The 71,706-nt window shown below is 46.8% G+C and overlaps 1 protein-coding gene and 1 long non-coding RNA gene across 4 annotated transcripts in view; both read right to left on the bottom strand.

Moving 5' to 3' along the window:
- MAF (MAF bZIP transcription factor) overlaps positions 1-15,061 on the bottom strand; it is a 344,308-nt gene extending 329,247 nt beyond the window's left edge. For 2 of the 3 annotated variants that reach the window (XM_074370376.1, XM_074370377.1), the window contains exons 1-2: positions 13,168-15,061; positions 989-1,050 (exon numbers count right to left, since the gene is read on the bottom strand). In XM_074370376.1, coding sequence (XP_074226477.1) covers positions 1,017-1,050; positions 13,168-14,288 — 1,155 coding nt within the window. In that variant the 5' untranslated portion in view covers positions 14,289-15,061 and the 3' untranslated portion in view covers positions 989-1,016. The remainder of the gene's footprint in view (positions 1-988; positions 1,051-13,167) is intronic. The other variant, XM_074370378.1, reaches the window with a different exon arrangement.
- Positions 15,062-19,662: 4,601 nt separating this feature from the next.
- On the bottom strand, positions 19,663-33,587 carry LOC123612242 (uncharacterized). Its single transcript, XR_006719441.2, has 7 exons — positions 33,386-33,587; positions 28,833-29,018; positions 28,575-28,741; positions 26,868-27,083; positions 25,670-25,786; positions 20,551-20,716; positions 19,663-19,799 (listed from the first exon to the last, which is right to left on the bottom strand). It is a non-coding gene; the product is annotated as an uncharacterized LOC123612242 (long non-coding RNA).
- Between the last annotated feature and the right edge of the window lie 38,119 nt (positions 33,588-71,706).

Raw genomic sequence — 71,706 nt, 5'->3', positions numbered from 1 at the left:
AGACTCCCCTAATCACAGCGTGTGAAAGTAAGTAATCAGATACCATTTTTGAACAGTGCGGGAAAATAAGGTTCTGTTTTCCAAGACCCTCAATTCAGTGGATTTTAAAGAGTCTCCTCTGCAAAAAGTAGCAATTTGCCCCCCTCCTTAGTTTGTCTAGAAACCAAAAGCTGTATTTCATGCAAATTTCTCAGCAAGCAAATTTAATACAAAAAAAAAAAAATCAAGCTTCATTCCATTAGCCAATATGAGGTAACACGAATACATAAAACGATGACACTAAATAATTGTTGGTGTAAGAGTGTTGGTCTAGCTCTCTAAACAAAAAGGAATCATAATTAAATTCACACTGAGATGCTTGCAATTGAAAACCCATTTAAATAGCTTAATTTCATTTTTTTTTGAAGTAGGTAAAAATCAGATTTCTGCCTCCTACCCACCTTCTGCCTATTTTTGAAATGGGGAGTGGCTTCGAAGTCACATTTGGACACAGAAGAGGGGACATAATGTGCTTTGAAATTGCATTAGATCCTCCAAATGTGAATACAGAGTGAATTATAAGATTCTGTGAATTTGGAATGTGTCTCTGACGTCCAAGTAAAGCTGGCCAAGGACTGTGGATGCTGGTTGTACAGATTCACCCAAACTGACATTCAAGAAGAAAGACTAGCTAGCTCTTTGTGTGGCAACAGACTCACGCTGGTTGAGGCTGAAGATCTGAGATCTACTCAAACAGGATTAGTACTCTATCCACCACACCTATGGAATGAAATCAGTACAGAATTGCATGCATGCTGGTCTCCCATACACTGCACCCTTCTCTGCAGCCCCTAGAATCACCATTTATGCACACGGGAAACCCACATACAAAAACTAACGCAGGAGATTTTCACACCTCAAGAATGAGCAGCATTCCTTGCTTGCTTGCTTTCTCCCTCATGGAAAATGCACTAAAACAAGCACATGCAGATCAGAAATCAAGATGTACCTCTTTGACTTCAGGCAACAGGATTTGTTCACATCACTGATGTAGAGGATTCCCTTGGGTACCTGATTTAGTAAATATATTAAAATAAACAAAGGCTTGTTAATAACCATGAAGGGGGTTTTCTAAGGACAGTATGCTAAAGGCAGCCTACCTAGCTATGAAAAGGGCAGAATGAGACCAAAAGAATAGGGATTCAGTTCTACTTGCTTTGGCATCCTGGCCTCCGCCCTGCCCGAGGAAGGGTTCACATGGAAGAGAACGGCATGGGAGGCTGGGTCACCTTTTTCCACTATTGCTGCAGCCCCCAGGAAGCTGAGATAGAGATACCCACTGGCCCAGCAGCCTGGATCAGCTTTGAAGCTGCCCTCAGTTCGGAAGACCAAGTGATCCCGGGGTCACGGGCAGGAGTACATGAATGGCCTCTGATGGGTGACTCAAGGGTTCACAAACTGCGCATCCCTCAGAGAACCAAACTGGTCCAGATTTCCCCAGCTCTTTCCTAGGGCACATTTCTCTTCCATCTTCCCCCCTCCTCCTCCACTGCCCTGGGCTCTTCTGCTGCCGCTGCTGACCTTAATTGCAAATGTTCTCTTAACAAATAGAACCATTTGGGTACCGCCCTTTTATTTATTAACTTCTTTTCTGTTTAAATTAGTAGCAGTGAATGCTTAGAACGGTAATATGAAAATGAGGTTGCTTTAAAAAAAAAAAAGTCTTTTTGCTTCACAGTGAATAACAAAGCACAGTAATTCAAAGTAGTTAGCTTTCTATGGTTCAAAAAACCCTTATTGCTATTAGCTGTACTAATGTAAGTGGCAAAATAATTATCATTTACTGTACCGAGTCCAATATTTTCCAGACAGCAGTTTAATAACAAAGCAAACCTGTCATCTCTCCCTATAGTTAGCCACACGATACAAGTTCAGACTGTCAAAATATATTTAAAATCTAATTTAAAAAATTCAACATGGTTACAGCAAATCTGTGTACAATAATTGTGATAAACTAGCAAGTCAATCTAATTTTTTTCCCAACATGAAGATTCAGTTATTTTTCTTTGATACGCGACACTTTTATTTAAATTACTTTACAGTTGGTGTGAACAAATATTCTATGCATACACCTGCTGAGATCCGCCGGCTGCTGTGACTGACATAGAATCTTTCTTAAATTTTCACTTAGCTTAACTCTCTAATTTTTTCCAATGCCCTTTATCTAAGTGGTCTGACTATGCATTAAAACACTCAGATAAACAAATCTGTACTCATATTGGTCAGAACTGCCCCAAATACACTATGTGCTTTCACCCACATTTCATGTTAGAAATGCTTTTAAAATCTTGTGGCACAAACTACTCTTCTTCATGCCACAATATACACTAATCTTTTGCCAAATACATTATTTCTCTGCCAAAAAAAGAAAGAAGGAACAAAAAACACACTGAAATTATAAAACCTGGAAGTGTTATCCGTGATACCAATTGTTCTCCATTTGAAGTTCAAATGGCTAACCTCCAAAAAAACAAGAAAACTTCCCGTATAAGCTTACATTTTTTAATCTTTAGAAACAACAGATTCTTTTAGAAATGCAAGTGAATAGAGTTTAAAAGCTTAAGAGATCATGGAGGAAATATTTTTGTAATTTCTTTGGGGTACTGCAAACATATGTTGAGCTTCTGTAAGGAATATTTACATGAGATCATATACTTGTGAGGCATTTTTCAATTTTAGAAAAATATTACAAAGCAATAATTGAACGGAGACTTTGCAAAAACGCCCCTTTGCCTTCCTGACCATCTCATTGATAGTCTCTGTTATTTTTGGAGAAAAAGAATCGGGCCTCATTAAATGCGATATTTGGCATCCTGCCTGAACTCTCATAAAGTAGATGTCCTTTTTAGATCACTGGTGTCATTTTCCTCAAGATGACCTCCATCCTCTGGCCACCTGGGGAACCCATCCTGTTATCAAGGCATTTACTTTCACAAGTGAGGGAGAGAGAGATTCCGTTTGCACACCTGAATAGAGTCCAAAAGTCACTGCTGTTTCTCTGTTCTCATCACCTTCACCCAGACTGGTCACTGGGGAAGAGTGGTGGGGGCCAGGGGGTCTCACGTAGGAGTGGGAGAGGAGATTTTTGAGCTGGACCATGATGGCGTAGTCCAAGCCAGGCGTCTGCCAGCACAGAGTCTCTAACACTGGGATCTATTTACCTAACGGTTAAATAGTATTTTTTTAAATAGCATAGGCATGTGCAGCGACATTCCAAGGAAGATTTTAAAAGGTCTCATCACCGGTACAGTGCAGGGAATTAACATGGACCGTACACCCGAGGACATGGTAGACGGTCAGGGTGCGTCTCCGCGCTGCCCGGAGTCACGCCAAGTCTGGCCACGTTTTTATGGGAAGATGATTCTGGTTAGGTTCCGCTCACGCCTACCAACATGGAGAGCAGGCTGAAGAACTCTGTCGCATGATCATTTTTACGTCATATTGTGGAAACTGCGGATTTACCTTTTAATAGCTTCCCCCTCTACAATGTGTTACTTTAAAGAGTTCCATAAATAAATAAATAAATAAGTAAACAAACTGATAGATAAATGGCAGATGAAACAATATGTTGGATTCATTACCTGAAAACAGAAAGACGTGAATATCACCTTTTAACAGATTTAATCTTAGGGTGGTTACCAAGCCCCCCCCCCCCATGCATTCAAGGATTTTTGTGGAATCTGGTGGTGTAAAAGTGCCTTAGATGCTGAGATCACAGTTTTACTTTCAACACATTTATCTGCAATTAATGAATCCTTCCCTAAGAGAAAAAGGGGAAAAGGAGAATTATTTAAGAAGGTGCAATGATTCTTGCCTAACTACTTCACCTACAAGGATCTAAAAAACTGAGGGTCCCTGTAAGAAAAAAGCCCCACACGGAAGGGCTCCTTTCTGAAATGAGTCATTTTAAAGTTTGCCCTCTTTAGACAGTTCTTGCCTGCCTGAGATTTGGCTACAGCTGTGTTAAATCTGCGAATGCAAGCAACCCCCTCGCGCTGGAGCTGTGGGCGAAATCCTAATAAAGTTTGCCTGAGCGGCTTTCCTTTACAATAAGCATCAAACTCTATCAAGGAAAAACCCCAACCTTATCGAGATTTCTGGAAAGATTTTAAAACATGCTCTCTGGAGTTCCTTCTTTTCCTCTTTTTTCCTCTTTCACCCAGTCTCCAATCAGAGTGCAGGGGGCGGGGGGGGGGAGTGTATAGATCAGGAAAATGGGCTGGACAATTAAGAGAGTAAAAAAATCGAATGACCTGGAGCTGACGATCTTAGTTCCAGAAGGTGCCTGGGGCAGCTTGAGGGTGAGGTGGGGATCCCAAGGTGAGGGGCGCAGCCTTTTAGGGCTGAGTCCCGCTCCCTCCCTCCAGGAGCCCACTTGGGGCGGGGCGCAGCCAAGCAGGTAGTTTTCAAGTTCCGAGAGCTCCACGACGGCCAGGGCAGTCCTCTTGGAAAACTTAAACCAAATTCCAGTACAAATCCGAGTTCCCTGCTGGGGCGCGCTGGGAGCGGCTGCCGGTAGCGGCTTGGGCATCTCGGAGGGGAGGGGAGCTGCCTGGCCGGCGTCCGGAGCTTGCGGGCCTCCCGGAGGCGCAGCCGTGGGCCCGGGGCACCCGGGACTTCCCGTGGCCCCGGGCAACCACCTGGACCCGCCCCCGAGGTCCCGGCCTCCTGTTCTGCACTTGCTGCGAGTAGCCAGGAGCGCACCTGGCAGGCGCAGAGATGCCCAAAGTGAATGGGCCCCGCAGAGAAAGTGTAGGCGGAAGGGGTGGGCCCGGGAAAACCAGGAGACGGGACAGCGGACGACCTCAGCATCCTCCCTGCCTTCATCTTCTCCGTTCCTGGCTTCAAGGCCCTTGGACCAGAAGCTCCAGCCAGCGCTGAACATTCCAGAGCCACTTTCCAGCACTTCTCCGCATTCCTGCCTTCGCACCGGAACTGGAGCAGGAGCGACTTAGTGGGTCCGAGGTCTCAGCTTATGTGACTGCCTTCTGGTCCAAGAGCAGTGACTTCTGAGTCTCTCTGATGGCCCTGGGTGATGAGGCATGGGGTGGGGGATAGAGGTGCCAAAAATTATGGCGAACATACTGGGATGGGCTGGGGCCAGGTGGGAAAGGGCTGAAGCCCTGGGGCTAAGTACATTGCTGTTGTTTTTAAGAATCATGAGGATCTCTGGGTCTGTCAACGGCTTGTCAATCAACCTGTAAACAGAGCCTTCCTGGTGGGAAGTCAGAGCCCTGGGAATGACCCAGAGTTGACAGGGTGTCATAAGCCAAGGTTGACCTCTGTTAGTAATACTCCCCCAGCCCCAGCATGCCTCCCACTACCTGCTCTGCTCTCCTCTCCTCCCTCCCAGGCCTAGTTTGGGATTGCCTATTGTTCCAGGATCCTCAGGCCTGTTGTCCTTCTGCGGAACCACCCCCCTCCCATCCTCGTGTCCCCAAAGGAGACCAGAAACCCACTTCTACAGGTTTCCAGAATGGATGAGGGCACATAGGACCAGGGCAAATTTTGGTTGCCAAAAGGAATGCTGCACTGCTGTCCAGATTTTCAGCCCAGGATTCCCTTCACAGCCATCCTTTTAGGGGATTCTCTCAGGATAGCGATTTTTCCTCCTCCTTCCCCAGTTCTATAAGGTTACAGGGCCTCTCCTATTCCCTAACCGAAAAGAACCAACCACAAGGAAAAGCCGTTCTTTGGAATCTTAGCTTGGAAACACTCAAGATTGGTGATCAGAATATTTAGAATAAATTCAGAATCCAAATCCCCAGTGTGCAGCTCACACCCAGGCCTGGCCTGGGCAGGGGCCAAGCGGGCGTGGGGGGTGAACACAGAACTATTTCCTCCCCTCCCCCCTCCCCTCCCAAACCTCCACAGACACCCCCACCCTCATCCTCCCTTCTTGAATTAATGCCCCTTTCTAATCGTAACTAAAGATCCAAGAATCTGTGGAGAGGGGAGGAATGTGATTTTGCAATCCAAAGTCCTAATTATAGGAAAAAATTTTTATTTAACAAAAAGAAAGGAAAAGAAAATGTATTTTGTTGAACAGGGAAGAGGTGCTTAGCAGATGATTATGATCTGGGTAGAAAAAAAATGCATTCCGATCATAGCCTCTCTGTGGAAAATGTATTTTGTGAATTTCTTGAAACTGTCCAACTCTGATGCACAGTCATATAAAGATCTGATTTCTGTGTGCTGTTGAGGTGTTCTTTCTCTGTCAGTCTTGTTATACGGGGGCAAACTTACGGAAAACACACAAAGGGCTTTCAAATTTAAACAATAAAAACTGCCACGATGCCGTAAAACCTCTTGCGGTGACCGTAGAAATATTGGCATATCATGGCCAAATGGTGCCAAATGGTCCCAAATGTCACCATTGTAAAATTACAGATCAATATATTTATAAATGCCCCAAAGTTAAGGCATGAACAATATCCCCGGCTCTCTTAATTTGGGTTCAATCTCTAAAATCGTTTTCAGAAACGAAACACATGTGAACAGATAGGAAAGAAGCAGACAGCTGAACCTGGTTGGCACCTGGCAAACGTGGACCCTGGGTGCCTCTCGCCTTTGACGTCTTCCTCACTGTTCTCTCTGGCTTCCCTCATTTCTCACCTCCCATGGATGGCACAGGGAACAGAGAGCCCGGGGTTTTCCTACGCCTTCACACCGAGCAATTTGATTTGCTTTGTTTGTTGTTTTGTCCCTCTCTAAAGGGTAAAGATGTTCTCACATTGTTGCAGGACCATACTTCTTTATGCTCTGACAATCATGAGACAGTCTGGGAGACTGAAATTCTCTCACCCTGTCCCCTACCCCCGCTAGAGGAAAAAAAAATGCTACACAGAGCTGGGTTTGTTCACCAGTCAGGGTGGAGCCAGGCTTGGAGAGAATTCCCCTTTTCTGGGGCTGTTTGATGTCTCAATTTTTGAAGACTGATCTCAAAAGTGAGAAAAGCTGTGTTATCAGAAGGTGGGTGACAGCTCCTGCTCTGTTTTTAAACAAGTGCAAAAACAAACAAACACATCCGGATTCGGAGGGCTGGGTGCTGGACCACCTCCCTGATGGCTCCTGTCTGCCTAGCCTTGGACTTGGGACATCTTTTAAATGTTCAGGCTGGGCCAAGAGTGAGAACGAACTTTAGGTTTCTCTTATCTTCCTCTCAACAACGAGGAAGGCACTGACTCTGAATTATTCACCCAATATGCTGAGGAATAATCAGAATTGGTGAAAAGTGGAGCCTCCCTAAGGTAGATAGATCTTCCCTAAAAAAAAAACTAAGACATCTTTTCAAAGAAAAGGGACAATTTTTTTTTTTAATCAAATGAAGTAAAATCGCAGTGGGGAGCCTTGCAGATCATCGGTCTAAGGCAGGAGAATCCAGCTTCCTAGCCTCTCTTAGCAAATGTTTATGTAAGAAGGAAGGCCCCAGAGCTTGGCTGTGTGTTTCACTGGCACAGAAACCAGCTGGCTGAAGGTTGTCACTCACATATCTTAGTCTCCCAACCTGTCTCAGTTAGTCTTTAACTACCGACAGGCAAAAAATACAGATACCTGTGTGGCAAGCAGGTTTTAAATATATTGATTGGCCTAGAATATGGGGGAGGACATTTTATAAAGCCCAGGGTGTGTGAATACGGAAGTTGGCCTAAACCAAAAACAAAGACAACAACAAAAACCTTCCAACTACCCAACTCAGGAAACTTTGAATGTGTCCGAGGCCACTTCAATCACGTTAGCCCCAGACATGCCGGAAATTTGGCTACTGAGACAGCGGTGGCCCGTGTTTGCAAGGGTGGCTACCATTTGCACAGTGTTTGCTGAGTTTCGCATTAAACCTGGTGGTCTGGCCAGGGAAGTTCCTACTTCAGAACCAAAGTAGCTCGAATTGATGTTACTAAATAAAAACTACTGGGGTAAAGGCACAAGGCAGAAAAGATCAGGGCGTTAGAATCATGCATTCGGTAATAAACAGAGCATTTCTCATTAAACGGCCTGTCTTGAAGGAGCCCAGGCGGTTGGGGCACTGAGGCAGATAGATACGACATCTAGACATCCTTTCCTCACTGCGATCAGGAAGTGCAATCTCTGCCTGGTTGATATCAATCTATTACTGTGTCAGATACATTGTAAGAAATTATTACATGGTTTTTGAAAAAAAGGAAATATGGGAGGTGATTTTGTGGATGCCTGAGAGCAGAGGAGAAGGAAAAAAAAAAGCACACGGAGGAGTAGGGGTACGTAACTAACACTGGTTTCATTTACGGCTTTGTCTGATAAATGACCACGTTTGACATCACTGATAAATACAATACTATCCAGGGCCCAAGAGAAAACCAGGGTGCTTGGCTCTGCTAAGGCTTCTGCCCATGGCATCTGCTTGGGGAGGGGGAGTCAAATATTTTTTTCCTCTTAGTAAAATTATCTGCCAGAGAAACAATGAAGCATGAAGAAGTAGTATTTAGAGGGTGCATGCCTACGTATGCTTTAAAAATGCTAGCTGTTACCTTCTGGGACACCTTCCTTCCTATAAATTTTTTAAATTTCAGTGGATTTTTAAAAGCAATATTACAGGTTGAAAAGAATCACATTTATTTTGGTTTGGCACACTAGTCTGCTTTACTATGGGTCTGCACCTAGGACCCTCAGACAGGAGGTACAGTTAATTTGTATGGAAGTTATATATTTAATAGCCTGCATCTCAAACACAATCATTTATTTTTTAAAAAGGAAACTCAACAGTAGTCCTGGGCAAGGTGTTTTACGTGACTGTAGATAATTATTATTAATAATAATAATAATAATAATAATAATTTAAATGTACAGTTCTTACATAAATTTCACATAAATTTCATTCTGTGAATGCACTGATTAAGCACACACTGCTGGGGCTTCCAAATGTGGTGAATCCCACTGATGGCTCCAACTTGTGAGTGGGCTCAGTTCCGTATTTGGAATGAAAGGAATTTTAACACTATTTAGACAAAGACTCAAATGCAGTGTAAAAAGAAAATTAGATTTCCTTACATGATTTTTTTTTTAATTTAGACACTTATTTGCAATAAGGGCACTTAGGCAGGATTTAGGATTTCTTTGTAAAAAAAAAATATATATATATATATATAATATATATATATATATATATTTATATTCACCACTCTCATTACCTGTCAAAGTTTTTAGTAATGGTTGTTCCTAAAAACACCTTTCATTAGGAGTTAACCTCTTAAAGCCAGCCACCAAAACCCTATTTTTGCTAACACCTCTCTACTTGGCTTTCTAATATTTGGGGACAAAACCTGCTTATTGTATTGAGCTGCCTTGTAAGATCCTATCAAAATGCTTCATTGTTGTAGCACAGTTTTTTTCTCCCAAGTGGCATTCCTCATGAGCTAACTGCAATAACTCCATTCTGAATGTCACTTTTATTTTGAGAATGTGTTTGCTTAAAATCTTTCATCGGATGCTGAGCATTTCTGCTTCTTCAGGGGTAGACTGCAAATCTCTTAGTTGGGATCAGACCAAAGGGAAAAAAAAAAAAGATCTCTCAAGCAGAGAACAGCAGCTAACTTCAGGCACATGGACATAGATTTACTATGAAAACTTTTGTTAAAGCAAAATGAAGTGTGGATTCAGGGGCCCTCTCCAAGCTGGCACAGAGACCAAGGTCAAAATGCAGTGGGTATCCACTGTCTTCGTGGTCTGTGAAAAACGGAAGGAAGGCTGATACCCTGGCCAGAACTCATCAGCGCCAAGCACAACCTGTTTTCCTCAAAATCAGGCCTTCGTTCAGAGTTGCAATATTATCTTTTTTTTTTTTTTGAATAGAAAATAAAACAAAAGTCATCGTGTTTGGCTGTATTTTCAAAACAGCGTTGGCTTTGTCTAACATTCTATTCACGTCCTAAGGGAAGCTGACTAAGAATGCAAACTGCGTGAATTTGTAACATTAGTTGCACGAATTTGTGTCATTTTAAAATAGGTCAATGCTGTTACTGAAGGTAGCTCAAGACTTTCCAAGTGATCTTTTAAGTCAGCCCCCACACACAGCCCGTGTTGGGGTAAATGCCAATAAATCAAAGCACAGCCGTTATTCCAACCAAGCATTATTTTTTGCATATATTTCAGGAGCTAAGGTGATCAGAAATCACCAACTTGTCTACGAGGACAAGCTCTCCGCTAAATATTCAGAGGGAAATAGCATTGAAGAACACAGTTTAAACCCAGATACATACTTGGACTCCTGTGAGAGGTGGATTTTTCTTTTTCCTACTTAAGACAAATGACCTTCAAAGTTAAAAAAAACAAACAAACAAACAACTTTGATTTGTCCAAAGCGTTGATGTGAAATCTTGTCAGGCCTTGCTAACAGGAAAATCATGGCGTGTAAGGGAGAAGGAAAAATAATCAATTCTAGCCAAAAGGCAAGAAGTGTTTATCTTTACCACCCAATGCATATGTGCCCAAGCCCCCTCCGCCAAAGCCTTAGGTGCCCGGCTCATTTCTCTCTAGATGGGCGAGCAGAGGGGTCAGAAACGCAGGGCGGTGCTGAGAAGGCCTTGCTCTTCCCTGGCTGGGATTTTTGTTTGTTTTCACTAGGGCAATGATGTCTCAACTTATTTGAAAACTGAAAACTTTGGGAGGGGTGCGGAGGATTTGGAGAGGTTGTAATTGACATTTCTCTTAAATATTCCTAATTATTAGAAGGGACTGGCCTCCTGCTTCACAAAACAGCCTCTGTTTCACTCTGAATGATGGCCTTCCTACTCCTCCATTAATCCTTCCTCTGGAGAAAAGGATGCCTTTTACACGTCTAATGCAGTGTTGGGCCCAGTTAAACTGTACACTAAGAAACTGAGTACAGAATCAAAAAAAAATGCAGTTTATTATTGTAGATTATTCTTCCTCTTGATATAACCAGAATTGAAAATGAAAGAAAAGCACATAGGAACATCACGCGTGGTTAGTTAGTAACTCAAGATATAAAACAATTTTGCACAGCAAAATATGTAAAAGAAAAGTAACTGACAAGATTTTTTTATATTTATTGTGGTAAGATTTACTTTTCATTTTGTTTTTAAAGACAGGATGTCAGTCCCTGAAAATAACATTTACTGATTATTGCCTTTAAAACTGTGGATTTTTTTTTAAGTTACAGAAAATCCAGTTCTGCACCACAATACAACTGTAAAAAAATCTGCATTATCTTAAAACTGTGCAGTAATGCCATTTTTATAACTGCATAAATTTTATTAGCGTTCTAAACAGTTTTGCAAATTTTTTTTGTATTATATGCTTGCAGGTTATATCTTAGTGCAATTCAGTCCCAAATACTTTAATTTTGAAAAAAAAAAACATACATTTTGAATGTAAAATACCCCTACAGATATAAACAGGGGTGTTTCCCCTCTTAATACTTTGGTTTTCAATACAGTCAGTGGTATAGCAAAGACTACACATACCCAACTTATATTTAAGTTGCAAGCACATGCTGTATAAGCTACTTTTTTTTAAACAGTCCCCTTGCAAACTCTACCCCCCCTTAACATCACAACAGTAAACAATTTAGTGCATCAATCTTTTAAAAAATCTACAGCTAAACAGACCTAACTCTTTCAAATTTATCTATAACATTCCTTTATCTGTAGCATACATTTTAACTGGGCTAACAGATTATAAAAACTAGAATTAAATTATATACTAGAAACCCATAGCATTCCACATTTGACAATGACCAAAAGCGCCAAAAAAAAAAAAATTAAAAAAATTAAAAAAAAATAAAACAAACCAAAAATAACGGGGCAGATTTTTTTTCAAAAATAAATTTTAGACTGCTTTCGGCAACAGCACAATTTTAGTCCCCCAAATGGGGTGTCATTCTTATTAAAAAGAAAACATTCAGAGTTCTTTAATGTTTGCCATGTTAAATTTTTAACCCATTCTGGCATCTTTGACAAGGAATGCCCTCAGTGCATTTACAATGGGAGGCTGAAGTTCTGAGTAACTCAAAGCAGTTTTGGAGCAGATGCAAACTTTCATGGGAAGAAGGCTCTAAGGTTGCACTTTTTTTGTTCTCAACTCAAGAAAGTCATGAGGCAATAAAACAAAAGTATGAAAGCCATGCCATAAGTCTTCGAATGTCCATTTCCAAGCCAAAAGGAAAAAAAAAAAGGAAAAATAATTATACCATACATGTCCAGCATGCAGGCTTTTTTTTTTATTAATATAATGTCTCTTTTCCATAAAGTCTTTGAAACAGTTATAGTTCATTGTTGCTAAGACAAAGTAGCAAGCATAATAATGCATGAGATGAGAATGAGTTTTTTAATGGCAGACTAAACTCTCAGATTTGGCATCATAAGGCCAAACTCGTAAGTCACACCCAGAAGGTTGATGCAGGCTTGATTGTGGCAGGTTCATGAGGTTTTTTTTTTTTCTCTATTTTAGCATAACAATGCTAAAAAACCCGATAGAACTCAGCGCGCTGCAAGTCTATAACATTTCACATTTTTTTTTCCTTTGCAAGCTCAATCTCATATGAAGAACTCAGGAGGAGGAAAAAAAACTTAGCTTTTTTTTTTTCTTTTATCTCAGAGAAGATGGGTGGAGAGGGAGTGAGGATGGAGGGTGGGGGAAAAAAAAGGCAACACAGCAAGCTCCAAAAAAGTCAAATTAAAAAAAATCCAAACAAAATAAAACACACACACAGAAAATGAATACCAGCTCATGAACTGAAGAAGAAAAAAATATGTGAATGATGCAGGCATCAAAGGTGAGCGTGAGGAACTCTGCTGAGATCTTTGAACATTGTGCAAGTGTGTGTGTGTGTGGGGGGGTGTGTGTGTTAAAAAAAGCGAGCGAGTTATGGAGAATTTCAGATTGGCAATCCATGAGCCAGACAACCAGCCCCTCCCCAACTTAAAAACAGCCGCCGCCACCACCACCAACTCGGAGCAGGGTGTGTGTGTGTGTGTGCGCGCGTGCGGGGGGCAACGGGGGGGCAAGCTCGGTATGGGAGGGGGCGAGGTGGTGGCGAGCAAGGCTCTGGAATTGGCAAGCCCACACCCGAGTCGGACCCCCACGGAGCACTTATCAAGGTGGCTAGCTGGGATCGCGTGTCAGACTCACATGAAAAACTCGGGAGAGGACGGGTTGTCGCTGCTCGAACCGTTTTCTCGGAAGCCGCTGCTCACCAACTTCTCGTATTTCTCCTTGTACGCGTCCCTCTCGCGCACCAGCCTGGAGATCTCCTGCTTGAGGTGGTCGACCTGCTGCAGCAGCTGGTTCTTCTCGGACTCTAGGACGTGCCTCTGCTGCACCCTCTTGAAGCGGCAGGACTGGGCATAGCCGCGGTTTTTCAGGGTCCGCCTCTTCTGCTTCAGCCGGATCACCTCCTCCTTGCTGACCCCGCGCAGCTGCCGGTTCAGCTCGCGCACCGACATGGTCACCAGCTGCTCATCGGAGAAGCGGTCGTCGAAGTGCAGGCCGCCGGCGGCGTGGTGCGGGTGCAGGGCGCCCCCCGCCCCCGCCGCGCCCCCGCCGCCTCCGCCTCCGCCGCCGCCGCCGCCGCCCCCGGCGCTGGCCGGGCCGCCGCCGCCCGCGCCGCCCGCGCCACCGGCCGAGGCGGACGCGCTGCCCGCGGCGCCAGGCGCGCCGGCCGTCGGGTGGTGGTGGTGGCCGGCGGCGTGGTGGTGGTGGTGGTGGTGGTAGTGCGGCCCCGCGCCGCTCTGCGCCGCGGCCGCGGCGATCACGGCGGACACCACGGCGGCGGCGGGGCCCATCTCCTCGCCGCTGCCGCCCAGGGAGGCGCCGCCGCCGGCCCCGGCCGCCGAGGCCAGCTGCTGCGCTCCGCGCGCGTAGCCATCGAAGCCGCCCTGGAGCTGGTGGCTGTTGCTGATGAGCGCCTCGACCGCGTCCTCGGGGCTGAAGCCCAGCGCCTCGGGGTTCAGCTGCTGCGGGTAGCCGGTCATCCAGTAGTAGTCTTCCAGGTGCGCCTTCTGCTCGCTGCCCGAGCCCGGGCTGGGCGCCGAGAAGCTGGGGGAAGGGGGCACCGAGCTGCACGGCGTGCTCATGGGGGTGGAGGACAGCGAGCCCCCGGCGATGAGACGGCCGCACTGGCTGATGATGCGGTCGGTCTCCACCGGTTCCTTTTTCACTTCAAACTTCATCAGATCGAAGTCATTAACATATTCCATGGCCAGGGGACTGGTGGGCAGGTCGGAGTTGCTCATTGCCAGTTCTGATGCCATTCTCCTGCCGCCGCCGCCGCCGCCGCCGCCGCTCCGCCAAATGGGCTGCAGGAGAGGGGCCAGCGGGCTGTGCTGGGTGGCCAGCGGGTGAGCCAGCTTGCCGGGCTGGGGCGCTTCTAGCTCGCGCGGCGGTGGCTGGCCCGAAACCTCCGAGCGCGCACACACACCCCCGCCCTGCCCGCGCCCCCCGCGCCCGCCCTCCCTCCCCCCTGCTCACGCCAATGTGCTCGCTCGCTCGCCCCGGCCCCTCCTCGCCTGCTCGCCTCCTAGCGCGCCGAGCCGGCGGCTTCAGGCTCGGGAAGGTCCTCCGCGGGCTGCGGTGGCGGCGGCGGAGAAGCCGGAGGAGCCCGACCCGGTGCGCGGCGTCCCCCGCTCGCCGCTCCGCTGAGCGCTTTGCATAAGGAGGGCTCGCCTCGTCGGCCCGGGCTGCAGGCGGGGCGCGCGCGGCGGCCGCTCGGGGCTGGAGGCGCGGCGGGCGGCTGTCCGGGCCTTGGCACGGGGGAGTTAACACTTCATGCTTCTCGCCTCCTCTTCTGCCTGGCTCTTTTTATTTTTTTCTTTCCTCTCTCTCTCCCTCGCGCTCTTCCTCCCTCCGTGCAAAGTGCAAGACAGAGGTGCAGCCCGGCTGGAGGAAAGGGAGGGGGGAGTTGAGTTCTTTCTTGCCTTTTTTTTTAAAGCAAAATAGCGAAGTCCTGGGGAAAGGCGAGGCGGAGAGCAAAAGGGGGGAGGTCGAGCCGACGAGCAGCCCGAGCTACAGCTCGAAGATGAAAAAAAGATTTTAAAGCCTCTGATCCAGCAAGAAGAGTTTAAAGCAATTGCTGAGTTTTATAGCACTTGTGACGTCAGGCCCAAATGGGAAATTGACTGGTACTCCGGACCAATGGGAGGAGGCAAGAGAGGCCGCGATTAGCATAATAGTATGGAAACAAGGAAACTTTTCGGAGCTGTCAATCAGGGCCCAATCAGCTGACTGTCAGCTGGGACGGGCTGGCTTAACCCTTCCAGCGCCGCAGCGTCCTCCGGAGGTTGCAAAGCCTGGCGCAAAGTTTGGCGCAAGACGGGAACTTGTTTTCCAGAGGGGGTGCAGGAAACTGTGTGGACCGGCAGGACGGTTTGCTTTACTTCGGAGCGCGAGAGAAACCTGCCTTATGGAGCCCCAGCTCGCCCCCGACTCACTCGGCGGGAATTGGCCTGCTCCCCTTCCCCTGCCTGACCCCCAACCCCTGGTCGTGAATTCGACGGGCAGTTTTTCCTCCTTGCTCCACCTTCAGCACCAAGCTTTCCGCCCCGGGGACCTTACTTCCCCGAGCCTGGCAGCGCCCCGGAGCTCAAACTTGGTCCAAACTCTTTGTCCCTCTCCCCAGTGCCCGCGCGCAGGGGTGCAGTGTCTCTTTTGCGCGCAGGACATCTCCCAGCCGCGCGCCTGCCGGGGCAGTTCGGAGTCGGCGGAGAGAGCCCGTTTTATCATCCTCTTTTAAAGGAGGTGAAATAAGTTGTTCAGGGGCCATTCCGCTCGGGGGTTGGCTGCCCGCTGGCATCGCGTGCCCTTGGGGGGAGCAAACGCCTACGCGAGTAAACTCCGGGAAAGCTCAGAGTCAGGTCAGCCCGGCTCACCCGCTGGCTTCCGACCCTGGCCCGAGTTTGGCCTTTCAGAGCCATCTCGCTTTCTCTGTCTCTCTGTCTCTTTCTCTGCCTCTCACACACACACTCACCCACCCTTTGCTGAAATCTGACTCCTGCTTATCAGGGTCCCGCGCGCCCTTTGCACTTTTACGTTTCACTTAATTATTTCAGACTTGATCGTGGCGAGGAACAAGGTGGGGGGGGGGTGGGGAACAACACCCCAGCCTTCACCAGCTCCCCTCGAAGGGTTAAATTTTAAACCGCAGCTTCTCGGATGGGCCCGGAAACTCAGAGTGGGGGTGGGGTGGGGGGCTGCTTCTCCCCCTCTGGGTTGCAGAGATTACTAACTATTCAGTTTTCTTGACCGATTCTTCTAAAGCTTATGCAAAAAAGAAAAAAGGAAAGAAAGAAAAAGAAAAGAAAAAAAGAAAACCGACAACTCTGTTTCTAAGATTTTAAAGCGATAGGCCAGTCGGAGAAGCCGAGATTTATTTGGGAAAAAGCAAGAGTGCGCGAAGCCGACCCAGCGTTTGGAAGACCAGCCCGCCTGATTGGATGTTGGACGGTTGATTCCTCGGATTAATGAAATGCATTTGGTGTTAATCATATTTATTTTATTTTATGGGAGGGGGAGACGCTAGGAGGGTGCATTAAAAAAAAAAAAAAACTCAGAAAAGCCTGCAAAACGATCGAAGAGTGAAAACTATTGTTGGACCGAGTTGGTTTTTACCTCAACAGCGCCACCTTTCGGCAAAGGTCAGTTGAAATTGATCCGTGTCCAGTTTTGTTGATGAAATGAAAAGAAGCTGCTTTCCCAAGGTGGGAGGAGGAAAGAGGCACAGAAAGTTAGTTTGACTGCAGTGGGAGAACCCGACCTGGTTAGGAAAGGGGCTGAAGACAGTGCTGGCAGGTGCGGGAATCATTTTTTCCCTGCTATGCCCCTTAACTGTGGATAAAGAGGCCAGGAGACACAGAAGCCTTCTGAGTGTAATTCTGGCTGAGAGACTTCTGCAAGAGGATCCCATGCAACAAATAGGGCCCCAAACCCTTTAAAAGTGCCAGGATGGATTTTCAACGGGCTTTACGGCAATATCAATAGAATTAAAGTTACTTGTAATTCAGTGACAAATGAGATGTCTCTATTAAGTAATATTAAGTGCAGTGCTATAAAGTTGTTTATCTGAAAAGTAATTCTCAGAAAACCTGACTTCTGACACTTAGTCATATATTAAGCCAGCTTCTTGAACATTGCACTTCAGAAGGCTCTCACCCACCGGACAGCATAGTTTACTATTTATAACGAGACCTTAGGTGTCACTCATTGGCTTCAGACACCAGATTAGACTTGTGTTAATTTCTCTCATTGCTGGCAACCCTGGGCTTCAGCAAACCCGGGTATCCCTAATGAGACTCCCCAGAAGGTTTGTAGGCACATCATTACCCGAAAAGGCCAGCAGTGTTGGTATTTTCCAGAAAAGCACTTTTTCTTTTCATCATTACTGCAGAGGAGCTGTGTTTATAAGGGTAGTTTTGGTTTTATGGGAGTATTTTGTTGGGATGGAATGAGGTATGTCTATTACCAGTTTGGGGAAGAAAGAGTGAAGAGTATGTCAATATTTATGCAACCTAACATAGAATTCCTTTGCTTTCCTCCACTCAAACGGTATTTTACCTAGTAATGAAGTTAAGGGATTACAGTTTATGCATCCAGAGGAAAATTTACTGCTTAAATTACATAAACATATTATGTCATTGAGCCTGGCCTATCGCAACACTTTTCTAAGTCTCTTTTAATCATTAGCCACAAATGCCCACAGTTTATATTTTTCATGTAAAATATGAATTTCAGTGCATCTAGGAAGAATTAATTTTTGTTTGTTTATGAGAATTGTTTTTTCTTTAATCCTTTTGCACCACATTTTTGGTAAAAGCTGTGAGATATGATCCCTGCCTGTCATGAAAGAATTTTTGGTCAGGAACACTGAAACTGCTACATTTATAAATAAACAACATGTATAAACAAAGTTCACTAAGGATGAAGACCACGAGATATAGCTTCACGGTCGTGTACCTAATTATTGCAATTATGTATCATTTCTAGAAATTAAATGCCCATGTTTGGGCAGCTAAATGTATTATTATCTGCACATTTTTTATGGTTTATTTTTGTACACTGCAGTCAAGCCAGGGTATTTTTCTTTCTCTTATTGCAGAGTCTTTTATAGTCTCCCATTTTCTCTTGGAAAAAAAAAAAGGGATCTGAATTATTTTTTTCTTGTGTGGCAGGGGTGCTCTCAAGCTTATAACTTAATTCTCATTTTTGTCCTTTCTACTTTATTATTTAGTGATTCACAGGGGTGTCTAAACATTTACAGTTCTCTGTTAGCGCATTTCTCTTATAACAATTGAGCTCTCTCATTTTAATTAGTACTATTCAGGTTTTTGAGCCTCTGCAATTACAGCAGGCCACATTTCTTTAGATTTCTTTGCTAACATTGTTTGTTTCACTTCTATCCAAGCCAATCTAATCCAAATACAATAAGAACTGTGTTTTCTTACTGCTTAATATCCTCTTGCTATATATACTCCAGTAATCTCTGTAGAACAATATAGAGTAATTTAGAAACCATGCGTTTGTCATTACTGACCAATTCAAACCAGTAGCATTAAAGTTTCTGAAAGCAGTGACTATTTAGAGAAGAATTTGGCGGGAGAGGGGAGGGCATGGGTCGGATCACGTAGAAGATTGTGAAACTGTAATATCAAAAACACAATTACAGTCTCATGTCAGTACATACATAACTTCATGCAAAAAACATTTTCTAAAAACTCTGTTTATGTCCAAATTACAATGATTAAAAGCTAAAAATCACACTGTTTTCCTGATTGTGAGTTTCAGCAACTCAAGTATATCATGTTGGAATCAGACATATATAATCTGGAAAGAACAAGATGCATCAAGTGGAGTGTCTGAACTCTTTGTTTATCCAGGAGCTGATTTTATGGTGCAGAACTAACCAGGGTCCACTGAATTTCACTATGAACCCAACCGAATCGATTTGAGAAAAGAGTTGTTCAGAGTAACTGAACGATGTTTCCAGCCATCGTGTCAGAGAAATCCTTTTAACAGTCTTTAGTTAGCAGGGCAAGTAAATCACAAATCACTGTTAGCAGATTCATGGAAGAAAATTAATAGAATCAGACGAGATAATCTGATAAGGGTAAAATTGCTGAGGAAACAGTCTTGCCTCATATTGGAGAATGAGACAACAGTCTGATTACTAGGAGTCGTGAATAGGTGAATTATGTGCTAAATAATCATCAGAGTAAATCAGCATTTATTAATTCTTTTCTCTTTAAGCAATTCACAGTTGTAAGTTAAAGCCGCTCTCTCTTTGAAGACACATCTTTTATAATTTTTATTAGAGGTAATTTATTATTTGCATTACCTGTATTTACTTCATAATTGAACATTTTGCATTCAAATTTATGTAATGCATTATGCTTGAGAATATATTTCTGCCTGATTAGCATAAATAGTCACTTACCTCATGAATTACTAACAAAGTTTATCTTAAAATATAGGTTTTTTTATTAAGTGGAACACAAACATATGTACAATAAATTCTGATTTTCCGGTGCAGTTGGAAAACGACTCACATTTGGTTTCAGGGAAGCCAGGCTATAAGGAGAGGGGAGTAATCAGGCGGAGAAAGTGAAATACGGACAAATGAGTTTGGGAGGTTCCTTTCTCGGGGAAGGTATCCTTTTGATGGGGGGTGGGTATGCCTGGGGGTGGAGGAGAGGGAAAGGGGCAGAAGAAAGCTCTGGGCTCTTCACTCACAATTTAGATTGCTTACTGGGTGATCTTGATGTGGAAAGTGGATTCTGAAAACAAACAAACAAACAAAAAAAACCCTGTAAGCTATCATCTGTGCTTCTGTGAAGGACCATGATAGCAAGTGCATCTCATTGCCAGAGTGTGGGGTCTTGATGATTTCATGTTTGTTTCGTTTGTGTGTGTGTGTCTGTGTGTGTGTGTGTGTGTGCACGCACGCACATCAGGCTCCCAAAGAGTTCTACCTTCGAACACAATGCACATCATTTAATAAAATACTTGTTTGTTTTGCACAAGAGACGTGAAAAACCCAGATGTTTTCTCAAGTGAGAATTCCTGGGACGGCCTCCCAAAGTTTACTCCAGCTCTCCTCCCTCTCCTCACCCGACAAAGACATCCAGTATGGCCTGGCAGACAGGAGGTGTTTAATAAATCGCTTTGTGCATACACGAACATTTGAATGGAAGGCCTTCTCTGGGGTTTAGGCAATAGATAGGAATCTAAAATGATGAGGTCTCTTTCCCTACTCTGGCCATTCCAGATCAACAGATTTCCATGCTAGTCTTTTTTTTTTTTTCCCCTTCTTTCCTTTTTTCAGGACATAGCCCTCTTCCTAGATTCTTCTTTTCCTTCAATTAGGAACCGCTGGCAATTCACTATTTCATTGTTGTCTTTTTTGATCGTATTCACAGCTACACGGAGAAGGGAATGTGTCTTGAAACCACTCAACCCTTCAAAGATTTACTGTGAGGAAATCAGAACCGATAAAAAAAAAGTAAAAGCAGAAATAAAAAAACGGACCTGATATTGGGACAGTGTTTGCTCATACTGGGTCTTCCCTGCAGGATGGCTCCAAGGACAGGCTGGTGGTGGTGCTGGCTCTGTAGTTTTGGTCACTCTCCTTCCTCCCCCTGGGTGTGGGGTGATGCTGAGGTCCTGTTCCAGAGGCACTGAGCAGCCGTTCGACCTGGGAGATGGAAAAACAGATCAGACTTAAATCCTTGTGTGATGACCGGAGGACTAGGTCGATGCAGACAATTTCTGAATCTGTGTGTTTGTGAATTTGTTTGGCTGGGCCTGAGAGAAGGGATCCCTCGTGGCCCTGTTTTATATCTCCATTCTTGGTTGCATAATGGGCTTTCCTGAGCTTTCTCACGTGTTGTTCTGTTCACTGAAAACACCAAACATGCCGGGTGATACCCTCACGGCATCATCTATCGTGATAGCGTTCCTGGTTGGACAAAGAACAGAGAACTGGGCTAAATCACCCTCCTCACCCCGTAAAAGTTAAAGTCAGATTTATACACCTTTTGCCAGTATTTTGAGCTAGTAATTTTATAACAAGGATTCATGCTGTTTGTTGAATATAAACATTTGAACAAGACAGAAATAGGAGGCTATCAAACAAAAGAACCACGATTCCTCTTCTCCACCTCCATCCCCTAATTGTAATCTCAGGTGTTACCACGCATAATAATCGGGGTCTGTGTGTACATTTTTTATGGAATGGAATTGTGGCAGGAACACACTTCTTTGACTTTTGCTCCCAGCAACACATCCACCCTAACAATCTCCCAAGGCAGTTTGGGGCACTCCTCTATCCTTTAGCAGAACTCACTTCAGAGGATCTTAGACTGGGGGAAGTTTAGAAATCTGACTTTAACACTCTCCTTCCAACCAGTATACGGTCAGAATCTTCTTTGCAACATGCTGGCACGTGAACAGACAGCATGCAGGGCTGATTTTACTAGGCACGGCAGTAGGGCCCATGAGACTAAACTCAGACTAAAGTCAGAGTTAAAGAAATGACTATCATTCAGCATGGGTTAGATATTTCATTATACAGTCATAAACATAATTAAGTTTTTTTTTATGGAAGAAGGGGTCCACGGAAACCAAAGTACCTAGCACCCACAAAAGTCCCTGACAGCATGTACTTGATTAGCCCTAGTGACAGGGTGCTCACTACCTCCCTATTTTACCTTCCACCCTGTCTATCTTCCCACAGTCCTGAGATTTGTCAGGAAAGTTTTTTGTTTCTTGGTCTGTCTACGATCAAGTCGTATGCCTTTCTTCTATACATGAGTCCTGACTTTACACACTCAAAATGCCATGTATAATGAGTCCTTACATCCCTCAGGGTCTCTGGGGAATGGAAGACAACCAACGTGGCGCCTTCTCCCTGCTTTTCCTTTTCACTTCTAGACACAGTCAGTGCCTGTAGCATTTCCACACATACTGGAATTTCAAGTGCCCCTGCCTCCTGGTTGCTGCCCTCTTTGAGGGTTCAGGTGCTGCACCCAGCTCCCCAGGTGTGAGCCTCTCATCACAGAGTGAGCACCGCCCTCCGCCTCCCTGAACCACATCTGTCTGCTCCTCATGCCGACCGTAATTTCACGAGCCTCGCTGGCAGACACATAACACCAGTGACTCATCATGCGTGGCCCTGGGCCTTTTCTTCTCACGTTTCCCCCATCCTCTGCGTGTGACCTTATGTTTTTGAACCCAAGCACAGAAACACACAACCATCCCCCATAGGCTTCACTTCAGTAGATTCAGCCTGTTCCCTGCTTGTCTAAATCTCTTTGGACCTAGAACGTGCCATTGACTAGTTCAAATTTTCTTCCCAGGCTTGTGCCAGCTGCAAATGAAATTGATGGGCTTTTTCTATGATATAACCTCTCTGAAGCAGGGCCCTAACCTGCAAAAAGGGAGATTGTCAGGATTAGAAATTGTGCCTGTGAAGGGTCCTCCACCAGGAGAGGCCCCGGGGAGCTCCACGAATGGCTGGTGCACGCCTCCACTTGCTGTTGTCACCCTGAGTTGTCAATGTCAACATTGCGAGAGGCCAAGCCCCGGGGCACCCCGGTAGAGACTGCCTCTCCAACTCCCAATCATTACACGGAATGACTCCCTGGATTATTCAAGTCCCCTAGTGGACATTTTCAATTAAATGGGCCTAAAATATCACCAAAGCCACAGGGAGGTGCAAATCAAAACCACGGTGAGATGTCACCACACACCTGTTAGAATGGCTATCATCAAAAAGACAAAAGCTAAATGAGGGTTGGCAAAGATGTGGCAAAAAAAGGGAACCCTTGGACACTGTTGGTGAGAATATAAATTGGTACTGCCACTACGGAAAACAGTATGGGGGGTTTCTCAAAAAGTTAAAAACACAACTACCATATGATCTGGCAATTTCACTTATGGGTCTACATCCAAAGGAAATGAAATCAGTCTCTTGAAGAGATATCTGGACTCCCATATTCATTGCAGCCTTATTTCTAATAGCCATGATACTAGAACAACCCAAGTCCCCACCCACAGGTGAATGGATAAAGAAAATTGGTACCCACATCCAATAAAACATTCTTCAGCCCTGAAAAGGAAGGGCCCCCTGCCACTTGTGACCACATGGGTGAATCTGGAGGGCACTATGCTGAGGGAGATAAACCCGACACAGAAAGACACATACTGAATGATCTCGCCTGTATGTGGGAACTTAACATGTCACACTCACAGAATCAGAGATTAGGATGGTGGTTTGGGGGGATCAGAGGACAGGGGAAAATGGAGAGATGGTCAAAGGGACAAAGTTTTGGTTATGCAAGATGAATAAGTCCTGGAGACTACGGTCACCAGTGCTGCGCCGTATGTTGTATCGTGTAATTTGCTAAGAGGGCACATGTTAAGTGTTCTTAACACACACACACACACACACACACACACACGATAGTAACTGTGTGAGGAAATAGGTATTTTAACTAGCTGGACTGTGGCCATCATCTCACAACGTATATGTATACCAACCGTTACGCTGTGCCCCTGAAATATATACAATTTATATTTGTCAATTACATCCCGATAAAGCTGAAAAAAAAAAAACCACCCAGAACTGGCCCATTTGGTAATTTAGTTTAAAATTACCCCATCTGGATGCCCTGCACTCACCCTTCTAGTCAATTCTAAACTACCCTGACTTTTTCATGGTATAGACAGAGCTCTCTGTTGAAGATGGCAGATCCTTTAGATAACGGTCTGAAGTCTCACCTGCCCTGCTCTTTATAAACCTTTGCCTTGTTGAAATACATAGTAGTTGTCCAAAGCTGGGACCTCAGAGACTAATAAAAAATAGATGTAACCTAGAAAAACAAAGCAGAAGGGCTCCCTGTGTGTATAAAAGCTTCTTAGTGATCCGTTCCTTCCTCCCTGGGTTTTCTCTTGTTTAGATCCCCGCTTTCCCTGCCATTTCCTGATGCCAATTTTGAATCCTGGAGGCTCCAACTGGGTATTTTCTGGAACAGAAGAGTTCAGAGTTGCCAGCGCCCACTCTTGAGCTGCAGCTGGTTCCCCCCGGTCTCCCTTCAAAGGATCTCAGTGTGCGGGCTTTTGCAGAACCTGCCCTTTGGGGTGCCTGTCCTGCCTCGCAGCAGAGAGAGCTGGAAACGAAAGCAGTGAGTGTTTAGGATCTGCTGTCCTTGGTCTGTGTCCTGTCTGGGAGCTTGACCCAGAGCATCGGAGCTTTGGAGGAACGATGGGGATTCTTCAGAAGAGCGTCACTGACTGTGGACTCCAGGCTCCAAGAAGAGCTGCTGAGAGACGCGGGTGCTGGCAGGCTGGGGACGGAGACCAGCCTGGAGACAGCCCGCTGATTCCCCCTCCGACCTCAGCAAAGCTTTCCTGGCTTCTCCAGCTCAGCATTCAAACTGAAAATGGACTGGATTGCAGGGGAGGTTAAAAAAAAAAAGAAATCCAGATTGTATGGAGGGAAAGCCCTCAGACCTTTGAGGTTGAACAGAGGGTGGGTAGGTAATTGTGGACCAGACACCCACACACACACACAGAGCTGGCATGCTGGGATGCTGGTGAACACTGATGGGTGGTAATGACAAAGTCAGACCATCTGTGGAGTCGAAACAACAGAGCCAGCGTGGTGGGGGGCAGAATGGGGGTTGGGGGGCAAACCTTCCTGCATCGCCAGGCCAGAGGATGCTGTGATTTTAGAGGAACGATGTTTAGAGCCTTTGGTGGCAGAGCAGCGAGGGGTCACTGGGGGAAGATACCAGCCAGGAGGTGCTGCACTCTGCTGCCAGGCCAGCACGGGGTGTGACTTCTGCTCCGTCCCAGGAGTGACACCCAGGCGAGCCAGAGGACCCTGTCTCTCGGCCCCAGCCTCCTCCGGGATCAAAGGTGGAGAGGGTCTTGGAATCGTGGTGAGCATGTGCACTCAGTGCTTGGCACAGGTCAGCCACCCCCTGGTGAGTCCTGGCGAGAACTGATTAGCTTTGCGAAGGGCTGTGCTGATGTTCCGTTTCCCTCTACGGGGCCGGGTATGGACTAGGGTCTCAGGAAACATTTTCCCTTCTGTCTTTTCCCTCCTGCCTTAAAGCCGTCGTGACCCCTGAACCTGGCAACCTGGCATAGTTCCTCCTTCTTTTCCTTTCTCTTCAGTCTTTGTATTACTTTGTCCCCCTGGAACCCCAGCCCTCCCCGTGTCCCCTCTGTCTTGTCTGCTGGCTCACTGTGACTCTTCAGGTCTTGGGTTTCCTCTTAAAAGCTTCACCTCAGTCCTCGTGTTCTCCAGCCCCCAAGGTGGGGGTTGCCGGGCCTCTGAGTTCACTGCCTTAGAGTCCTCACTGCTCCATACTGGCCCCCACCTGCCCTAGGAGCGTCTAGAAGCCAGGACCACTCCTCTCACCTCTCCATCTCTTTGGCCTATTGCAGTGCCTGGCACACAGTAGGTGCTCAATACATGTTTATTCAAATGAAAATGACTACACAAATGCTCTGTTTCCTTGCCTTGTTTTCTGAGATTCTTAGGCACACAGGCTGTCCTGCCCAGTGTCCCAGAAAACAGGCCTGCGAGAGGGGCAGGGTGTCTGGACGCTGTGTTGCAACAAGATAGTTCTGCACTCACCTCTCACTGGTCCGGCTGGCCCGCCCCTCAGTCACCAGGAGGCTTATCTTGTTCGCTAACGAGCCTGCGTCTTCCCGAGCTGGAACGGGGTGGAACCGTGGTGGAGATGTGCGGACCCTGGGACCAAGATGGAAATCAGTCCACCTTGCTGGGATGGAATTTGGGATGAGCAGAGGGCCACGTTCAGGTCCCTGGGTGGACCAAGGTGTGCCGACTGGCTGCCACGCTGGCTGCTACCACTGAAGCGGGCCCGGTTCCAGCCTTGAGTCACAGCTGCCGCCCCAGGGCTTCGAGGCACACGGCACTCTTTTGTAATCTTCAAAAAGGAATGCCAGCCTGCCCCCATTTCCACACGCCCGAGTCACGCTCATTCCCCGAGGTGCGGCTTCAGCGCAGGGTGGTCCGGGCAGCTCTGAGCAAGGGGACTGGCATCTAACAAGCATTTAAGAGGGCTCAGTTGTGAACGCGGTCGCCACTGCTTCCAGAAGCCCTCCCTGACTCCTGCCTTTTATTCATGGATCCCCACCGGTGTATCTTGACCTCTGTTCCAGAGCCTTCTGGAACTTTGGGAATGTGTGACCAGGCAAAGGTGACCTGCCTGTCAAAGTGTGACCTCTGAGTTCTTCACATGTTCTGCACGTCCCCGTCCTCAGCATGTCATGGGGGTGCCAATTAGCCCTCTTCCAGTTATGGATGGAACAATTTTGACCTAAACTGACTTAAGCAAAAAGAGGACTGATGGGCCCATGTGACCGAAAGGTACAGGGACAGAGCTGCTGCAGGTCTGGCTGGGGCAGGAGCCACACAGTTCCATCGGAGCTGGCTTCTGTCCACCTGTTGTGTTTGCTGTCTACTGCATGGGCTCTGGGCCAAGGCTCCTGGTGGGAACACGAGGGCTGGAGCAGCTCCAGCTGTAAATCCCCATGGAGTAGGTCCCATGGGAGTGGGTCTGAGTCCTCAGTTGGGCAAATCAAAGTCATGGCTGGGTCAAATCCGTCTGGGTCATTTGCCTGGTTATCCGCCCACCCCTGTTCCGATCCCAGTGGCAAAGGGATGAATACGCTGACTGATTCAGGCTTACACTCAGAAATGAGGTGGGCAGGGACCTGGAGAAACCTCTGCGTGTGACAGAGGAGCTGTCCATCCCAGCGTGAGGCTCCCCCATCAAATGAGAACATTTCTAACGACGAAAACGTACCTGCTACTCACCCAGGCCTTGTCCTCAGCCTTAATCACTGGCTGTTCCCAACAGCCCTCGGAGATACGTGCTGCTGTGATTGCCCTCTGACTGAGAAGGAAATTAAAGTTCAGAGACGTTCGGGAGATTTTCCAAGGTCACTCAGCTGGGCTGGTCCAAGGTATGAATCCAGGCATGGCTACAAAGTTCATGCTCTTAATCATTTTCTTGTATTTTCTATTGTAAGAGGGAGACAGACGAGAAACAGACAAATAATATGCACTATACTGTAATGTAAGGTGGTAGAGTGTAGTATCATATAATATAGTTTAGTATTACATAATATAGTATAGTATTATATAATATAGCATAGCATTGTACATCATATCACATATATCAAATGGACAAATAATATGCACTATACTGTAATGTTAGGTGGTAGAATGTAGTATCATATAATACAGTGTAACATTATATAATATAGCATAGCATTATAAATAATTTATATCACATCATAACATATCATATCATATATTAAACAGATAAATAATATACACTATACTGTAACGTAAGGTGGTAGAGAGTAGTATATAATACATTATAGTGTTACATAATACACTATGGTATTATATAATATAGCATAGCATTGTATATATCATATCATATTGTAACATATCATATCATATATCAAATGGACAAATAATATACACTATCCTGTAATGAAAGGTGGTAGAGCGTAGTATCATATAATACAGTATAACATTATATAATATAGCATAGCATTGTATATCATTTCACATCACATCATAACATATCATATCATAAATCACATTGCGGAAGGGGTAAGTGGCCCATTTTTGTATCCATTCCAAGAACACCTGTCACCAGCATGGAACATCAGAGGTACTGGATAAATGTTGAGCAGCTGACTGAATGAATCATTTCATGAGCAGAGTGTGAATCCTTTGATCCAAGAACCCTGTTTCCTCCTGGCAATCTCACTTTTATGACATTCCTAGGTTTGTTGCAGTCGCACAAGCAGAACAAATAATCAGAAGAAGAAAGTGTGAGGCAAGATCAGGTGAGCTGAAATTTCTAGACCCGTAGCTCTCTGGCTTCCAGCGGGGCTGAGTGTTTACAGCGATCAGGCTGAGTCTGTGTCCCTAAGACGATCTTAGTGGACACTTTAGGTGGAAAAGAGCCCAGGAAGGCTGTTTCATGGGCAGGTGGAAAAGAAGTTAAGTGTCAAATGCAAATGATAGAGCTTTTGTACTTCATCTTTTCCCCTCCTTTTTAAAAAATGCCTTTGGCATTTTGGAAATCTGTGTCACTCTCCCTAAACCGGTGTTTGCTACACACAAACATGCACGGGTCTGTTCAGTGTGGGTTGTTTCTGAGTGCTGGCGTGCACAGGGTGAGCTGAGAGGGGAAGATTTTGTGTTTTGTTTAGCGGCAGCTCTCTTCTCCTGGCCTTCTTAAAGCATAGGTTTCAAGGCAAATTAATAATCTCGGATCTCCTCACTTCACCTCTGCCTCCCACTCTGTAGCCCAGTAGTAGATAAGGCATTTAATCAAAGCAGAAGAATGATTATTTAAAAAGGCCCCTGAGATTATGCTCACATCTGCAGTCAGAATTGCTAATATCTCACCTCCCTCCACCATCCTGGTGTCATCTGATTTCAGTTCCCTTGAGGTGACTAAGAGTCTAGTCATTAACATAACACCCACCTGCTTTGTTGGAGTTTACCGTCAGAAAGGTCTGTTTCCAGAAACTCCCTGATCTAAATGCAGCTGCAGGGCTGGCCCTTCTTGGCTACTGCATAGGTCCATGCATTTTCTTTGTAATGGAATCACTTCCCAAACTCAAGCAACAACATGAGATTCCAATGCATGTTCTATATCACAGGGAGGAAAGACTCAGTTTAAAGTTACAGGAGAGAGGAATCAGACTTCTAGAAGTTAGCACTCGATTGCCCACATTCTTACCTTTCCAACTACATTGGGATGACTTGGTAGTAACGTGATGATGATGATGATGATGAAACTACCACTTTCCACAAAATATAGGGGGCAGAGAAAGGATCCAGATCCCCTGAAGAAGCAATAACTCAAATCCAGAAAATGGGAACTTCTATAAGATAAATGTTCCAGGTTCTTTGACAACTAAATGAACTGCAAAAGAGTGGAGGAGAAATGGGGACTGTTACAGATTAAAACAGGCATTTTTTTAGATCTAAAAGAAGTGGCTCAAACCCAGAGAGGGAGCAGTAGGCCGGTGGGAGAGACAAACGTCTACACAGCATTGCCTGTCGAATGTCCTCGCATCTTTCTGCGACGAGGTCTCCTTCCCTGGGAGAACTTCTTTGGCTGCTTCTCCCTAACCCAAGTGGGGTGGTGCATTTCCACCCTGCGCTCCAAGGCCCACATGGCATTTGTGAGTGTATGTCGTAATTATACGTCTATGTTTTAATTTTTAAAAATTTGAGCCAACCCTAGATCCACATGCAGCTGAAACCAATAAAGTGCAACTGTATTGCCTGTGTAGATTTGCCTGACCACCACCTCGGTGCAGACCACAAGGATCCCTCCTGCTAAGCCTTGTGGCATTGCCTTTTTCTATGTATTTCTCTTGGGATTCTGTGAGCATCTTGATCCAAGGGTCTTATGTTTAATCTCTGCGTCCTGGTTCAAGCCAACTCCAACCAGCATGTGACTTCTAGGTGCTCCTCTGTGAATGCCTGTGAAACAGATCCAAATTCTATCACAGTAACAGAGAAGGAAACTCGGAATACTCTCTAGAAGGTTTTGGCCAACAGCGACAGAGAACATCTCGAGGCACAAAGCACTAAGGACATGCATCATATGGGATTTTGCCGTCTGCAGAGGATTGTGAAGATCTCAGTGGTGACTATGGGGTCACATTGCCTTAAAATATCATCTTTTCAGGTGATTCAAACAGAAACTTAACACGAAGGGAGGGATAGAGTTCTCTGTAAAATGAAGCATGTATGCCGGACTTTTATTTTTTGGTCCCAATTGTGTTCCTTTGCATCATCTCTCCATGAAAATGGGGGCACTCAGGGATTAATGCACTCGAAAATTATGGACTCATGGTGACTCAGGCCATGGTGACAGTGCCTAGAGCAAGGAACTGGAGGTCCTCAGCAAGAGTCTTGGGATTTATCTTCTATAGACTTTCTCATGACAGACTTGGAAGAGGAAATGCTTTCTTTCACTGGCCTCTAGCCTTATTCTTGTGGTTCATCCTACTAATGGTAGAATTTTCAGAAACCATCTTGGAGTAGCAGGGATCCTCAAATTACCCCAAGTACCAAGTCATGTGCTTCACTGATGCATGGAGACACCAAGGACACTTCTGAATCCCAAAGTTGTGCAGAAAGAACAGATACCAAAGCATGTAAGATGACTTTGAGTTTCTTCCAAGATCAAGTCTTGAAAGGCAGTGACCAGTTGACTGTTACTGAAACCACTAAGGGTCAAGTCTTCCTTCATTGGAAGCCTGCTCTGCGTCAGGCTGTGTGTGAGTTGGGTAGTTAAAGGGATTAAAAAAATCCCGCTACTCATCCATGTATCTTCCATCTGTCTGCCCATTCATCCATCCATCCGTCTGTCTGTCCATCCATCTAGCCACCCATTTGTATGTACAGAATGCAAATTTTTAGTAGCCCCAGGGCACACATGACATGCCATTGAGGCAACAGTAGCTTTTTGAACTTTTCTGCAACATCTTTTGGGCACAAACACATCTTTGCCTCTTAGACGTGACAAGAACACCAGCTGCTCAGAATATAAGCTGAACAGCTTACTGGTGACAAAAAGAACCCATGTTATCTTCCTCCTACTTTAAGTAAGAGAACAAACTTGAGAATCTGAACAGAAAAGTAAACGGTTGCTGTGAATATGCCCGCCCCCAGCACTCAGATTATTTTGTGTTTTTGTTTTCCAGAAGTGAAAATCTCAAGAAATGTAATCTTTTTCCCCTCGCTGGTGTCTATCTGTCCATATCTCTAAGGGAATCTACCACATGTGGAATTCCCTGTGATGATTCCGTTTCGCCCAAGGAGGAATAAACTTTCTCCTTAACAGCTTCGCCCAGCCTTCTTGAAGCTGCTTGGTGGCAGAACACACCTCACAGACAGGCTCAATCTCACTGGTTGCCTGTTCTTGAGAACCAATGCGCATAGATGAAACTGAATGTTCTCTAGAGTTGAAGGTTTAAAGACGTGCTGTGTTGGACCCAGTCTGGGGTTCATTTCAGCCACCTGGTGAATGCTCCCTCATTCTGTCCTGGGCTTATGTTTCGCAGCTGTTAGAAATAAAATCTAACTGGCTGGTCATCCAGTTTCTTCACATACAGTGACAGAGTCTCACTGCCAGTTCCCCTACTGCCAAATCCTTGTCTATAGAGATTTTGTACAAATTCTGATGTTAAGCAACAGGAATTGGGAAGAGAAAAGACACACTAAACCAATGAAAGGAGAAAAGATACAGGAAAAAAAAAAATAAAGCCAGGGCCGCACATTGTGCTCAGCGAGTGGAGACACTACAGTGGGTGCCAGAAAGAGCGGCAGGGCCGGTCACGGTGCTGTGCTGTGTTTTGAAGGTCACCGGTGAGAAGTTGTTAAGGTCAAACCCCCTTACATAGCTCACAGGTTAGGGAACGATTAGTGAGGATGTCCTCAAAGACAGGGCTTGTCTCCTTGTTCTAAGCAAGTCGGTATTCTCACCTTGTCTTAACTAACCCTTGTGGATAAGATGTTCAGGGGAGTTCCTTCTCTGCAGAATGTCAGAGCTGTGTCAAAGGGCCACAGAACTGGGTCTTAGAAGTCCACCGTTCTATATGTATCTGTATGTATCTTTTTCAAAGCGTTTCTATTTCCAAGCATGTGGTGGTAACCCCCCACCCCCTGCCATGCCACAACGCCTGGGCACATGGTAGCCAAAGTTGGTTTCCTTCAGATTTCCAACTTGGGAGGCACAGGGAGGGGTCCATGTACCTGCTGGGCTATCATTCCCGTTGTAGAAACACTGAGTGTCAGGCAACTGACCCGCCAACATGCTTTACTGTTACAGCTGATAACTCTTCCTGTCTAGTGCTTTGGAATTTCCACTGGGAAAGAAGGCTTCCCCAAGCCACAGCAGGGTCGGCGGGGCTGGGACCAGATCCTGGCTGTCCTGACTTCACTCTCTCTGCAAAGTCTCCCCTGGCCTCTCCGTCTTAGCCTTGCTGAGAGGCGGTTGACTGGGCTGTGAAATGAGCTCCCCCGTCTCTGGGAGGCTCCGGGACTGGCGAGCTCTGTGACGAGTCTGGCGCCTGCGCTCAGTCAATAGCCACGGAGATTGCTGTTGTTAGTGATCATCGGCTTTCGGGGAGAATTCATAGAAATGTGTGACTTGGCTTGTTTTGCTTCTGAGAATCGGAGGTTAGTGCTTGTTCCTTGGAGGAAGTTCTGTGGCTTAGAGAGAAAGAAAATCGTCTACCAAAGTGACCTTTACCCCCAACTGCTGTTCGGTGCCCCAAACTAATGAGCCAGGATCTAATTGGGTAGAAGATGGAGAGGCACGGGAAGTCACTCCGTGACGATGACCCGGTCCGAGGGGTTCCCTAGTCATTGTCCCAATGGCTTCTGTATTAAATGTGTTCAGTTTGCTGGCAACAAGCTGGTTTTGCAGATGAGATGGCCTGGCAGCTCCTTCTGGGCCTCCCAGCCACAACCAGGAAGTTGGGAGGGGCTCTGGGGATGGAGAGAGACCATAGCCTGGGTGCTCCCTTGAGGTGCCCACCCTGTCTTTGCTGGAGGAGGAAGAAAACAGTCACAGACCCACTGTCGGTCAACCACGATGGGCCACCTGCCAAGGAGGTGAGGGCAGCAGGGCCCGGGCAGCAGAGCCTCCCCAGGCGCCGAGTCACTGAGGGGACCTCCGCAGGGAGCCTTGTGGGGTGAGCAGCCTGGGCTCAGATCAACCTGTGGTCAGCATCCTCCCACATGAGCCGCCAAGATGACTGCGCGGGCGAGGGCGGCGCACCGGGCATGGGGAGGAGGCGGCGGCTTGGGAAACAAACCTGCCCCCTCTCCATCTCCCCTGATGGGAAGCCAGGGCTTGTGGGGCCGGGGGCGGGGGGCCTGGCTGAGGGCACGGAGCCACCCAAACCACTTGGCTTTTGAAAGATGGGACTTGAGGTCAAACCTGAGTCTTGAGAAATCCCAGGATAATGACCCAGGTCCTTCAATTCTAGTGCAGACTTTAGATGATGGTTGAATGTAAGAAAAGAAAATCATGCTTCAAGTCACTATTTCACGTCCCAGTACCCCCGGGGCATGGTTTAGAGGGGCCCCCATAAACGGCCATTGCATCTTAAAGATGTGCTCCCCTTGGTAACCATCGTACTGTACCCACCTCCTAATCGCCAGATGCTTCACAGGTCACACTTTGGATACCTCTGCAGTTTATCATTGACTATTTGTCTTTCTCTCCACATGCCTGTGAGCTCTTTGAGGGCAGTGATGGACTCTTACCTTCATAACTCCAAACTTTGGAAATGAGCTGTTGCTGTGAATGTAAGAGAGTGTCCTTCTTGGCTAGCCCCTAGGGCCAGAGGGCATTTCTTTGTCTCAGGATCCAACCAGGAGATTCACCTTCTGCTCCAGTCTTGAACACTCCTGCGGGGATAGAAGTGTGTTCATTGTCTGTCAGCATAATTAAAATCAGATTAAAATGCACACTTCCCCCCAAATGACACAAAACCTAGATGTCTAATGTTAATACTTTCTATGTTCCTGGGTCTTTTTTGTTGGTTTTTTTTTTTTTTTTCCTATCTTTCTCATCAGCACAAAAGAATGTTCTTTCTGTTTCTGACTTTACCAGAAGTCACACTTTATTTGTGTATGAAAAGCTAAGTTCCTAGTAAAGGAAGCACCATCATTCTCTCTCTGTACATTGACTACTACCTGGGGAAAGCCGTCTGCATGAAAATGTACCACATCCTTTCCATGAAAAACCCGCTGTATTTGTAATGCTTTGTTGTCCGGAGCCTGTTCTCCCAGCGTCCCTGGGGTCAAAGGTCAAAGTCTTCTGGCAATGAAGAGTGAAAAGGTCACCAAGAAAAAAGGTTTCTGATTTCTCTAAAAGAGCAAATTCCCTTCCCCAAAGCTATTCCCGCCCTTACACTCTAATGAGAAGAAAGAGGGCGATTTGGGGAAACCATCATGTAGTTTCTGAATGTGACATCAGTGAGAAGTCGTTTGGAGCAGTGGCAGCTGCATCAGCTGAGAAACTGGGGAGCCAGCTTTCTGTTGCTCTCTATCCCTCCCCTCAGATGCCATTGGTACGCAAAGTCTGAGATCCCATCTCGAGTCCATCCTCACTCCTCTTTGTACATTCACCTCCCTTAAAAAAAAAAAGCTTTATTAAAAATAAAACAAAAGGGGGGTTATAGCTCAGTGGAAGAATGTGTACTTAGCATGCATGAGATCTGGGTTCAATCCCCAGCACCTCCATTTTAAAAAAAAGAAAAAAAAAAACAGCTTGAGATATAATTCAGACACCGTACAATACATTTAAAGTGTACAATTTAGTATTTTTTTTGAAATATATTCACAAGGTCTTGCTTCCATCACCACTGTCTAATTCCAGAGCATTTTCATCAATGCCCCTCAAAACTCACACCCATTTGCCGTCATCCTCCATTCTCCCTTCTCCCCGGCAACCACCATTTGACTTTCTGTCTCTATAGATTTGCTAGTTCTGGACATTGCATATAAATGGAATCATACAAAATGTGGTCCTTTGTGTCTGGCTTCTTTTACTTAGCTTAATGTTTTCAAAGTTCATCCACGTCGTAGTATGTGTCAGAACTTCATTCCTTTTCATGGCTGAGTGGTATTCCATTGTACGGATACACCACTTTTTGGTTATCCATCCATCAGTTGATGGACATCGGGGTTGCTTCCACCTTTTGGCCATTGTGCATAATACTGTGAGGAGCAGTTGTGTACAAGTTGTCGGACTGACACACGTTCTCATTTCTCTTGGGTAGATACCTAGGAGCGGAATTGCTGGGTCATGTGGTAACACGTTTAATTGTTGGAGGAACTGCTCCACTGTTTTCTGTCTTTTCCATCTTCTTTTGCTGGGACCACACAAGGGCCTCTTGAGTGTTCCCTTTGCCTCTTGTGTTGTCGCCTCTCTCCAACCAGGTCTCCGCCCCACCACAGCAGGGAGCCAAGTCTCTCACCCAACGGGCACCTTTAGAGTCTGTATGGAGAACCAGAAGTGCAGTTTGCCGGTCTAGGCAGCCAGCATTAAAGCACTCACTGCGGGAGGTAGTTCACCACACCCAGAATTAAAGTGCAGCTCCTTACTCTGGTCCAGAAGGTTCAGGAGCATCTCCCCTGCTTTTCTTTCCCTCCTGTGGATTATCTTCCAGTCCCGCTGGCCTTCTGGGGACACTGGCTCTCTTCTGCATTGAGCCTTTGCACATACCATGTATTTGGTTTCCCCTGCTTAGATGAGTACGTGCCATTCTTCACAAAGCTGGCCAAATGAATGAGTAAATCAATCAAATTCAGTGTACTCAATACATTCACTTACTCGAGGCCACACAGCTGGTCGATGGCAGAATCCCCACCAGATTCTCACTTCAAGGACTTTTTACTAGTTTGTTTTAAATCTCTCCTGGTAGGTGATCATCTAACAGATCAACCCGTACCGCAGTCCTTTTCTTTAACTTCTATATTAGGGCCTCTCGACCTCAGCACTACTGATATTTGGGGTTGGATAATTCTTCGTGGAGGAGGTTATCCTGTGTGTTATGGGACCGTTCTGCACCCCTGGCTTCCACACACTGGAACCCCTGCTCCCCAGACCTCCCTAGTTGTAACAACCAAAAATATCTCCAGACATCGCCAAAGTCCCTTGGGGGACAGTATCGTCGCAGTTGAGAGCCACTGCTCTATAGCTATTCAATGAATACTGGAGCTGAGACTAGCCAAGTGCATTTTCCAATCCCTACTTACCAAAGAGTTTTACCCAATTCCCCTTTAATAAGGCAGGAAATGAGACCTATACGAATTCAGAAGAAATCTGAACAATAAGATTGGAAATCAAAAGAGTTTGTGATTGATCTGCAGGAGAATGTTTGATTTGCCAGGTTCCTCATTCTTCCAGAATTTTGGTCAACAAATACCAACTTAATGGGGTCCTAACCACCCTGGGTCAGGCAGGTAGTAAGATCTTGCCTGTTGAGCCATTTCCTCAAGGTATTTTCCAGGTAGTTCGGATCGCCCTTTTCAGAGATCAGAACTTTGCAGCAGAGGAACAGGAAGGGGGAAGAGAGGATCACAGAAGAGGACCCTGTGACAAATGGAGCCCGTCTGTAAGTGGTTCATGCTGATTTCAGCAGCTTGTACCTCCCTACAACCTCAGTCTCAGGACTGAGTCTGAGAAGCTGAAATTAACACAACTTCCCTGAGCCAGTGACTTTCCAAACCAAGTGGCTCCCCAGCTCCTGCAGTGCTGTTCAAACTGGGAGGCTCCATCAGTAACCCCTGGGAAAATGTGAGTCTTCCTAGCTGGAGATATCCAAATACAAGATTCAGCCTTTTTCTCCCTGGCAGAATTAATAAATTTGCATGATGCAAATTAAATGTTTAATTAAAACTGAATACTAAAGTCTTTTCAGGAAGTTATAAACACCCTCTGGAGGAGGTCTGGAAGCCAGGGGGGGCGGGGTCTGTAAGTCTACCAAGCATGCCTCTGCCCATCAGACACCAGCTTTCATCTCTGCTCTGTTTCTCTTTGGTACCTGATTGTTTTGCAGTTATTAGAGCTGCTTGATGTGATGATCCAACAATGTTCAGGTGACTACTAAAATGACAAATATTGGAGAACCCCCCTCCAGCAAGAATCTAGAATCCACCTCCTGGCCCATCCCATGGTGGGAAGGGTGCCGGGTGCCTAGAGCAGAGCCTGTGTTGGAGAAACAGAAATATCCCAAGAATAGTTTGAAGCTGCAGGGGGGATGTGCTTAGGGACGGGATTTGGTTCCTTTAGATGGAATTGCCAGTAAGACTTCCCCGGGGCCTCGGGGCTGGATGTGTTCCAAGCAGAGAAACCAGGCTCAGAGGATGCACCCCAGGTACTCTCACCCTGCAGGGGGAAACCTTATTTGGTAGCTGTATTAACTGAATCCTCACTTCATGCGGACTGATGGAATTCATATCAGAATGTCCCTTTCGCTGTTGGCGATGTCCCTCACTGATTGCCTCTGCCCTCCAAAATAGAAACTCTTAACTTCACTGCTGATTTTTTTTCCAGTTTGTTCATTCATTCACATGCTCATTTATTCCATAAAAGCCGATCCAGAACCTTCTATGTACCTCTCACTGTATTTATCCCAAAGATCAGCCTTGATGTCCTAAGTGCCAGGCGCCGTTCTGAGTCAGTTACATGCAGCCCCTTCTCTAATCTCCACAAGTCTTTTGAAAGCAGAGGGTTTTCTCCAGCTGGAAGCAGACGGGGACGTCAGAGAGGTTCAAAGCCCAGGGAGGATCTGACCTGCTGTCGCTGGTTGAAGGGGTCGGGGGTGGGGCACGTGACAAGGAGGCAGTGTTCCCCAGAACCCAAGCAAGGTTCCCACCTGACAGTTGAAAAGAAATGGGGACCTTAGTCCCAGCACTACAGAGACATTACTTCTGCCAATAACCCAAATGAGCTTGAAAACTGATTCTCCCCCAGAGCCGCCAGTGAGGAGCTCGGCCTCGCCGGCACCTTGATGTTGGCCTCGGATGAGCCCCTGCACTGAGAACCCCGCTAAGCCTCCTCAGGCTTCAGACTGACAGAACTGTGAGATCAGAGGTGGGCGTTGTTCCACGCCGCGAGGTTGGTGGTTTTTGTTATGCAGCAAAAGAAAACGCTATCGGCATCCCTTACCACTGCGAATAGACTCATTTCCTTCTCACGATCAGCCGGTAAGCTGGATAGCATTCTCTCTCGGTTACATGTGAAGAAACTGTAATTCAGAGAAGTTAAGATGCCTACCCAAGCCCACACAGCTTATAAGGGTGCGAGGGAGATTCAAACCACAGTCTCCTGACTACAGTGCTGATGCTTTTCGACCTATCTGCACGCCTCGGGCTGATGGACCTTGGAAACCTCCAGGGTGGGTACTGCCGCGGTGACCCTCTCTCTGAGACCCTCTGGCACCATCAGTGAGGGACACGAGGCGTTGGAAGGAGGAGGACACAGCCACTGGCCCATACAGAACCCTGGTGTGAGCAGAAGCAGCCCCATGGGCCCGAGAGCCTGCTGGACCACACAGACGTGGGGGCCACAGAGAAGAGGGGAGGGATGTGGAACGGAGGTGCTATCAGAGGAGAGAAAACAGAGAAGATAACAAGGTCCGGATGTGGGGAGCTTCTAGCTGTCAAGCTTTTCTCACAGTCTAAGACACACCAAGGCGACATCAGGCACTGTATTGGGTCACACCCCCCAGTCCTGGGGAGAGGAACCAGCCCTCCATGTTGTCCTCTGACAGGTCTCATTCAACGTTACAAATCCCAGCCTGCCACCACCACCTGGCTGCCTTCCCTCCTGTTCTGTCCTAGGGGTCAGAGGCTACGCATCAAAACACTTGTTCCTGACCCTGGAGGCCTTGCGGCTCACCTGACCCTCACCTTCTGGGGGCAGACCCACCTGTATTCTGAAGACAGATTATGCTGAAGCCATGAGCAAGATTCTAATGTTTGACTTCTAGAGCATCTTTAGAAATCATATCAATTGCTTCCTGTTCTGATTATGACAGTATTTTCTGCTCACTACAGAAAATCTGGAGAAAAAATAAAGGGAAGAAACAGGGGTTGTTAATAGTGCTTTCTCCTTCTCCTTCTTGTTCTTCTTCTGTTTTTTGGTAATGAATATACCAACATATATATCCAGATATGCAACTAACTAAAGGGTATTTTTAACAGAATTGGAATCAGGCTGAATTCACCTTTATTCACCCACTTTTCACTTCATAATCTGCCATCAACACTTGCCCTGGTACTCCTTGAAAACATGTCTTCGTTGACCACATAAAAATCATGCGATTATAAAAGGGTTTCTTTGCTTATTTTGCTTATTTGCTTGTTTGGAAAATACTTTGCAACTTTTCAGTAATATACATACTGCTTTGCTCTCCATCCTTGTGCATGATTTCTGAATCCTGGCTGATTTCCCCAGGACAATGACGAAAAACTGGGGTTGCTAGGCTGTGATGGCTGATTTCACGTGTCAGCGTGGCTGACCGTGGGGTGCCCAGATTGTGCCGTATTTCTGGGTGTGTCTGTGAGGGTGTTCCTGGGTGAGCCTAGGATGTGAATCTGTGGACTCAGTAAAGGAGATGCCCTCCCCAAGGTGAGTGGGCATCCGCAAATCCACTGACGGCCTGAACAGAACAAAAGGCAGACGAAGGTGGAATTCATCCTCTGCCTCCTTTTTTTTTCTTTTTCCTGTCTCACGGCCTGACCTGGAACATCTCACCTCATCTCTCCCCTTGGACTGGGATCTAGACAGCTGGCTCCCCCGGCTCTCAGGCCTTTACACTCAGACTGGATTATACCACTATGTGACATATGTGTACGCAGTTATCCAGTAGGATATATACATACCCTAGTGGGTCTGCTTCTCTGGAGAACACTGACTGCTATGTAGGTTAAAATGTATACATATTTTAGGATGTTAACATGACGAAGTAGTTTCTAGAAAAGATGTACCTGTCTTTCCACACTCTTGCTAATGGAATGTGTTCCATAATTTTAAAAAAAAATTGACATCAATTTGAACTACAATATCTCTCCTGGAACAGCCCTCCACCAGTCTGCCCTAGATTTTTCTCCTTTGACAAGTCTTCCACATACTAGTTCCAAACCACCTCCTGTACTGAGACCAGTGGCAACGTTCCCAAGCAGCAAAAAAAAAGGACTAATTAGGCAACTCTTTCTTTATGGATCCACATTGTTTATCTATAAAGATCTCCATTCCATCTCGTTACACAGAACATAATTCAAATGAAAACCAAATGCCAAATAGTATTTACTTTGAAAAAAAGGGGCATTTTTGGATAACTATGTTTAAATCTCTATAAATTTTTCAAATTAACTATTAGTCCATAAGCTCCTATGCCTGGTTCGTAGCCAAGGACGGCGGTACCGTTCAGCAGAGTCTCTGGTGAAGAGAGGAAGGAAAGAGAACGGCACTGACTGAGGACGTACCGCACCCCAAACTCCACATCAGCGTCTGCTGTCTATATTATTTCTTTTGAAGCCGCATGCGGGATTCTTTCCTGCGTTTCTGGGCATAGAGAAATTAATGTCCATGTTCAGGAACCTGCCAAGGATTGTAGCCGGTACTGTGCTGAGCGGAGGGAAGATCTGAACCCCGGTCTGTCTGCCCCCAGTCCTGCGCTCACTGGGTCCTGTCACCAAGTACTCTAGACGCAGGTCCCAAGCAGGTCACCACCCACAGCAGCCAGCTGCGCCGCACAGAGGAAAGGCTCTCCCTCCTGGTTGGCTCAGTACCCCCACGCTTTCCCTCCTGCTTCCTCAGATCAGCTTCCCAGGTAGACTCTCCAAATCTGAGTGCCTACTGCAGCCTCTGCTTTTAGGGGATCTCCAAACTGAGACATCTGCTTAGAAAACCTGAGCTCCGGAATGACCCAGCGGAGCAGGGAATCACTCAAGTGCCGACTTCCACGTTTTCTTTGTCTTCTGGTTCCACAGAGGCGACTTCAGGGTGCCCAGCCACACAAAGCCTCTCCAGGGAGCGACACCTGCCCCAGAGGTCTCGCCTTCCTCCCAGCTGAGCCCACGCGTGACCACGAGTGAGTCACAAATGAAAGGCGGAGACTCTCCCTCCGCTGCTAGGTTCTGGGTACCCAAACCGCACTTATGTTTTCATATATGTGTTGGGATGATTCAGCGGAAACTTCTGGGCAAACGGATCACCATAGCAACTTTCAATAGACATCCAGCATGCAAATTAGAGAGGGGAAAGGGCCACTTTCTCAATGGCCCCAAACCATCATCCTCTGAACCCTCCGTGGATTGAATTCTAGACCCTGTGAAGGTTTAATGCAGAGTCTGCTTAAATGCAGACTGGCTCCTGGCTGGGTCTGTTGGTATCTTCAGATGCTAAAACAAGAAAAACAAAGTCCCGGGGTGGTTTCTGCACTCTGAATTGTTCGTCTTGCAGGCAAGATGTCTACAGTGGAGCCGGCAGACTAGGGTTCACATCTTCTCTGTGCCATTCATAAGCTTCAGAATCTTGGCCAAATTATGAAAACTCTCAGCCTCAGAATTTTCATCTGTAAAGTGGGGCTAAAATACTTGCTTAATAGAGATGATGTAGGATGTGTCTGAAACAGGGATTAGAAAATGCTTGGTGCGTATCAGCCTTTCGATAAATGACAGGTACTGTAATATCCCCTTTGAACCTTCTAAGCCCATTTTCTTTAGAGGCCCTCCCGTAATCGAATCCCAGTGTGGAAACTGTGGTGTTGACAGCCAGGGTGTAAATGTCAGCGTGGCAAACTTTCAAATTGCCTTCCTCTAGCCCTGCTGTCCTTCGAGAGCCTGGTGAGAACTAGGCTCGAGTGTTCACCTCATCAGTTGACTTGATGATGACTCCAAAGGGGAGCACGTGTACAACTCAAGGTCACAGGGCGGCAGGAGCACAGAGCTGGGCCTGGACACGAGGCGGTCTGCCCCTGGTCTGTGCCCTGCCCTTCTGCACAGCTCAGCTCTGATTCAGGGGCCCGGAGTTTGTGCTTATGTCCCCAGCTCCCAGGAAGGGTGTGAAGGTCATTTCGGTTCTTCTGCAGGGAATCCTGACTGTGTCCAAGGGGAACGCTGGAGAATGACAAAGAAGATTCCACTCCACGTGGACCTCAGCACCCCGGGAGCAGCACAGCCATTATGATTCTTTTTGATTCCCAAACTCTGAGTCTCTTGGGTCCTAGCAAGAAGGTGTTGATCTGGGTAATGCAAGGGGTGTTTTAATAAAGGGAGTGTGTACAAAGCCCAGGAACATGGGGTGCAGAAGAACCTTAAGGGAAAGTCACGTTTCCTGGGGCTTCCAACTTCAGGGAGCCAGTCCCACCTCCTGCTGCTTGAAAGGGTAAGGGAAGGGTACATGGTTCCAAAACTCAGAGAGAAGGGGGGAAGAGGGAGAGAAAGAGAGAAAGAGAGAGAGAGAGAGAGAGAGAGAGAGAGAGAGAGAGAGAGAGAGAGAGAGAGGGACAGACAAATGGCACACGCACTGGTTCACTGGACAGTGCAGCCTGACTCGGAATCAGCTGGAACCTTCAGTCAAGGATACCAGCAGCCCGCAGTGACCCCACTGGGAAGGAGGAATAGGCTCACCCCTCTTCAGTGTCACTCAGAAGCCTGCCCAGATGGACGCTGGAGGGCTCGGGGAGCCCATCCATGTGTCTACCTAGATCTGCCTCCCGGAGCCCACGGATGATTGGACAGAGGTGGGGGATGGACGTGGGGTGGGTGCAGGCAGAGCTCAACAAAGACACCAGCACAAAACTGAATGAAGGGAAAGAGGCTCTTAATACCCTGCCCCATGTCCATAGTGCTGTTACAATTATCCCCCCAGTGAACATTCCAGAAGCTTTCATGGAGCACTTGAAGATGGGCTCTCATGTAAACGAAAGCCCTTCTGCCTTGATGAGTCTCCTTTCCACTCAGCGCCTTCCTCCCCACACATCTTCACAATCCAGCCCACACTCTGTATTTTGTGACAGAAGATTAGAAATGGCCTCAGTTTGGTTTCCTCTTAAAAACCCTCCAGAATTACACTTTGGTGGTAAACACTCAGTGCTGGTTTTGTCACTGCATCCTTCGCATCAATAAACTATATGATCTAAATGGTAGGAATATAAATCTCCGCAAGGCATCTGGGTGGAGAGAATGGGAAGGGCTGGGAGATAGTTACACATCTTTCTTTAAATCAGTCTGAGTCTTAAATGGTAGTGCAAGGAGGAAGCACGTGATTCAAAGAGGGTCAGTACATAATTTTAAAAAATGGCTAGCAACAAACAAAAGGGGGGACGTCTATGCACGCATCAGTTACATATGAATATATCAGGTGTATAGTCATTTAATGATGTGTTTGCACTAATGGAGCAATCATCTCAGTCAAAACAGAAGCTACAGTAGCCACATCCACAGGTAAATTTGTTTCTTTCAAGATAACAATGAAAAGCGAGGCTAGAAGACTCTGGGCCTCCCTCCCGGGCTGCTCCTACCCTGAGGACAAGGTGTAGTTTCCTGCCGCTTGGGAAATGTGCTTTTGGGAGTGGCCAGGTGTGTTCTGGTGCCACTGGAGGTTCTGCTTTCCAGAGAATCACCAATAATCCCATCATCAAGTTTCAGGTTTGGCAAGAGGCACATAAAAATGTTCTCAAGGCGTAGTGTTAAAAAAAAAAAACAAACCCTCAACAAAAAACCCAGCAACCCAGGCTCCAAGGAATATGAATGTTGCCTCTCCCAGCATGCCTTCACAGACACAGACAGGGTGGGACGTGGCCCGGGATCTTCAGGGAGCAGGTGTTGTCTCTGGCAGGAGATGTGGGCCACCAGATAGCATCGTCCGAGACATTAACATGGCGGCAGAGAGTTGTCGGGTGTTCACGTGGGGCCCCACAGAAAGATGGAAACAAATCAAGTAATTTTGTCAGATAAGGTTTCAACCCTCCCCTTCTCCCTCCCTCCTTGTCAACACCTTCCTGAGAGAGAGACAGAGACAGAGACAGACAGACAGAGACAGAGAAACAGAGAGATAGACAAGAGAGACAGAGAAACAAAGCGACAGAGACAAAGAGAGACAGAGAGAAGACAGAGACATGGAGAGGCAGAGTCAGAGAGTCAGAGAGATAGAGAGTGAGAGCCCAGGTTACGAGCACAGTCGTTTTCAGGCTGGGATACACCAGTGACATGAGAACACATTCCGCAGGGACACTTCCTGGGAGCCAGTCCTGCCCTCCGGGAGGTGTCCAGGCAGTGGACAGACAGACGAGCCTGAGCTCGGGATTGGAGTGCCGTGTCCTGTGATATGGAAGCTCGGGATGCCCGAAGACCAGCACCAGGTGGAATTCCAGGTGGGGCGCTGGCTCTGGGTGTCAGCAAAGCAGCTCCCTGCAACCCCAACATGGTTCCTGCTGACAGTGACTTAAAACACAACTCAGTCGTGATCACGGAAAAAGCTGCACTGCGTAGTCTTCATTTATCCTCTTCCAGTCTGACACTGTTGCCACTTGTCATTAAAGGTAGGGCTCCTGTCATCGTCCACCTTCTAGTTCTTGGAATCCCTAAAAGGTTGAATTTAGCCATATTTGGGAGCTGAGATCCTGCAAATCTGGGGGTCTGTGGGATATTTCTCAGACAGGGTGATGCCTGAAATGAGTTCCTTATGCTTTAGAACAAAACAGAGAAGGAGCAGGCCAAGGGGAAGAAACAGCAAAGGATGTTGCTGGGATGCTGGCATCCTTCATTAGCTGTTCTAGGGTCCCCGAGCTACCTCCTCCCGTCCCGTACCCAAGTTCCTGCTGGGATGGGGGGTGGCAGCTCCTGCTGGGATGGTAGCGCGCTGTGTGTCCATGTCAGACAGCCCCATACAGCACAGAGTGCAAAGTCTGCCCCGGAGGGAGGGCTCCTGAAGTGCGAGCATCATCGCCGCTGCTGCTGTTCATTTATGATTGGAGGTCCTTATGTCTTGGAACGCGGACTGTCAATACTGCTGCTGTACATTCTCAGAGGAGATAGCGTGATGCTGCCGGAATGTACAAACTCACACGGATTCACTTGCTGGGCGTTCATGCGACACCACCTTGGTGCATGAAGCTGGGTCCCAGAACAGAGCCGCACAGTGGCCCTCACCTGCCTTTGGACCTCCTGCCTCCAGAGTAAACCACTCAGGCAGAAGAGTCTGGGGTTACCTCTGGCACGGGCAGGTAAGACCTCAGAGGATGAACGGGCACAGGAGGATTTTACTGGAGACCCAGAGCTCACACAGCGAATGAATCCCACAGCTGCCCAGCTACCCCCAAACCAAAGTGCCCACCCCGAAACTCTCCCAAACGGATCTCATGGTGAAGCCAGCACATCATTTTTCATTCTTTGCAGCAGTTACTACCAGGAGCCTTAGTGAACGCTGTTGCTGGAGACAAACTAGGAAACATCAGGGAGTCGGGGCCAGGAAAGCAAGGTTTATTCAGAGTCCACTGCATGTCAAGTCCTGAGATTTTAGATGTGTCTACTGAAAAAAAAAACCAAACAAACACACACAACCTCAAAGTTGAGAACTATGTTTTATTTGGTGGACTTTCTGAGGACTTCAGGCCTGGGAGGCAGCCTCTCAGATAGTTCTGAGGGACTGCTCTGGAGAGGTAAGAAGGAGCCAGGGTATATAGGAGCTTTTGCAACAAAGACCAGGTAGTCGGGACATCAAAAGATGGCTGTTAAATGAAGAAAGCCAGACACCTTAAGATAAGGGATTTAGTGCTATTCTGCGTATGGGAAGATGCGAGAGTCTGGGCTCTTTGAAATCACTCCTTTGATGTGCACCTTAGCTCTCTAGGGTCAGCGTGCTGGGCTTGCCCATCCTGAGTCCCCTCTGGGTGCACCGTTGGGGGTGGCTGCGGAGGCTGAGGGCTCTGTCTCCATCCTGAGTTCCCTCAGGGCTCCCTGTCGGGGAGGCTTGTAGTGGCTTGATGGCTGCAACATCCTTTGTTTACTGATATGGCAGGCAGATGGGTGATCAACTCTTGTCTTCTTAACTCTAGGGTAATTGATGCAACTACCTCCCCAAGTTATGGATGAAGAAAACCGATGCCTAAAGAGGCAATTTTCTTCCTGGACATTACAAAGCAGATCAGAGCCTCGGTAGAACTTAGCTCTGCTTGCTTGGTTTTATCCAGATCTTTCTTTTCCTCTCCTTCTTCTTAGTGCAAAACCGGACCAGGGAAATTACCCCAGACTTCAGCCAAAGGACCTCTATGAAACTACAGAAGAAAATGAGACCATGCTGCCTTTACACACTGGCTCCTTTCTGTGGGTTTTCAATAGAACCTGTGTCGTTATGGGGAGAATCCCAAGTAGACATGTGACCAGATCAGTCTCAAACTTCAACCTAGTAGGTCTGGAGTTCACAGAAAAAACTGAGGTTGGCTGGGATGAGGTGGGGTGATTACAACAGCTAGGTGGGTGAGGCCAGAGCAGAGCCAAGGAAATACTCGTGAAGGCAAACGGTAGCTGAGGACTCCTTAGAAGGTCCCAGTGGTCTTGGAGCAGTGGGACATGTGTCCATTACATCATTACCTATTTCTGGACACCATGGACCCAGCCAGATAGCCTGAGAAAGAAACCAGCCTGTGTTCAGAGTAAACAGTTAACACTTCTGGGCTGGAAGAAATGATTATTCAAAAGTTGGTCCCCACATACAAATGCAAATGACATCCAGAGACACATGAATGCTAATTTCTCCCACGATGTCTGTAGACAAATGCTCGTCATTAGAAACATTTCCGCGCATTTATATTAGGCCGTCCTCTAAAAGACTTTTCAGACAAATATGTCATCAAGATATTCAAAACCATGTAATCTTATCCAAAGTTTCATCTATCAACAGTACAGTGTTCATCTCTCGCAGCTGTGTGTCAGGACGCTTGGGGAGATTACTCAGCTGATACAGCGGAGCTGGGGAGGGGCCAACGAAGTCTTGGGGGTCTGCAGGGCACCCCAATAGGAAGAGTCTGGGTTTTCAGAGCGGGTTAGGCCTTTGAACCACAGGTGAGAGGTCCGAGGCAGGTGAGGGGTGCCCTCTAAGAGGTGAGAGAGGAAGAATGCAGGGATGGCTCCTTCCCGCCCGCCTTCACACACAAGCACTGCTACTGAGATGACAGATTAATTTAAAAGCAGAGCGAGGAGGGAAGAGTGCAAAGCCTTGTCTTCACCACCTACTTTTGCAAGATAAAACCTCAGATCTGTAGACTGTTCCCAGGAGCTCGGTGTGAGGGCAGAGGCTTAGGGTCAAGTGACAGGAGGGCTTGGCTTTAAGTTTCTCTGAGCTTACGTGTGTGTGTGTGGTGGGGTTCACTTATTTATCAACAGGAATATTCATCCAGCCGCCCATCCACCCACCAGTCCATCCATCCGTCCTCTACTCCTCAATAACAAGGTCTGAAGAGCCCCCAGAATACGGCGCTACTATGACCCTAGTTCTGTGGTTGGAGCAACAGGAGCTGACAGGTTAACAAATTAGACCAAGATCACCCAGCTAACAAGGGACGGTGCTGAGACCAACTGATCTAGTCTCTGGTTCCCTCCATTCAATCCATGGACAGCTACTTCTAGGATGCCTGCCTTGGACCAAGTACCAAGCCCGGGTACAACACGAGAGTAGGATGTTTCTCACTGGCCCCTGCCCCCAAGGGGCTCATATTCCTGAATCTGAGCCAGGGCCACGAGGCTGGCATGAGCTGCGTACTCTGGGAAGGTGTGTGCCGACTGCAATGGTAAGCTGTAAGCTGAACTCTGGCAGCTGAGGAGCCTGGGGACCCTGTCAGGGGTGGCTGAGGGTTGTGGGTCTCACCACCCTGTTTCCATGGGGACACTGTCTGAAGGGTACCTTTGTTTATGGACACATAGGCTTTAAATCTCATCCTAAGAGCAGCTGCCTTGAAGGGCAGGCTGGGGTAAGGCCCAGCCCCTCTGTAAATGGGGCTTGTTATAGCTACACTGGGTCCTTCGGACAATCCTTTCCTAGAGTCAAGGATGTGATCTGTGACGGTCGGTGCCTGCCAACCAAGGGCACGGAGGTCTCTGTAAAGAAGCCCTAAATTGTGGAGGGTATTCTTGGTGCAAGGACCAGTTTGTGCAAGGACACATGGGCATGGATGACGATGGAATAACAAAGCGAGGTGGTTACACTGTTGAAGCACAGGTAACATGTGACAGGGTGATAGATGGAGGGGCAATGGGGATACCTGGACAGTTAGAACAAGGCCTCATGGGGACGGCTCTTCTAAGGTAGTGGAAGAGTTTGGATCTTAGGGAAACCACAGAGGTATCTGGACAAGGGAAATATAGATCCAGATTCGTGCTCAGAAAGAGCATTTGGCAGTGAACAGGCAAGTCTGGAGGCAGGAGCAGCCAGGACAATTAGTTCTGGCAATAGTTTAAATGAGGGCCTGTCCTAGGCTCAAAGAATGGAAGAGTGACAGATCACAGCCAATTCTCAACAGTTTTGAAAAGTAGGATGGAAAAGATGCATGATTAATTGGAGTACTGAATCAAGGAGAGAGAAGAGCTAAGCTCAACTCTCAGGTTTCCAGCTTGACATCTGTGTGAATAGCTATTTTTTTCACTCTCATTAGGGACCGTGGGAGAAAAGGCCAGCTTTGAGGAGTCTGAGATGCCAATAGGATTTCCCAGCGGAGATGGGATATCTCAGTGTTGGTTGAAAATCTGGCTCTGGAGTTCAGAAGAGAAAGCACTGGCTGGCAATGGAAGCTGAACAGCATATAGACAGAGGGTGGCAAATACATGCCACCCATCGCTACTTCTGCACCCAGAGCAGGCATCACTAATCAATCATGGGATTTTTTTTCCCACTGAGCCTGACTGTTTAACCACCGCAATTACCCACAGATAGCAGCTTGTATGGAAACTGAGATATTCTTGATGGCTATCACAGAGATGATGACCAAACACATGGAGGGGCTGAAAGCGAGGAGTGAAATGCATAGAGGATCTACGTCTACTAAAACACACAGCGGTTGTCTAGAGTTTTGGCTTTCATGGAAGATGAGCTGCATTCAGATCTCCTTGTCACTACTTACTGGCTGTGGTAACTTTGGAGATTTACCTAAACTCCCCAGGTCATGAGGATTTATGTGTAAAAGATAGATAACACAGTACCTCATTGCATTTTGGATAACATTCCAGTCAGGCAAAGTGTTTCGAACAAGCTGACATGTACAAAACGCTCAATAAATGTTATGTATGGTCAGTGGAGAGAGCAAAGGAACTTGTGAAAATTAAGAGGGATTCCTGGGAGACTGTGCCAGCCCAGGGAACATCTTAACAGTCTGTCACAGGAGATCAGCTGGCGTTTGGGTAGAATTCTAAACTGCGCTCAATTCTCAGACGCAGCCTCTGTGTTCCACAGGGATCCTGGTTCCTCCTTTGACTCACATACAGTTTGGGGTTTGAATCTATGCACTTTTAAGACCACCTCCTCGTTTGTAACAGTTCCTCTGCGCGGATTGTGGAAAAAGAGGCGAATGCCTTGTATTCACATGTGGCCCCTGGATCTGATCTTCATTGGTTTCACCAAGAGTGGCAGGGGGACTGATGTCCGGCCACAGCCCAGGAGGAAAGCAACTGGGAGCTCACTCCTTTCTGGGCAAAGCGGTCCCATTTTAGTGTGGGTTGCCAAGTGTATGTCACCTGAGAGAGGCCTTGCGGCTTGTCCAGAAAAGCATGTGAACAATAAATAAATATGTATCATTTATTTATTTGCCTCGTTTGCTCTTTCCCAATCACTGTCCTCAGTCTACAGGCTCTCATGGCCTTTCGGGTGTGCTACAGCACATCAAGTGTTTAACAAAGTGCCCTCAAATTTATGTAGCAAGTATCATATTTATCTGGGTAAATAAAAGAGTATGTTTTCTGAACTGCATCTCTGCCTGCCCGGCTAGCCTTTAATAGTCTTTGCCAAGAGACTGGAATCGCTTTATATGGGCTTCCTAACCACAGAGTTGTGTGTGTGTGTGTGTGTGTGTGTGTTTATATTTTTGCTGGAGGAAGAGGCGGGGATGGGGCTTTTCATGTTAGCTTTTGCTATAAATGTGATGGCAAAAGTGTGTTACTCTGAATGCAGAGGATCACAGAGGTTCTGGGCCGGAACACGGAACTTCTGGTGACCTCATGGTGAAGGCATCAAGACCCTCAATTGGGACAAATTAACAAATGCCCAGAAGCTCAGAGGCCAGCTGATTTCCCGTGTAATCTGCATGCCAGCAATCTGCTGTTGGGTTTGGGATGGCTGATTTTCTCAGAACACTGAGTCAAGGACATGTTTGGGTCTTTCCTTCTAATTTCCTGCTGCTGTGTTGCGGGGGCTCTGTGTGTGTGTCTGCTTGTGGGAGTATGACTATGTCTGCTTTTGACCTTGACTCTGTGTGTGTCTGGGTACCGATGGGGAGAGAGAAAAGGCCAGAAGTCAAAGAGGGAGGAATAAGAAAGTGTCAGGAAAAGAGTGGCAGAGGTCACAGTGGTCCTGCCAGAGGGAGGCTGTCCAGATTTATTCATCCTGTCATTTGCGGTCTGGCATTTGTGTCTGGCATGTTTCTAGGTTCTGGGAATACAACATTCACCTAGCGGGACAAAGTTCCCGGTCTCACAGACTTGACCGTTTAATGGGGGACGCTGACAATAAACGCGTGATTGAATAAGGTAATTTCAGATAAACCGGCTGGTCCAACTTCTGACTGAAACACTGCCATCTTTCCCGGCAGGGCTGATCCTGTGACATCCCCGGGTAGCTCTTATCGCTGACTATTCCTTCCGGAGGGAGGTCATCTCTGGCATACATTTGCTTCTCTCTGGTCAGACACACGGATTTCCACTTTAACTCAGACCACTTCATCTCATTTTAAGGTTATTTTCTTAAATTCCCTCTATTTCACTGGTTCTCAACAAGAGACGATATTGGCCCCCCACTACCCCCCCAGGGGACATTTGGTAGCATCTGGAGCATTTATGGTCATCCCAACTGGGGATGCTACTAGAATCTAGGAGAGGCCAAGGACGCTGGTAAACATCCTACAAAACAGAGTAGTCCCTACGACAAAGCACGACTGAGTCCCGAAGCTCAGCAGTGCTGAGAAACCCTGGCTGACGTGTCTATTTCCCGTCTCCTCAGCAGTGGGAAGGTATGTCTTGTTCTTTCTTGTATCCATAACCCTGACATCTTGTAGCTGTTTAATCAATATTTGCTGGCCTGCAGGGTCTGTGATAAAGCTCAGTACACAGTAGGTGGTATAAAATGTTTGTTGAGTGAATCCCTGATAACGACTGTGACTTCATAGCCATCTGACTTCTGTGGACCTTTCTGAGCTTCAACAACTCCCCTGACAAAGAATGATCAGACCCAAATGCCAACAGTGTTGAGGATGAGAAACCTTGACTTCAAGAAAAGTCAGAGGCTGAGCTGGGCACACCCACAGTAGCACTTGGGCTTGTGAGTGTGTGCTCAGGTGAGCACAGGTGTGGGAATTGCCCGGAAGCCAGGCACCGCCCCTTCGGGAAGAGCTCTCACCACAACCGCTTGACCCCTTCCTTAGGAAAATGGCCCCCGCCCCAGACAGTGAGTTTGGAACCAGCAAAGTCTTTGCTAGGGGGCTGCCAGGAAAGACTTTCTGTAGAATGGCTTCCAGAGCCAAGGGACTGGAGAACCTGCATGGTGCTGACATCCTTAAAATCTTGGGGCTTATTCTGGGGCTATGTGTCCCCAGGAAACCTTAGCCACTCATTGTCTTCCTGCTTAAGATCTGTTAACAACAAATTTCCTAACAGCACACAGGATCAGCCTGAAGTTTACCCTGCCTGGAAATTCTGCCCCGAACCCACTCTGCAACAGGATTTTATTTACTTGTGAAACTACCCCCTGTCCGCTGGGACAGAGGCTCACACCTGAACAGGCTACCTCCCGCTGCTGCCAGAGGCAAGGGTTGGGGGGAAGGAACACAGAAATGAAATATCTGGGAAATCGGAGACATTGTTTTAAAACAACAGTTTTTTAGGGGGTTTGATTTACTATTCAACTGTGCACAGCTGCTGTTCAGAAAACAGGATGCGTGCCAAGGCGAGAGAGCTGGTGGAGAGGATCGGGGGGAGTGGGAACAAAAGAACCAACGGTGGTGTTTGCACACTTCACGTGTTAACTCGACTTAACAAAAAAGCCGAGCCGCTGACCCTTCCTGAGAAGCCGCTGGCCGGCGTCTCTTCTGTTGCTGTTTATCTGCTGAACTGCTGTTTCCCACGTAGCTCTTGCCTCCTTTGTCTTAATTAAAGAGATTTAGGAGACTGCCCTGCCCTCAAAGTGCACATTTTTAATCAGTGCTTTGACCATCACCACCTCCTTTTTTTTTTTTTCCTCCTTCTGTTTGCTTCATTCTGGCATCAAGATACTCACCCACTGGCTTGGGAGATTTTTTTTTTAAATTGAGGTAAAATTGATATAATCTAAAAGTAACCATTTTTTCCTTTTTTAAAAAAATTGAAGTATAGTCAATATACAATGTTGTATTAGTTTCTGGTGTATAGTGTACTGATTCATTTGTACATATATATTCCTTTTCATATTCTAAAAGTAACCCTTTTAAATGTACAATTTTGGTGGCATTTTGAACATTCATAGTGTGCAACCATCATCTCTATCTGGGTCCAAAACATTTTCATCACCCCCAAAGAAACTCTGTACTCATTAACAGTCGCTCCTCATTTCACTCTCTCCCAAGCCCCTGGAAACCACTGAACTGCTCTCTGACTGTACGGATTTACTCATTCTAAATATTTCATATAAATGGAACCATACAACATGTGATCTTTTGCATCTGGCCTCTTTCACTTAGCATACAGTTTTCAAGGTGCATCCAAGCTGTAACCTGTGTCAGTATTGCATTCCTTTCTTTTAACTGAAGTATAGTTGACTTACAATATTTTGTTAGTTTCAGGTGTACAGCAAAGTGATTCAGTTTTATATATATTTTTTTTTCAGAGTCTTTTCCATTATAGGTTATTACAAGATATTAAAGTTCCCCATGCTATACAGTAAGATTTTGTTGCTCATCTATTTTATACGGAGTGGTGTGTGTCTGTTAATCCCATACTCCTAATTTCTCCCTGCCCCCTTTTCATTCCTTTTCATGACCAAGTAATATTCCACTTTATGGATATACCACATTTACCACATTTTGTTTAGCTAATCATCCACTGACAGACTTTGGTTCTTTCCACCTTCTAGCTATGATAAATAGAACTCTATGAATATTTATGTGTAAGTATTTGTTTGAAGACCTGTTTTCAGTTCTTCTGGGTATATATCTAGAAATGGAATTGCTGGGTCATGTGGTAATTCCGTGTTTAACTTTTTGAGGAATCAGACACTTTTTAAGGCTCTCATTTCTCAACCATCCATAGTATCCAACCAGCTAATATGTCCTCCACCCAAGATGAGGCCCAGAATTAAACTTAGGGCCACTTCCTGAGATGCTGCTGGCTCTCTTCCCAGGCACGAGAAGACTGAAGAGAGGCAGAGACCCCCTTTGAGCCCCTCTTTGCTCCATCACCACAGTAGTTAGCTGTGACTCAGTATGGCACTTGGTGTTCAATTCCATTATTTTACTGATCTTTTAAAATGAAGAAATAGAGATTCAGAGAGATTAATCTATTTACCCAAGGATACACAGCAAGAAATAATGAGCCTGATTAGGTCTAAAGACCTATTGAAATTATTTCACCAGATTCCAAAGGCTGTAGGTTCCCTGCCTAAAAAAAGCAAAACCCTTCAAAAGAACTGTCCTCAGCTTGAGTGGAAAACCTCCTCCTTTTATTTGGTGGAGGAATTTGATGTGGAGACAGAACACAGGCAAGGAGTAGATTTCCTTCAGCCTCGGTGACCCAGGAAGCAGGGATTGACTTTTTTCAAAAGATCATTCGGTGACCCGTGTTCTGGGGAATGAATCTTTCTCTAACACCCACACATTCCTTGCCCTCAGTCCAGTTTCCTGTCTAGAGATTTCCCCTAAGGGGGAAATAGCTACCTTTATCCTTCCTTCTCCTGGGGTATTCTCTTTAGAGAAGAAGAATTAAAAAAGAGCAAAAGGAACCAGCCATCTCTTTCCAAGCATTCACTTTTCCTGGCATGTGCTAAGTTCTTAATGAGCCATTAACACAATCCTTCCAACAGTTCCGTGAGTTTGGTAGGGGTATTGTTTCCATTCTGATGAGGAAGCTGACATTCAGAGAGGTTAAGACACTTGCACAAAATCTTCAACCTACAGGTAGAGGAGCCAAGATTCAAAGCAAGAGTTTTTAGAATCTAAAGTCTATGGAATGTAAGTACTTTGCCAGGCCAATCACTGATCAATCACCTCCCATTATTGGGGAGGGGTTCCTAGAACCCTGGGCTAGGTGCTTTCACACATGGTCTCATTTAATCCCCATAAACTTCTAGCTTATAGAAAAGGAACTCAAGGCTTGCCCAAGCTCATACAGCCAATGCCAGCCAAAGACACTTGTGTAAGGCCACTCAACACGGTCCCAAAGCCCTACTGAGTCTACCCTACTGTTCCGCTTCTTTGTCCAACATGGTGCTGAGCTCATCCCAAGATCAGGGCCCAGGAGGAACGGCTGCCAAGGAATCCTACTTCATCGCATCATAAATTTCTGACAATTTCATCTTTCTGACTTCAGTCAACCATTTGCTGTGGAGTCAGGAGCTGATTCCTATATCAGGATGAAGCTCTCGGAGAGACATGGTTTTCAGAACTGCTTGTGGTTAGTGATTTTCCGTAGATGAACTGGAAAGGAAAATATTTAGAAGGGAGGTTAGTCTGCCTCAACAAGAGCTGAGGTAGAGCATCTCTGTGTCAGGACAAGGAGCTACAGAGATGTACATGTATATGTATGCTCAGGCACGTGTGTGCACAAATCACATGCACACGAATGTTTGCTTGCAAGGGTGGATCTGTATATGCATGTCAAGGTGAACTCAGGCAAGTGTGTTTCTGAGTACACGTGTAGGGGGTGGGCAGTTAGGGGAAGGCATAGTGGAAGACTTAGGATGGAGATTCCCCACTATGGATGATTCCTGAGGACCTTGGACTAGAAGAATCATCTCAGGCTTTGTGATGTGACTTTTGTGTGTCTACAGGGGTCTTCAAGCCAGATGAAAACAACCATTTCCTGGTGCCCATGACCTGGTTCCCTGGGAAGGGTCTCTGTCTAGCCTCAGTGACTCCATGCCTCATCACTTGCAGCCTCCAGCCCCATCTTTCTGTGGCGTTATCATCTTCCCAACAGCCCCAGAGCAAAGATCTGCAAGTCCAGGCTGGTGGGGCTCATCTGGGAGCTCTAGCATGCAGAGTCCCTGTCTCCACTTGGATTCTGACTCAGGAGGTTTGGGTTGGGGGCTGAGAATCTGCATTCTAAAAAGCTCCCAGGGTGGTTCCCATGTAGATGACCTGAACCACACTTGGGGACTCTCTGGTTTGGAAAGTATTCAGGGATTGACCGACACATGTTCCTCCGAAGCACCTATCTCCAAGAAGGTGCCTCCAACATGCTCTGAGAGTTCACTGGGGGAGCGCACTGCCTTGAACCCACGGCATCCGATCTTGAGTCCAACGTTCATTCAAATCAGATTCTATTCCTGATTTTTTTGCTGAGCACCCCCAGACACATCCTCAAACTATCTACCCATTTTGTGATGAACCCTCACCTTCCAGCTCGGAGATAAGCAAATGATCTAACTGGATGCTGCTTCTCTGAAACCAATTACACAACAAAGAACGAGAAATGATGTATTGCAGATTGCAGATTAGACCCAGTAAACCCTCTGCCCTGAAGTCCACAGAATCTACTGAATTTAAGTACGTTTTCAAAGTTAAAATCCCATCTTGCTAAATGCACACTGTAGTCCTTTGGAGTAAGGATTTATAAACAGTGACGATCTTCTTACTTATTGGAAGTGACTTTTTCAACTTCCCATGTAGAATCCTACCTTGGCTGGAAGGCTTTTTTTCTTTTATCCTTTTAACCCCTCTAAATAGGTGAAGGTAGGCTGGCTTGCAAAAATTATTTGGCAATCCATTTCTTCATCCTCATCAACCAAATTCTGATTTCATATGACATTGGAATGCAGCCTACAGACCCTAAAAAAGGTGTGTGTGGGAGGGGGATGGGATGGGAGACTTATTTGACAGTGTTACAAGGAGACAAGCTGGAAGCAAACATTTGACACTCCAGCCCTGGAATGCTGTAAAAATTTAATTAGGTGGATCCATTAGTCATGCCCACATGGAGGTTTCATGCGGGACTTACAAAAATGCAGGCTACTGAAGGGAGGTTTCAGACCTTCCTGTAAATGCCATTTCCCTCATTATTGAGAAATGTGGTCTCAGCGGGACCACTGAACCAGGTTTTGTATTTACAAAATATGGTTAGGACGAGATTAACAGCATGGACTGAAGGGGTTTTTCAAATCCAAATAAGGGACAATTTTTATAAGGGAGTTTGCCCACACTGCTTCTGAGTCAATGGGGCTGAGAAATGATTCTGGTGCCTGACTTGAATTTTGAGGTCGAAAGTTACCTGGAATGATGTTACACGGCCGACTTGATCATGGGATGAGCATGTGTCTGTTTTCAAGTTGAAAATAACATAGGCAGCCTTTCCAGTTCCAAAGTAGGGCATGGGGAGGTGGCTGAATTCAGAAATCAAACTTTGAGGTTTCTGGGCCTGGGAGACTTACAGCTTGATTTGCAAGCAGGCATTTTCAATATACAAACACTGTTATTTTGATTTTAAGTCTCTGCTTGGTCACTGTGGTTGGAAAGAGGTAGATGAGGAAGATATTTAATACAATTAATCATATAGTGATGTTTCAAAGACAACGAAACTTAAGACTCAATCAGTTTCAAGCATATGAGATTGCCCCCGTGACCATGGGCACTGTTTCTTCAGAAACATGTGATTCAGTCTAACAGGGTCTAAGTAAGCATTCATCTGTAAATGAAAGGGTATAAAATTATTGTTCTAGGGCCATGGTTCCCTAGTGATGGACTGTGGATTGACTTTTCTTCCTTTATCTGTATGCATCCATTTATTTCCCCATGTAATTATTTCAACTAAAATGTGTATCTATATATTCCAGATTGAGACATAAAGTTTAATAAGACACAGTCCCTGCCCTAGAGGAGGCCACTGTCTAATGGGAAAGAATGACTTATAAACAAGTAATCGCAGTGCCGGAATAATAATTATAATGTTACTATTCATTCAGTGCTTAGGCACCAAGCAATTTGCATACGTTATTTCACGTATTTTTAAGAGCAACTCAGCAAGACAAGAATCCGTTTCTTTATAGGTGAAGAAACTGAGACCCAGAAGAATTTTAAGAACTTTCTAGATACACAGTTAAGAAATGACAGAGCTGAGATTTGAATCTAGGACAGTCTAACCCTCTTAAGCCATCAAGCCTGACAGCCTCTGGTCAGTGCTGTGACTCAGGTAAAGTGGTGGAACGCAGCAGTGCAGGGAGAACTCTTCAGAGAAGAGTCTACAAAGTTTTGGGGGCCCTTAAAGGGTGAACAGGCACCCACAAATTAGGCGAGGGAAGTTTTGGTATTTTGGGGGGGAACTTTGACACATTGTTCCTAATATTTTCTGGTCATTGCTACTTTTAAATACACCTTAGTTTGAGATAAAGAATTCTATTTTTTATAACAAAAGATAATTCTGTTCCTAAAAGTCCCTAGGCTTGACACATTTTTGGAGTTCTCTGGTTTTTCCTAAACTCACACATATAAAGATTTCAGACGTCAGTAACGGACCTGTCTAAATTGCTGGCTGGATTTGGGAACCACTTAGGTATATGTGAGCCGAGAAAGTCCATAACTTCGGGGAAAATGAACTCCAATGGGAGGAAATGAATGGGTAAGTGAAATGAGCCAATGGTGCAAATAAAGAATGCCTGTGAACAAGGGCTGCAGGGTTTCAGATGACATGCATATCCTGTTTGTGTTTTGGATATTCAGGGATCTGAAAAAGATAGACTTTGAGTTTTGTAAGATTTTCACATCTCTGACCCTAGAGATCACTTGCCATCTTGGTGGAAAAGTCCCTGGGGGAGGGAAGGAGAACAGACGATAACCTGGTTTACTAATTTCCCTCTTCTAAATTTCTTGGGAATGCATCAATTTAGATTTATTCTTTAAACTTCCTATGCCTCATCCTGATCTCTGTCACCTAAATTCAGCCACATGGGACAAGACTTCTTAAAGCAGACTGGTCAAAAGCCAAGCAAGACTCACACTGTGGCCCAGACACTCAAGATTAGTTGTCTTCTAATGAGCGCCTCATTTACGAAATTCCAAGCCCTGCCTTCAGAATAAAGAGAAACTGGACCTTCTCAAAAGGCAGTTTTCACAATCCAGGACAAAATGGTCCATTGGGCTCTGTCATTAATGCCCATCTCTGGTGGACATCTGATATTTGTGGCCGTCAAGCCCCTTCTCTTCCTCTGGGGACCCCATGCCCCACTCCCATTCTTCCATTTGCATGGGGCTGAGCCCCTCGGGTCCTGGCTCCTGAGGCGACAGCCCTTTCCAAATACATAGTCTGCAATGCTGGATGCTGGGTTAGGCAATGGGCTATCGACCCAAGTCAGTAAGCCTCAAATACGGGGCTTTTTAGAACTATTTGGAAAGAGAAGCTTATTCCACAGAGAATGCTCACTGTAAGGATGATTTAAGACTGGAATTTCTGAGGCCATATTTCTATCTCAGGGGGATCCAGACAAAGAATGAAGGCAACACAGAAGTAAGTGAATTCGGGGCCATAAAAACCAGTTCCCGGTGACAACTATTGATATATCTGGATCCCGCCCTGCCAGAAGCCAGTGCCACCACTGGACTTCTGAGTGTGAGCTCGTAAATTATTCTGGTATGTTCTTACACTAGGTTGAATTGAGTCTCCTGTCACTTGTAAGCAAGAGTCCTGACACCATCTCTATGTAGGGTGCCCCAGGCTGCTTTCCAGATAACTTAAACCATGTTATGGAATTCTCAAAATGTATATAAAAACTTATAATGAGTTCATTTTAATTTAAAATAGGAATATGTGAGGGGGATATGAATGTCATTAAAGCCAAAAGACAGTAACGGGGCAGAGCAACGGATTAAAATTAGGAACCTCTCACTTCCTGGTGATGGATTCATGCATCACTGGAGCTTGACTGTCCAGTGCGGGAGCCCTGAGCCACACGTGGCAACAGAGCACTCGCTACCTGCCTGGTCCAGGGGAGACGTGCTGCGAGTGTCGAGCACAGCCTGGATCCAGAACTCTTAATACAGACAGAATATTGTCAAGTACCGCATTCATAATTTGTATGCTGAAGACACATCAAGTGAAAATGTTTGCGAAACTGTATAGGTTAAAGAAGAGGTATTATGGAAATTAATGTCACCTGCTTCTTCTTTACTTTTTACTTGTTACACTAGGGCTGCTGGACAATTCTAAATTCCATGCCCGGCTCACACTTTATTTCTACGGGACAGGGTTGCACTGGAGCTGTAATTGTTACAAGGTTCCTCTTTACGCTGGACTGGAAACCCCTGTCCCCGACACTCCTGCCCTGGCTTTCCTTATCTTGAACTAATGTGGTTGACCCTGGGGGATACAAAAATGCATCAAATCCATTATTCACAGCCCAGCCCCTCAGTTACTTGAAGCAACTCCCAGATTCTTCCCATAACTTCTCTTTTCTGGGCCAAACATCCCACGTCCTTCAACCGCTTTTCATATAATCTCGTTTCCTCGCTTTTCTTTGGAACTTTCCAGTTTCCCTCAAAATAGGGGGCTCAGCATTCTTCCCGGCTCACCCAGCCAAAGCCTCAGCACCGAGACGCTCACCTCCTTGCACAAGGCACCAGGTTTCTATTCATTTGACCTTAATGTCATGAACATCTTTGGAAACTGAGCTTCTACTGGTGATTCTCTGAGGTTTGTCCTCAGCCCAGAGGCTATTATGCCTTCCAGCCAGGCTTCTCCTGTTTGAATGGTTGGATTTTTTGCACCATCATGCTGGAGTTTTGTTCCTGTTAGTGCATCATAATTTTGGCCCATGGTCTAAGGCTTCTGGAATACAGTGTCATTTCTCCCTGCATTGTTTCAGCTGCACATGGAATAACGCTGCTTTCATTTTATCCAGAGCTCTGGTAGGAATGGTGAACCACACAGACCCCAAATCGAGATCACACTTCGTTCCACGCCTCGGGCCATGCTGTTGCCTCTGCCTCTGAGATGTTTCCGGAACCCATCTCTCTCACCTTTCCACCAGGGCCTGCACCTCCACTTCCATGTCACCTTGACCAAGAAAACCAGGCTTGGGGCTGGTCACCAGAACCCCCTGTACTGACAGCTACCAGCGTTTGATTACTGACTCCCTTCCTCTGTGAAACACTGGTTCTCGAGTGGGGTGATTTTGTCCCCAGGGGACATTTGGCAATGGCTAGACACATTTTTAGTTGCCACAGCCCGGGAATTGCACTGGCATGTCAACTGAAAGAAAATGCACAAGCTAAAAGCTGAGAGTTGGGTTTTATTTGGTGGATTTTCTTAGGGCTCGAGCCCGGGACACAGCATCTGAGATTGCTCTAAGAAGTCGTTCCAAAGGGGCAGGGAAAAGCCAGGATATATAAGTCTTCGCAACAAAGACCAGGTAGCTGGAACATCAAAAGTTTACTGTTAATTAAAGAAAACCAGACATCCCAGGTTAAGGAATTTAGTGTTATTCTATATATGGGAAGGTGCAAAGGTCTGGGCTTATTAAAATCATCCCTTTGATGTGCACCTTTGCTGTCTAGGACTAGTGTCCTGTTCTTTCCTATTCTGAGTTCCCTCAGGGGGTGCCGCTGGGGGTGGCGGCAGAGGCCCGGCTGCCGGCTTGGTTGCATTCTGAGTTCCCTCCGCTCACTGGCAGAGGGGTGGTGGTAGCCACTGACGACTTGATGTCCACAGCATCCTTTGTTTCCTAACATGGCTGGCAATATTCTCCGCTCACTGGCATCTAGTCAGTCAAGGCCAACATGCTATTAAACATCTTTCAAAGGCACAGGGCAGGCTCCCCCAACAAAAAATGATTTGGCTCCAAATGTTAGTAGTGCTGGGGTTGATAAACCTGCCCTAGACTGCAAATCCTCATCCCTTTGGGTCACCAGTTAAACTTTCAGCCCCAGCAGAACTCATGGCCCAAAGGAGATGCTGAGTAAATGTTTGTTGAATGAATAAGTGGCACCTCCCTGACTGGGAGGAAAGATGAGAAAAACCAATCAAGATCACCTGTAGGTTTATAACTTTCCATTTTAGGAAGTAACTTGCCTAGGGAGTAATATGGTTGAGGACCATATATGAAAACTCTGTTTAATGAAGAAACTAGCTTTATAATTAGCATTATTAATAAAAATTAGCATGAGTGATATGTGAGCTTTTAAAGTACCTACAAACCACTAAACATTTTTGGGTCTCTAAGTTGGCTGAGCACTCGCCTTTTGCATCTTACTGCTTTACTCATTTGATGAGTAATATGATGTTTATTAACTGTGTGAACTTGGGCTACTTAATCTCACTGGGCATCAGTTTCCTCAATACAGGTATAAAGACGCTGGCCCTTCCTGGGGCCCTGGGATGGATTTGAGGCTGAAGCCAGATGATGTCTGTAAGGTACTCATTGCATTGCTTGGCCTCCAGTAATCATCCTGCCGGGGTCATGACTATTTCCTCTTTTAATCCTCACAACCATCGTGGGGGGCCCGTAGCAAGTCTTCGCTTAATAGACGATGACTCTGAAGCTCAATGAGGCCACGTGGTTGGAACTGTATCCAGTTTTTCATCCATGAAGAGACCTTACTAGTGTCTATGATTGACCGTGACTGAGCCAAAGAAAGCAATTTTGCTCATTGACAAAGCTGTTCTGGAAGTTTCTAAAATGTTGAAAAGAATGTTTCTCAAACCTTCCAGCATGAGAACCACACTTTGGCATGCAGGCTGAGCCCCTGCTTTCAGAGGTTTCCAGTAGAGTGGGCTCACCGAGGGGAATCAGTCTCCTGTTTTAAGTGATGCTACTTGAACTTCTGAAAGAAGCCAGTAAACATGGACGGGGCATCCCACACTGGGGCTGAGGCCTGAAGGCCCACACATGGGACTCTCCTCGTGCTGTGTTTCCACCCAAGTTCGTGCTGCAGGGCCCATGTGGAGCTGGAGCCTGGTCTGCGGGGAGGAGAGGCCCTGCTGAGTGTCTCCCAGAGCCAGGCAAGGCCTGGGAGCCAGTGAGTCATTCTGTCTTGGCACGGAGTCCCCAGGGCTCTCGGGGGAAACAAACAGACTTTGTTGAAAGGCAACTCTCCTGTGTCTGAATGGCCCCTAGTCAACTCTCTGGAGGAGACCCGTAACCTGCCTTGGCCCCCTCTCCCCACTCTTGGCCTGGAGAAACCACAGGGACTTGGGGGCAGGGGTGGATGTTTGGAATTCAGGCCTTTGTTGTCAGCCTGGAACAAAGGCCCAGACCCTGGCTGGAGAGAAATTTCCTGGGGCCCCATTAGGGGCGCCGGCTTCTGACTCAAATTTTAGCTGTCTCATCATCGCTTGGGTAAACAGGAGTCAGGCTGGACACCCAATTCCAGTAACTTCACTTTACCCAGCTGGGGAGCAGTCAGACTTCTCCCTAGTCCTGAAGTACTCTCACTCAGGGGTTCATTTCCGTGATGTTTAATTCACCTTTGTTGGAGGAATTTTTCTTCTGAACACACAACTGCATTACGTAATGCTATGGGGAACAGTGTATATTCTTGGCATCTGTCCTGAACATTTCTTATGGGCAGACACCCACTCTTAGGTGAGAAGGAAATTTGGAAAGGTCTCCTTGGGGATAGGTGGGGATGGGAACTGATCTTCCCGGACCTGAACCTGAGCAGGTGGATGGAGACGGGGATAGACTTGTGCGTTACCCCAGAGAGGAATGAAAGAGGGAGGCGGGGAGGGGAGCCTAGGACCAGAGCTGGTGTGATGTCTGAGGGCAGCCATATGACCCTGTGGGTACCCCTCCCTGTGATCACTGCCCTTTCGCTAAAGCCACGACATTCAAAAGGCTTCCAATGAGCGGGTTTATTTGGGAAACTCCTTTGGAAAATGAGCTTCTTGTTCAGCTTGATAAGGGAGGCATCAGAAACCACGAGCTTGGGAGCTGGGAGGAGTATGAAGACGTGACAGTTGGGGGAATTCACGGCAGTCGTAGGACAACTCGGGACTCTTGCCAAATCTGTGGAGTCAGGGTTCGGACTAATTCACACTAAACTTCCTAGGAGTGGGCGCCGTGGACAACGTCTGAGTTCCATCAGTCACATCCCCCTCTGCCTGCCCTGATCTCCTTCCTTGTCTAAACAGAGCAGGGGCTTGGGCCCCACTGGTTGAGGCTTGTTCTGACTGAGGGCGTGGAATGGTCTCCAAGGAGAAGGCAGTGCATCCAGGGAGAGGCGTGACCTTGGAACGGGGCACGTGAGCTGGGACAGCGTGGTAGGCGTGGGGCGAGCCTTCCTCTCGTTAACCCAGATGGAGGTCACTGCTCCACCTCGGCGGCTGCCAGGAATCAACGACTTGTCCCGACTTCGGGCGAAAGGCACAAGGTTCCAGCTCATTGGAGCCCAGTCCGCAGATGGACACAGGCAGGAAAGGATGCTGCATTCGGCTAGCCCCAGATAGACCGAGCAGATGTCATGTGGGACCCGTCTCTGCAAAGCTCCATAGCCGGCTGGGCTCGTCACCCAAACAGGGCCCCAGGGAGAGTGGTGGATGAGGGCCCCATGGTGCTGGGAGCCGCCAAGCGCTTGGCTCTGCCCTCCCCCCAACGCCGGGGGGCCTGGTCCCCTGCCAGCTCAGTTTGGAAGGGAGGGCTAGGCAGTGGGCTGTGCACAGGGGGAACTCTTGCAAAAGACCCAGCAAGGCTTTTGGATGACATCCCCTTGTCACCAGCTGCAGACGCCTCGGTGGGGTTGGTTGGGTTGGTGGAGAGATGGAAGCCGGGTGCTCAGGGGCCGTGAAAGCGCTCACTTTCTGCCCCGCCCTTGCCCGTGGGGGGAGAGGTAGATACACACTGTGTAATCCAAACCAGGTCTCTGAGCCGCCCTGCCTGCCGTGGCTGCGAGAGTAATCACAGCCTCCCTCGGGCCAGACAAGTGCCTGCCTTGGAACCCAGACACATTCCAGAAAGAAATGAGGGGTCTGTGTGTGCCTGGTCAAAGTGCGTGTGTGTGTGTGTGTGTGTGTGTGTGTGTTTAAATGGTGTGAGTGTACGTTCAGTGTGTGTGGGTGTTTATTTGGAGTGCAGACATAGTTCCTCAGTGTGTGGGAGGCCGTGCCGGGCCAGCGTTCTGCGTGTGCACACGGTCAGCGAGTGTGTGCTGTCTGCATGTGTCTGTGTGTTTAGTGCCCTGTGTGTCCGTGCGTCTATGCACGCTCCTGTGTGTGTCCTCCCAGTGTGTGTGTGTGTGGGGGGCACAAGCTCAGTGATGCGTTTTGAGGCCTTCGTGTTCTATGTGGACATTCGTGGATTGTGAGTGTGTAGGGACACAAGGTACAGGCCCCAAACACATCTGTCATCCCAGGGGCTGTATTGTACATGCATCCAGTGGGTGTACATGGCCCACATGTATGGACTTTTTTGCACGACCACTTTATATGTGTCTAATATGCATGTCAGTTTCTGTGAATGAGGGAGAGAAAAAGCACAGGATTGTAAACAGCGACTATGTGCATGCGAGCCATCTGTGACATTTCCAGCTGGTCCACAGCCAACTTAAGCCACCAGAACTCCTGAGCACAGCACACAGAGCCTACCCTCCTCCATTCCAGCCCATCGTGTGCCACGGCTGGTGACCCCCGCCCCCTGCTGTTGCTCCCTTAACTCTAATATAAAACTGCCCACAGCTCCCTGAATAGGCCAGGTTGTTCGGTGCCTCCGGACCTTTGCACATGCTGCTCCTGCTCCTGGAATGCCTCTCCTCTTCTGCTATCTTTCTGACACGTCCTTATTGGTTCAGATTCAGCTCAAGTGTTAATGCATCTGTGAAGCCTCCTGGCTGATGGAACTGACCATTTCCTCCTCTGTCTCCCAAAGAGGAAGGCAAACACATCCCCTGCAGACCACCTCCAACGTTGGAGATGCTTGTTTGCCTCCGTGACTGTTTTCCTGTCCGAGACAGTGACTGCTGGGGGAGGAAGGCACCGCTGGCCTCCGCTCTTTGCGTGTTATTACATCCCAGATCGTCCCTCACACACGCTCGTCCTCACAGTGGCCCCGTTAGACAGGTGACTTGATCCTCACTTTAGAGGTGGGCTTACTGAGGCTCCCCGAGAGTCACAGAACTCTTCAGTAGCTCGGCAAGAAGTGACCCTGTATCTGACTCCAGGCTCCAGGCACGATTGCTACACGACTCCTAGGTCAGGTCTTACTCTCCCGATTGATTGGTTCTTTTCAAGAAGTATTTGAGTGCTTCCAATACACCAAGTGCACGCAACACTCAGAATACAGCCCCAGAGTGTCCTCCCGGAGCTTGAATTCTAGTTCTGCCCATCACAGGAGGCTGGGATGCCGTGTGTGTGTGTGTGCGCGTGTGTGCACATGTGTGTGCATGTGCATGTGTGTATGAATGCATTTGATCTCTGAGCAGGAAAGTCCCAGAACCAAGCTTCTCCCAGGAGGATGTAACTAGAAAGGTTAGTGGTACAACTGGCAAGTGAGGGGAATGAACTAAATGCAGGCCATCCCAAAGAGGAGCTGGGGTAGGTAGTTAATGGCCCCCAAAGATGTCTCTCAACCTGCTCCCCAGAACCTGTGAATATGTTAGATTACACAGCAAAGGGTAATTAAAGTTGCAGATGGGATTAAGGTTGCTAATTAGCTGATTTTAAGATAGGGAGAGTATTCTGGATTATAAGGGTGGGTCCAATGGAGTCACATGTGTTCCTAAAAGTGCAAGGGAAGGCAAATGAGGAGAGGGTGATGTGATGTAAGAAGGGCTTGATTTGCCACTGCTGGTTGTAAAGACGGAAAAAGAGGCCAGCTTTCCAGGAGCTGGCAAAGGCAAGACTCAGATTGTCCCCTGGAGCTTCCAGAAGGAACGCAGCCCTGTCAGCACCTTGAGTGTAGTCTAGTGAGACCCTTGTTGGAATTCTGACCTCCAGAACTCTAAGGAGAATGAATGCGTGTTGTTTTGAGCCACTGAGTTTGCAGTAAATTGTCTTGGCCATCACAGGGAATGGAGACAGGGTCCAAGTTCTCAGGTTGGGAGAGGCTGGTTCTACCATTAAAATAGGATCACGCACTGAAGGCTTGATAAAGGGTGGAGGATGTTGAATGACAAAGAAGCACGGATAAACAAGTTCCAACTACATACCCTTAAGAGGTTGATGGTCACAGCACACGCACGCCGAGAGTCCGGCTGACCTTGACCGTGATGCAGGGGTAGGTGCGTTTCACCCAGCTATGAACAGCGACTTAAGGGAACAGCGTGGGCTATTCCTCCCACTACTAATTTTAGAATAAAAGTGAGACCCACCAGTGAGTAATGTCACAGTTCCCCAAGACAACGTGAACTCCACCTCAAACCAAGGCTCCCAGAAGCTCTGGGGGTAAAACTCTGCCAACAGTGAGCCTCAGATCCTGTCCCGGAAGAAGGTCATTCTGACTCCAGACAGACCCACTCTCCTTGGACAGCATCTGCACTGTCCAGAAGCCCAGGGCAGCCGTGGCCTCTCAGCGTCGGCTGCGTCTATAACGATAAAATGAATAATTACATATTTCCCATCTATGCTCATTGTTGGGGCCACAGAGGGCTGTGGCTCAGGAAGCTCATGAGGGAAAACTGGACAGAGGCTGAGCAAGGACGGGGCTGGGTTCCATTCCCGCAGTTAGCACGCCATGTCCACCGCACCCCAGGGCTCTGCCTGGGAGTGTGCGGGGCTCCATCTGAAACAGACGACTCTTACGCATGGCGGGACGAGCGGAACTATCTCCCAGTCAGTTTAATAGTCTAGTCTGCAAACAATCCTCTTCCTCCTTGTTTATGCTCTCCCCTTCTTGGCTCCGAGCCTCGTCCCCTGCTCACAGCTGCGTTCACTTGAATGGTAAATCAAGCCCCCTAAAAACCTGGTGGGGGGAAGTCTTTTCAGCATCGTCGGGGCTCCATTGATCCCATGGTGGGGTTTTGCTGGATGTCTTCTTTCTCTCTGCCGGACAATCAGAAAAGTCCTCGTCTCCCCTCTGCTACTTTGTGTGTTGCAAATACAGGGGGTGAGGGAGCCCTGTTTGCTTTAGACTGAAGGTGTTTCTGCAAGGAGTTAAGAGGCCCCAAGAGATTCCCTACTCAGACCTTCCTGATTTTTCTCCCCCCTCCACTGGTCTGCCAGGCTCCAGCTCCTAAGTGTTTCTCTCTCTCTCTCCCTCGGGAATCCTGGTTGAGGCTACCATTTGGTCATCCGACCGGACTCTCGGTAAAGCAATTCTGCCCAGGGCTGGAGAAATTCCATACTAGGACTTACAAGCTGAACTATTTTATACCTTTTCTAGCGACCTCTTCTCTTTTCTAGCAATCTTTTTTTTTTTTTTTTCCTTCTGTTTTGGCTCTTTGAAAGAAAGTGGCCAAAAACTGTCATGAAGTCATGTTAACCAGGTTAAAAAAACCAAACAAAACAGAATGTTGACAGTGTGACTACAGCAGGGACAGGGTTTCCCTGCTCGGTTCCCCTATCTCTCTAATGGAATTTGGGGTTATACCCATTTTCTTTACAAAGATTTTAAAATGTTGAAAACAAATTCCTGAATTTTAATGGATCGTTAGCGACTCAGAGGATTTTTCTGTGGTGCCAAGTGCCACACAGAGGATGGTAAAGATGGCACTTGTGACAATCAAACATGTCCCAAAACATTGCCCAGTGTCTCCTAGGTGGTCCAACAGCCCCTGGTTGAGAACTACTCTCTTCGATGAATGCATTTTTACAGCCATTCTACAAGTGTGAGGTTTCACCACAGCTGATGTCTGGCCTGAGAGTCTGGGTTCAAACTCAGATCCCGGGCCCTCTCCTGAGCTGGGCAGCTGCCCCATGGATTATTTCAGAAAATTCCAGGTGGCCTGAAGCGGGGGCAGCCCATCCGGGGCTCCGTCTGCTGGCCCCAGCAGTGCAAAGCCTCTCTGTCTACGTGCCGAGGGCTCCCGGAGCTGTGGCTGCAGAAAGAGCAGCGCGGTCTCTGTTATGAAGAAACTCACAGCTCGAAGAAAAAAAAAAATTAAAAAAGCAGGGACCGTCTGATTCATGGGGATGACTCAAACATGGGATCCCTTCGCCTCCACTTGGCTTCCCAGGGCCTGTCCCGGCTTGTGTGGGGCCGTGGCGACTCGAAAAGAGAAGACTCCCCTCTTGAAAGCTGGGGACGGACGGAGCCGCCCCGTCTGGGTGCAGAGAAAGCTCAGTGCAGCCATCAGGGCAACTTTATCAGGAACTCGGAATCAGACTGCACAGAATCCAGCATGGGGCACTTGGAAGGTCTTTGGAAGCTTCTAAACCCAGGGTGGCCAGCTCACGGCGCCCTCCACGAACAGCTGATGAACTAGGGGGCAGAGGAAGGCATTCAGGACCCGCTTAGCCAGACCAGGGCTGGAGGGGCAGTGGGTCTTCAGGTGCAGATGTGGGTGGTAATTATCCCTGTGAGTACACCAAGCTGCGAGTTCACCTCTTTACATACAAACCCCTGTCGCCACCTTGATTACATCAGGCCTCTGGGAAGCCATGTACCTGGGCCACTATTATCTCTTGATAGATTACTTTGTAATCGCACTCATGGTCATTTTCTTGAGGACAAGAGGGTGTAATCTTCTTGCTTCGCGGGTCTCACATTTCTCGGTGCTCAGTGAATCCCCCACCCAGCTTGCTGAGTGACGGGGTTGACAGAGGAGCCAGTGAATTTCCACCAACCCCATTAGGGGTCTTTGTGCCCCTCGAGCAGACAGTAGCCCAAATTCCACCCATTAAAAAAAAGAATGGGCTAATTAAGCCTGCCAGCCTAATTCTGCGCTTTCTAATTTTGCCCTTTAAATGCATCGTAATTATCAGATGCAAAATACATTTTCAAATGCAGAGCCACTAACGGGTGTATTTTTAAATGTGCAGGGCTAAGACGGGAGTTTGCAAGGAAGAAGGCAGTATTTTTAACTTGCATCGGGGCAGGAGAAGGCCACTGCCTCGCTGATTCCTGCCACTGTATTTGGACTGGAAAGGACATTTATTCCATGTGTTACAGAAATGGTGGTTACTGTGTCACTGTCCCTGGCAATGCTGCTGGCTGACATGTCCTTTGGGGTGCACCTGGACAAGCAGGGGGCTGTGATCACAGCTCTAGGACTCTTGGCTTCACATTAAGGCCCAGAGTACCTGCCTCCTTGGAGTCAGGGTTGGTGGACGCATAAACTTGGAAGAGCTTGCGGTGACCACGTGATGCAGTCTCTTCCTTATGAATTATTATTATTATTATTAATTATTTAGGTTTTCAATAGCTTTTCTTTGTTATCAACAAAAGCATGTACCCATGGCCTTTGGTTATTGGAGCTTTTGGACAGGACAGTTTTTCCTTCCTTCCAAGTGATCCTGAGAAGTGTTGTGTGATTCTATTCAAAGTGAGTTTTGAAAACATTCAGTCAAAAATAATTACGTATCCTATTAAGATTTAAAGGATTTTGCTCAGTGTATGCAATCCCCAGAAACTGCACACATTAATCAGGATAACATCACGTATTTCAGTGGGTCGAGCATAAAAAAATGCCCAGCACAGCATGTTAGCTTGGAGGTGTTCCCTCTTCAGGTATAAGCGCCCCCATTTCAGGAAGCCATTCCTTTTGCAGATGGGGACACCGAGGCCCAGAGAGGAGGCAGGCGTGCTCAGGTTGGCACGGCACTTGAAAGAGAAGCAAGGTGGGAACTGCTGCTTCTGAGTCTTCTCAAGTCCCCTTCACGGCAGAGAATATCATAGCCCCTCCCTGAATCTCAAGGTATGTTTCTTGGGGAGGAGGGGTCGGCATCTCACTGCAGGGGTGTGGACCGTGAGAACAGCAACTTCCCTGCATGGCTCGGCCAGCAGGGTTCTGGAAGCTCCTGGGTCCTGTCTGGAAGTCCCTTCTAATCTGGCATGAGAAAACAGATTACGTGGATGTCCATGGTGATCTTATTCATAATCACAAAAGGTGGAACACACAACCCAAATGTCCATCAGCTGATGGATGGATAAATACCCTTGTGTTAGAGCCACACACACGATGGAATATTATTCAGCGCTAAAAAAGAATGAAGGACTGATACAAGACATGATTATGGATGAACCTTAAAAATATTGTGCTGAATGAAGGAAGCTGGACACAAAAAGTCACATTTTGTATGGTTCCATTTCTAGAAAATGTCCAGAAGAGGTGAATGCATAAAGAGAGGCAATAGATTCATGGTTTCCGGGGTTGGGGGTGGGGGGCATGGGGAGTGACTGTTTTCAGGTATGGAGTTTCTTGCTGGGGATGATGGAAGTTTTCTGAAACTAGTGGTGAGAGTTGCACAACTTTGTGAATATACTAAAAACCACTGGATTGTACATTTCAAAAGAATGAATTTTATGAATTGTAGCTCTATAAAAATATTGGCTTACATCATCAAATTAAAACAAAAGATTGATTTTCTCTGTATTTCCCCTCAGAAATGGAGACCAGATATTAGTTTCAATATTGATTTAGTGGTTTCTGAGGTCCTTTCTGAGCCTTGTGCATGGGTCTGCCATCGTGACATCCACTTGAGGAGAGAGCACGGAAGAGCAGAGATGATAGTCCTGGCCCGAGAAAGGCAAGGGACTTGTTGAGGTCACTGATGCCAATGTAAGAAAATCAATCGGAGCAGAAATGCACGGTACCTGGAGCCAACAATCTGGGTTCAAATCCTGACCATTCCACTTAGAGCTGTGTGACCTTAGGCAGATTACTTAAACTCTCTGTGCTTGAGTGACCTCATCTGCAAAATCAATATACTAACAGCACCTCCCTTGAGGAATCCTTATGGGGATTAAATGATAAATTATTATTTGTAAAGAGCTAGAAAGGGGTCCCGCACTACGTAAACACATCTATTTTTTTAATTGAAGAAAATAATCTTGGAATTGTATTAAGTTCCTTTTGCTACTCAAAACAACTTACCACAAACTTAAAACATGACAAACTTACTATCTTGCATATCTGGAGGTCAGAAGTTCAAAATGGGTCTCAGGCTAAAATCAAGGTGTGGGCAGGGCTGCGTTAGTCCTGCAGGCTCCTGGGGAGAAGCCACTCCTTCCTTTCTCTAGTTTCTAGAAGCTGCCTGAATTTCTTGGCTTGTTGCCCTGTGTCGCTGTGATCTCTGCCTCCTTTGTCACATGTCCTCTGGCTCTGACCCTCCATACCCCCTCCTATAAGGACCCTTGTGATTATAATGGGCCCACCCGGGTAATCCGGAATATTCTCCCATAAAGATCCTTAATTTCATGACATCTGCAAATTCTCTTCTGCCCTGTAAGGTACCATACTCACAGGTTCTGCATTTAGAACAAGGACATCTTGGGAGGTTTCTATTCTGTTTACCACAGAAATATATTAATTTATGGAACAGCTGGCTAGAGTGCCATGCAGAGTCAGGCGGTTAAGAAATATGTGTGACACTGAGATTTCTATTTAATTCAAATATGACAAGGGATCAAGGGTCTGGCTAGCACCCTGGGGCTTAAACCTTAATCATTCTGGCACCCCCAAATCCACGGTAGGCGCAAGGAGGCACTGCTCCGCACGCAGGCATCCTCTAACCAAGGGTTTTGGCACTCTCTGTTCCCTATACCTGAACACAGTTCTCTGCAGGCTTCCTTCATCTGTCAGCTCAAATGTTACTGTCTCAGTGGG

This window comes from Camelus bactrianus, chromosome 9, assembly GCF_048773025.1.
Source record: "Camelus bactrianus isolate YW-2024 breed Bactrian camel chromosome 9, ASM4877302v1, whole genome shotgun sequence".
NCBI lineage: Eukaryota > Metazoa > Chordata > Mammalia > Artiodactyla > Camelidae > Camelus > Camelus bactrianus.
This window is presented reverse-complemented; position numbering and strand designations above follow the sequence as displayed.